Source organism: Culex quinquefasciatus, chromosome 3 (genome assembly GCF_015732765.1).
Source record: "Culex quinquefasciatus strain JHB chromosome 3, VPISU_Cqui_1.0_pri_paternal, whole genome shotgun sequence".
Lineage (NCBI taxonomy): Eukaryota > Metazoa > Arthropoda > Insecta > Diptera > Culicidae > Culex > Culex quinquefasciatus.
In genome coordinates, this window is record NC_051863.1 from 63735196 (window position 1) to 63790786 (window position 55591).

The 55591-nt window shown below is 35.7% G+C and overlaps 3 protein-coding genes and 1 pseudogene across 9 annotated transcripts in view; 1 reads left to right on the forward strand and 3 right to left on the reverse strand.

Moving 5' to 3' along the window:
* Positions 1-2736, reverse strand: part of LOC6047138 (tropomyosin-2) — a 96481-nt gene extending 93745 nt beyond the window's left edge. For 4 of the 7 annotated variants that reach the window (XM_038259180.1, XM_038259183.1, XM_038259182.1 and 1 more), the window contains exon 1: positions 2633-2736. The gene's annotated coding sequence lies outside the window, so the exon portion shown is untranslated. Of the gene's footprint in view, positions 1-2582 lie in introns of all 7 variants that reach the window. The other 3 variants (XM_001864204.2, XM_038259189.1, XM_038259181.1) reach the window with 2 other exon arrangements.
* A 30428-nt stretch (positions 2737-33164) lies between these two features.
* LOC6047139 (putative peptidyl-tRNA hydrolase PTRHD1) lies at positions 33165-39226 on the reverse strand. The gene is made up of 3 exons (XM_038264471.1): positions 39117-39226; positions 38856-39058; positions 33165-33382 (listed from the first exon to the last, which is right to left on the reverse strand). The coding sequence occupies exons 2-3, from the start codon at positions 39042-39044 to the stop codon at positions 33212-33214; spliced, it is 360 nt and encodes a 119-aa protein (XP_038120399.1). The 5' UTR covers positions 39045-39058; positions 39117-39226; the 3' UTR covers positions 33165-33211.
* Positions 39227-40746: 1520 nt separating this feature from the next.
* Positions 40747-41837, reverse strand: LOC119768976 (annotated as a pseudogene).
* A 10077-nt stretch (positions 41838-51914) lies between these two features.
* Positions 51915-53615, forward strand: LOC6047145 (mortality factor 4-like protein 1). The gene is made up of 3 exons (XM_001864206.2): positions 51915-52106; positions 52164-52281; positions 52339-53615. Exons 1-3 carry the CDS (start codon positions 52079-52081, stop codon positions 53417-53419), a joined length of 1227 nt encoding a protein of 408 aa, XP_001864241.2. The 5' UTR covers positions 51915-52078; the 3' UTR covers positions 53420-53615.
* The last annotated feature ends 1976 nt before the right edge of the window (positions 53616-55591 follow it).

Genomic DNA, 55591 nt, shown 5'->3' on the forward strand with positions numbered 1-55591 from the left:
TGATGTTACCCTTTTCTCGCGAAAATTGTTGAAACTTTTTTTTAACACAGATTTCCTCATAGCCGCACCTGTTCAGAAAAGAGTTTTAGATGATTTCTTTTCATAAATTTCTTGTTTTCTGAGTTAAAAATCATCAAGCATTGAGTAAAATTCACACAAACGCCGGAGAGATTTACCAAAAATTGAACTAACATTGTATTTTTTCAAATTCACTGCTTTTAATTGGGTCCTAAAATTAAACTTCAATTGGGTACTAAAGCCCTATGTCAATTTTTATGTACAACGGTAAAAAACACGATTGAAAACCATTTCTGATCACTTTTTTTCATTTTAATGCATTTTTTTTTGACTAGACAACATTTTTTCGATGGATCAACTATGGTCCCCTTGGAACGAGCTGTCAAGTAGGAGCTTTTCTGTGAAGAAGGATCACAAGGTTAATTTTTCAAAATTAATTTAAAAATCCATTTTAAACTCTTTGTGGTCGTACAAAGGGTCATTGTACTCAGAAAAATAAGCTTTATCGCTGTAAACAATAATATCAACAATCTAAGCTTCATTTTAGGACCCAATTTGTGATATTATTGTTCACAGCGATAAAGCTTTTTTTTTAGTACAATGACCTTTTGTACGACCACAAAGAGTTTAAAATGTATTTTAAATCAATTATGAAAAATTAACCTCGCGGTTCTTCTTGACAGGAAAGGTCCTACTTGACAGCTCGTTCCAAGGGGACCATAGTTGATCCATTGAAAAAATTTTGTCTTGTCATTTTTTTTGTGTAAATATGAAAAAAAAAGTGATCAGAAACGGGTTTCGAACCTGTTTTTTACCGTTGTAGATAAAAATTGACATAGGGATTTAGTACCCAATTACGAACATAACAATGAAACTGTATTCAGTCTGACTAGTAATTTGATCTTAAAATTAAGCTAGTATTGGCGATATTATTGAAATTTAAAAAAATCTTTTTTTAAGATTGATTTTTAATTCAATTAAAAATAAATAACTTCCCAGCCTTTCTTGACAGAAAGCATCCTACTTGACAGCTCGTTCCAAGGAGCATAGTTGATCCTTCGCAAAATGTTGTCTTGTCAATTTATTTTGTTGGATTAAAATTTAAATAAAGATCAGAAATGGTTTTAATCGTTTTGCATACAAATTTACATGAGGGTATAGGGCCCTACTGTTAAAATGATTGTCTTGACCCAAGTGGTACGATTTACTCACATTTTTGTTTCAATTTGGAACAAGATGGCCTTTACACAATCAAACTAGTTAATAAATGTATGGATAAAACGTCAAAATAGAAATAAATGTTTCACGTCCATTGATTTTTTTTTCTAAATGACAGTTCCAGCTCAAAAATTTAAAAAATCCAACTGAAATACTCTCATAAAATTGAAAATAATAATGGTAATGCATTTTGAAAATAAAAACCTTAAAATAGCCCCCTTTCATAATTGAACCGGTCATGCCAACATCGCAACCGCGAATGCTCACGAAAAGAGGTGGCTAAATGTCAAACTGCACCTTCCCACAGTCCACACACATTGGTCCGTGCGCAACTTCTGGCGCAGACTCACTGCGGTCACTTCCTTAAACGAAGATGAAATCTGGCTGGTCGGTCGGTCGGCTTCGCTTAAAAATAGTCCCGTCTCAACAGGTATCGCTCGGCCGGATGACAGTTGGCCACCGGCCACCGATCCGATCGGCGAACATGATCCCGGTGCTCCCACGATGGAAAGATAAACATTTGCTCTCTCTCTCTCTCGGGTCGGTTCGGGTCTGCTTCAAATTTCATAACTCCGAGATTAAACAACAATCTCCGGCGAGGGGTTAAAAATAACCTCTCAAGTTGCGCTCCCGAGCAAAACGGTTTGGGAACCAGTCGGTGAGATTGACCAGACATTCCGAGGAACCAGAGTTACGGCTAAAAATAGGTCCATAAATTGTGACGCGAACGCGATCACTGCACCGTAAGAACGCTTCGTCAATACCAGGTTGGGGGACCAGGTTGTAAATTTAAAAATACTTTTATGCAATTCTTTGGCCTCGCCGATCAATCGATGAATCATTCACGATTCGTGAAATGCATCGCGCGAATGTTTGCATAATTCATTCACCTCGTGAGGTGAGGATGTTCGCTAATCTTCTTCGCCTCCTCCTCATCTCTCCCCCTTCGTGTCCCCGATAACTAGATTGTATTAGTGTTACCCCTCGTCCCCTCTCCCTCACCCCTCTCCCTCTCCCCACTCGTCTCAATTGATACCCGATCCTGTGGCCTTCCTCCGCGGATGTCCGGTGTCCTCGCAAGTCGTCCTGCGATCACTCAGCTGATCGCGAACACTTCGCTCACTGTGAACCACTTTTCCCTCGCGAGAATCCTTCGTCACAAGCACTCCACAGGGTACGATCACTTCACGGCTTCACTTTGGTGTTTTTTCGTCACACACTAATTAACACTAAAAAAGTCACTTTTTTCACGAAAATTTCCTGGAATCGTCCTCGAAAAACCCGCGTAAAACTCCAAAACCCCCTTCGAAAAAAAACCCTCCAGAAAATTTACGTTCTTCCCTTACAGAAAACAAAAAATTGGTGTAAAAATCCGCGAGCAGCGAGATTTACTTACACTTGAATCCGCGAGTTAAACAGTTTAAAGGCGAACTGAAAAACGTTCAGCGGGCGCGTTTTTTGATAGTGGCGCAGTCGGCGACGAAGTGCGCGCGCACCAATACACCCGCACAGTAGGCGCCCGAACACCGGCGGCTTCGGGTCGTCGTGCGTCGTGCGTGCCACCGAGCGTTGTCCTGCCGAGCACGACGCACCCACACCATCGAATCGAGCGTGTACGACACTGTAGATGAGTAGCTGGCTGGTGGGAGCCGATCGCGCCCCACCACCATAGAACGTAGCAGGCGGCGATGGTTGGGGCGAATCCCCACCACCGGGCGTCGGCGTCGGTGAAGAATTTTCCGGGCACGATCGCACGCGCGTTGGTCGTAGTGTGCGTTGGACGAGAAGATCTTTTCACACCGGTGGAGAAGTCGTGGAGTAGAAGCGGGGAGCTTGAAGGAGCGGGCCGATCAATGACGTCACGGATTTTTGGCAATTGAAGTAGACAAATTGATTGAAGGATTCGTTTCAGGTGTTTGGTCATCTTAATGGCACGAAAATGCTAATATTGGCGTGACGAATGTCCTGAATGATGGCAACATAAGTCGTCAAGCAACGGTGATGCGCTCATTTGCAAAAATCTTCAGTTGTTCTTAGGTTATAAAATCAAAATAAATTTGCAAAGCCGCCCAAAAAAGCAAAGCTGACAGTTGGCATGTTATATGTTGAATAGAAGAATAAACTTTTTGATAACACTGCATGTATTTTTTTAGGTTTCTTAGTTTAAAGTACATACATCATAATAAAAAAGCAGTCCAGAATCGATTGTAAGATTTCCGAATAACTTTTTTTCTAGAAAGCCTGGAGCTTATTAGAGAACGGACATCTCAAACCAAAAGTAAAAGTAACATCAACTGGAAAAAGTCGTCTTTCCCTTTTCCTCCGGTCAATGATTTAACCGGAGGAGCGAAAAAAATAGTTGGAAAAATTGAATTTCATCAAAGTAAAGAAAAATATCGAGTAAATAGATTGCTATTTACTAGATAATCTAAAAAAAGTTTATCAATTTTACTAAGGAAACTAACTTAATTTAGCAATATTTTCATGGCCCGCAATGACAATTTAATCATTATTCAATTTGACATTTGAAACATATAATTTTATAACAAATTAAAAGAGTCATGCTTGGTTTATTCAACATTAAATTAATATTTATTTGTTAGTTTTTTTCGGTTTAGTTTTTTATCTTTAAAGTCACCTTTTAAGAACATTTCACCTGTTTAATTTTCACGATATTTGATTATTTGCGTGAATGGCTCCCGTGGAAATAGAGCGTCCAATTTCGCGGGGTTACAAATTTCCCGGGAAACTAGAAATTTTCAACCAATTTCCCGGGAAATCCCGGGAATTCCCGAGAAATTTGAATTTATTGAAAATTGTTTTGATCTTGGTTCTGCTGCAACTAAGTTGTTTAGAACAGCGACTGAAAGGCTAAAACAAGTGTGAAGATCAATTAACAGCTGAACTGCATATAAACAAATCATAAAACTGCAAGAAAATGTTAGTTTTTTCTTATTTTATAAACTTTTATTGAAAATTGTTTTGATCTTGGTTCTGCTGCAACTAAGTTGTTTAGAACAGCGACTGAAAGGCTAAAACAAGTGTGAAGATCAATTAACAGCTGAACTGCATATAAACAAATCATAAAACTGCAAGAAAATGTTAGTTTTTTCTTATTTTATAAACTCCAATAGTACAATAGATCAAAAAATAATGTCATTTTTTTATTAGCAAGGGAATTAGACAGTGAGTAGTGGAACAGCATCTAATTCCGTCGTACCTCTTATGTTGGCAGGTCAGCACTTTGACGTTCAATTACAACTCATTGAAGGCGATTTCAACTGAAATAGAGCGATACATAGCTCAATAAGAAGTGAGCAAGCAAGCTACTTTTAAAAGTTTTGCAAAAATAGAAAAAAAAATTTTAAATAGAAAAAAAAAGCAAATTGGATGGAGTTAGGAGCGAGTGCTTAACCTGCGAAACCTACGAGAATTTCCCCTAAAATGAATCCATACTCCACAATCATACAAATTATTTTCTTGCCTCTGTGACCAGTAAAAGAGCACGTGGTTTGATACAAAAATTAAGAAATTATGTTTTTCATGACAAATAACTTTCATAAAAAAAGTAATAATGGTTTCAGTTCATGGCAAAGCAAAAATCAAACTTCTCTTGTTTGTTTACTTCAAACAACTCAATGTTTTCAAACATTTGAAATAAACATCATGACACAATCAGTCTTAGTTGATATTTAACCTTCTAACACCCATTGTTACACCAGTGCTCCATTTTTCTTTTACTACATATTGTAATTTCTTGTATACCAGGTATTTAACAAATTGAAATAATTCTTCTTGCACAAAACTATTTAAAAAAAATTAGGCGACCAATTTGATTTTCAACTCATTAGATCATGGTAAACAAAAACTTAAAAATTCTCAATTTAATATATTTTTTATGAAGTAACTCTAAATATTCTTGAAAAAGCTTGCTTAATTTTCCCGTAGCTTCAAAAATTAATATTATCCGATATCAAAATGTCTGATAATCTGATGAATTGTATATGAGCTATAAATTAAATGTAATTGAACAAAATCATTTTCATTTATTTTTCTCTGAGCATCTAAAAAAAATGGTTCCAAAAAGTATAGAAAATGTATACTTTTGCTTAAATTTCGGGAATTCCCGGGAAATTTACAAATTTCCCGGGAAACGGGAAATATATTTTTTCGGGAAATCCCGGGAATTCCCGGGAGTTTTTTTCCCGGGACGAGAAATTGGACGCTCTACGGTGGAAATTAAAAATAGGTTTGTTTTCTGTTTGGATTTTTAATAATATTTTGAAGATTTCGTTACAGATTCAATTATTTTTGCCTAATAATTTTAAATTTAGTTTTTGAAAAGTGAGATGAAAACTCCAAAAATATTTTCCACATGGCAAAATGTCGCAAAAAATTTATTTTAATTGTTTTTTTTTTGTTTGGTTGAGACCACTGCGACCATGACTTTAATATATTGCGGTATACCCATTTTATTATCGCAGACTTCAGGATGACACGTTACCATTTAGGTTAGCGGTCATTGGCTGACGTTGCGGTATGCCCCATTCAGGTATGATTTCCAAAATGAAATCAACTACTTTTAATTGTTAGATTGCTTTGTTGAATTTGGATTTCATATGAAATTCAATAAAATGTAAAGGATAAAATAGAAGCAAATCAGTGAAAACTGTTTAGTCGAACATTAAAAAAGCAGCTCAATAAATGGCTATACGTATTTTTTTTAATTAACTATAAGTGTTTTCGTGGAGAGTTGCTCATTAGAAGTGAGCAGGATATACTCTTTAAAACTACACCATTTACAATGTTTATTTTATGTCTCTGAGGCTCATAACTTATTTATTTGCCTCTTTGAAAAACTCACACAATACGAAAAAAAAACAAATTTCACAAAACAACGACTCAAATTTTTATTCTTTTTTTGCCATTCGAGCAACTCTCTACGAAATCGGCCGATTTCGACCATTTTTATTTTTTGTATTTTTGGATTTGACTCAAACTTTGTGGGGCCCTTCCCTATGACCAAATAAGCTATTTTGTGTCATTGGTTCACCCATACAAGTCTCCATACAATTTTGGCAGCTGTCCATACAAAAATTGTATGTAAATATTCAAACAGCTGTAACTTTTGAGTGAATTTTCTGATCAATTTGGTGTCTTCGGCAAAGTTTTAGGTATTGTTGAGGACTTTTGAGAAAAAATAGGTACACGGAAAAAAAATTGAAGATTTTTTTCTCAACTTTTTTCGCACTAAAAATCAATTTCCCAAAATACGTATTTTTTGATTTTCGAGATTTTTTGAGATGTTTTAGGGGACAAAAATCCGCAACTTTTGAGCCATAGAGAAACATGGTCAAAAAATCTGCCGCCGAGTTATGAATTTTTGAAAAAATAGTGATTTTTGGAAAAAAATCGAAGTTTCATGCAAAAACAAGTTTGACATAATTTTTAAATGCAAAATTGAATTTGCAATCGAAAAGTACTTTACAGATTTTTTGATAAAGGGCTCCGTTTTCTAGATATAGTCACCGAAAGTTTGATTTTAGCGAAATATTTGCAGTTTTTCAATTTTTAAAAATAGTGACCATGAGTAACTATTTTTTTTTAAAGTTCAGAAAATTTGCTATAAATTTGTCTAAGAGACATTGAAGATTGGACCTCTGGTTGCTGAGATACAGCGGCTTAAAGAAAAAGAAACACGAAAATTGAAGTTTTCTAAGTCTCACCCAAACAGCCCACCATTTTCTAATGACGATATCTCAGCAATTGATGGTCCGATTTCCAATGTTAACACATGAAACATTCGTAAAATTTTCCAATCTTTTCGAAAAAAATGTTTTGAAAATTTTTAAATCAAGACTAGCATTTTAAATGGGCGTAATATTCAATGTTTGGCCCTTTTAAAATGAAAGGAAGGCAAAAACGATTTTAGCAAAAACTCGGAAGATTGTAAAAGGGGTGGTTTTTGTAAGAAAACCCGTCATGTTATACATTTTCAGAAAGAGATACCTTTTAACCTTTTTAACGAGTACAAAACATTGAAGATCCGACAAGCTTATCAAAAGTTATGAGCGCTTAAGTGTTATTTATGCACTTTTAAGAGGTCGGATCTCAGATATTCTTGAAAATATGTGTTTTGTAGGTGCGCTATACGCTTGCGAGGTCTAAATTTAAAATTCGAAAAGACGTTTCCCGTAAAACGCGTGAAAAAACTCTCAGCATTATAGCCCGGAGAGCACGATAACGAGTATTTCTCCTACGCGATTGCCAAGCCCTTCTTGTATCTTCGTAACTCATCAGTTATCGGTCGCTATTCTTATAACTATTCAAAAATTGAAATCGTCTATGATCCACTCGAACTAAACACTTTACGTAGAGTTTAATATCTCACCTGTTAAATACATTCTTTGTGGTTTTATCTTTCCACAGCCGGCTGTCTAAGATAATCCATCTAATCCTAAATAAATCACAAATAAACGGGAATAGTCTCAACAGCAGCATCCGATTGCTTGCCTTGGGAATAATACATCACCCCATTAAACAAAACTTATCGATTATTTGGGTCACATCATCATCTTCTATGATGAATCCTGACCATTATCCTTTCCTACTAACAAAATCCCAAGTAGAAGTAGTTTTCCGGCACACGCGGGGTTGTGGATATCGTATAGAACCCACCCTTGGTAGCAGCCTGTGCTAACTAACATTCCCGTCCCATTCCCTCGAGATCTACAAACTGACATGGCGGGCGCCGTTGGTGGCCAACGACTGTTACCTATCTGCAGAAGTTCTAGTTTTGATGACCTTGATGTTTTATCTTTTCATCGCATTCATGCATGCTGTTGATAAGGGAAACATCACCAGATCGTTGAAGCGTATGATCGGTTGTGCTGATAGGTTATTACGGTCCTGTTCAGCAACGGAGAAGGACAACCATGGGTGGTCTCTCATGCTCATGCTCATGCTTTTAAGAGGCCGGATCTCAGATATTTTGATGAAATTGTTGTCCGGATCTATAATGCAACCTGTCGTTGGATAGATAATCAAAAAACCTGTCCAACGAGTTCAAAAGATTGAAGATCTGACAATCCTATCAAAAGTTGTAAACACATAATTGATAGAACACTGAAAGGTCCGCCCCTTTGTGTCTTTTTTGGATAGCATTACGCTTTAAATGTGAAGAAGGCATCAACCACCTAAGGGTGGATAAGTTAAAAAACGATGCACCATTAGCGTGTCCCAAAAAATGGAAAAGTTGTCAAAACTTTGGTGCTCACCCCTAGAATGATAGATTAGGATGTCAAGAACAATGTTTTCATGCAACAAAAAAATAAAAAAAAATACAACTCGCGCGCGGAGCTTGAATGAAAAAAGTGCCTTTTTCGAGTATTTTCAGAAATGTGCGTATCAAACGTACTAAAGGCATTTAAATTTGATCGCCTGGGGCTTCAAGTTATAGTTTAATGTTCCCTGAACAAATTCCTGTAAAGACATAGTACATAAAATCAGAGCGTTTACGTCACATTGTGAGAAAATTTCATGTTTTTTTCATGAAATGTTATGAAAAATATCGTTTTTGAGCTAGCAAAAAAAAACATCAAAAATATATGCCTTTCCGTTTGTAATCATAGTAGCCAATGTTTTACGCTAAAAACGCTAATATACTAAAAATTTTGAAAATTCGTCACGTTTTTTCTCACTAAAATGCAAATATGTATCTCGGCTTTGCGTGGACCTAAATTCAATTTAAAAAAAGGAAAATGTTCTTCGCGAAATTTCCTACAAGCTGCATGTATTTTTTTTGGTTGCATAATTTGTTGGCTCGTTTTGCGGATTGATTAATGTTTTTTTTTCAATAAAAACTACATTTTTTTCTCGATAAAACGCTCGGCCGTGCCCAAAAACAAGCTCTTATGGACTATATCTTTAACTCTTTACAGAAATTTGTTCAGGGAACATTAAACTATAACTTGAAGCCCCAGGCGATCAAATTTAAATGACTTTAGTACGTTTGATACGAGCATTTTTGAAAAATACTCGAAAAAGGCATTTTTTTTTTCATTCAAGCTCCGCGCGCGATTTGTAAACTATTTTTGGGAATTTTGTGTTGTATGAAGACGTTGTTCCTGACATCCTAATCAGTCATTCTAGGTGTGAGCACCAAAGTTTAGACAACTTTTCTTTTTTTTTGGACGGCCTTATGCAAAAATCATTTGAAACTATTTTATTTTGAGTAGTCCATTATTCTTTTTTTCTGACACGATAATTTTTTTATACAAGTTCCTAAAAAAAATTGAGGCAGTTCATGCTAATCAGAACATTAATCAAGAATGACAGCTTTCATAACGTGTTTTTGATTATTTCAAAGTAATAAATAGTTCAAATAAAAGTGAGCAAGCAAATCTCTTTTGTTGATGTATCTAAAAATGCTGTTTGTAAAGCTGAAAATTGTAAAAGTGGCAAGAATAGATCAAAAAAGCTTAGTGTGGCAAAAGCGTTTTTTGTCTAAATCAGCTCAATTCATTTTAAGGTGAAACCGTTGATCATTTTCGAAGAAAATTAATCATCACTATAAAATATTCTGTATTAAATTCAATTTAACGAATTTCAGCACCAAAAGGAATCAGCATGTGTCGGTTGTTGCCTTCTTTAAGCCACTGAAAGAATTTTTGATCTAAATCAAATGTGCTTCAAAATTTTTATAATTTTGTGGCACAGTCATTGACGTCCTAGTTGGCAATCATTGATTAATGACGATTTCCATAACTTTACAAGGAATGGGATAATCGTTACCAAAAGGAATCAGCATGTGTAGGGCACTATTCTAAACAACTTGTTGAAGGAATTTTGTCAAAATATTGAAAGCGACGCAAAAATTATATCTTTGAACGAAAAATCATGACAATGATGGAAGTCCTCACGTTAAGTTCAATTTCCACACCGGTGTGGATAAATAGATTTACATTTCAGTGGATAGCTTCTTAAGAGAACATTAAGAGACATGATTTCGAAACAATGCACAAAGATCCCGTCGATCCCATCATCGTCCCTGTTTTATTTTCCATTTGTCGTAACAATGTTATCTCATCCTCCCACTTAATTTACGACCCCCAACCACCATGTTCTGGCGATGATGATTTTCCTTCGGCAGTGTTTGCAATGTTTTCGAATTTATTTTGCCCTCCTGGGCTAAAATTAAACCGCACGTCCACCCCGAAAACATAGCATTTTTGCTGGTGTCCTCCTACGAAAGTGATTCACACTCAACAAGTTTTCGTTACACAGCCAGAGATCGAGACATTCTCAGCCCATCGCTCGTCGTTAGTCAGTGGGTCGATCGAAGTTGGGAAAATGTGCGTGAATGTTTGTTTCCCCCCTCCTCCTGACGCCATCTCCCACCATCTTGTGAAAAGTATGGGCAAATGACGAAAATTTTGACCGTTTTTTCCGACTCGTTTTGGGTGGCCGAATTGGGTCAGTTTGAAAATAGATAGTTCTGTTCTGACGACTGTGCTCAGAGTTAGAGATGACTTTGGCCGCAATTGTATTGTCATCTTAGTGGAAAAGTGGGTTTGGCTCAAGGATTTTCCAATAATGGTCGATTCCTGGAAACAGTCGAAATATCTGTGAAATTTATGAATAAGTATAATACAGTTTAATGAAATCAAGATAACAAAAATCAACTTTCTGAAAAGGTTTTCTGACATTGAACATTCCTATAAAACTCATTCTCCCTGATGCATTACCCCACTTTCTAGCGCAACCCACATGGATCTCGTCACTCCGCACCGCAGGTTCTAAAAGGGTTTGCCAGATCGATATCCGTTGCAACACGTGCCGTTTTTTGGAGAAACCTCCCGCCGAGCGACGCCGGTCGTAGCTAAGCCGTTCTAGTTCCCAACGTCCAAATCCAGAATGTTGTTGGACCTTTTAACAACCGCAAAAAACCCCTGCGCGACACCGAGAAGAGTATTTCTAGTTCGGGCAATATCTCGGGCCGCGGCGGTTTAGATCTCCGGAGGTCGTCAACGGCCAAGACGGAGCTGGGCTTCAATTAGCAAATGAGCTCTCGGAGGCCAGCACACTGCTGCTGCTGGGGTGTCTAAATTAGTCGTCGTCGCAAGGAGAAAAATTAATAATCAGCAGTTTTAGCAGTGAGATCGCAGCTAGACATAGACTAGAGGCAGCGATGCAAAATGGGAGACGAGCTAGAATCAACGGCGGTGGACGGTGGTTCAGAGACAAGTGGACTGGAACATAAATTTCGAGACAATACTTTTTTTTAGTGCGTCTTCAGCAAAATATTTTCTTCAGAAAAGCATGAAACTTTAAATGCGATACCCAAATTCCAATAAATTACTTTCAAAAAATCAAATCCAAAAATCCTGATAACGGTGCACATGAACCAGATGTTACAGACATTTTAGTAACTTCAAATCTTCGCGACCTATCGACTTAGTTTTTAATTCAAATACTGTCTATAAAATAATTTGCAGCAATTTAACTATTTTTACAATCAGATTGTTGCAGGATAGAGGCCCCCAAATTTGCCAATTTCGGAATCCAAAATTTCTATGCTGATAATATCATTTAAAATCAGCAAATACATTTTTTATTTAAGCTAGAGCAGTGGTTACCAAACCGCGACCTGTTTTAGAAATTATTATGGAATCCGGCCCACGAAGGAGTCCTCATTTAAGTTATCTAGAAAATAAAAACATGGAAAAGTTTTCTTTGTAAAGAAAAATGATTAAAACATAAGAGCAATTGTCTCAAATTTCGGTCATTCATTTTTTTTTTGTATTTTATGATCTGGCTGAAACTTTTTTGGTGCCTTCGGTATGCCCAAAGAAGCCATTTTGCACCATTAGTTTCTCCATATAATTTTCCATACAAATTTGGCAGCTGGCCATACAAAAACGATGCATGAAAATTCAAAAATCTGTTTCATTTGAAGGAATTTTTTGATCGATTTGGTGTCTTCGGCAAAGTTGTAGGTATGGATATGGACTACATTGAAAAAATGATACACGGTAAAAAAATTGTGATTTTTTGTTTAACTTTTTGTCACTTTTTGATTTGCAAAAAAACACTATTTTTATTTATTTTTTTATTTTTTTATATGTTTTAGAGGACATCAAATGCCAACTTTTCAGAAATTTCCAGATTGTGCAAAAAATCTTTGACCGAGTTATGATTTTTTAATCAATACTGATTTTTTTCAAAAAATCGACAAATCGGAGTTTTTTAACTTCATTTTTCAATGTAAAATCAAATTTGCAATCAAAAAGTACTTCAGTGAAATTTTGATAAAGTGCACCGTTTTCAAGTTAAAGCCAATTTTAAGTAACTTTTTTGAAAATATTCGCAACTTTTAATTTTTGTTTTTTAAATTAGTGCACATGTTTGCCCACCTTTGAAAAAAATATTTTTGAAAAGCTGAAAAAAATATTTTGCATTTATCTATATTTTGCGATTTTGAACTTTGTTAATACGACCCTTAGTTGCTGAGATATTGCCATGTAAGTGTTTAAAAACAGGAAAATTGATGTTTTCTAAGTCTCAACCAAACAACCCAAGTAACCACAAGCACTAAATTGAAGTATTAATTCAGTACTAAATCAGCACTGGAATGTTTTGAAGTAGTAAATAAGCTTTGCGAATGCTTTAAAGTACCAAAACTTTGCAGCATTACAACTGGCATTAAATCACCATTTACGACCATGAAAATGTGCTTCAAAGCATTTGATGTTTATCAACAAAGTAACCCATCGATTCGGAAAAACATTTCAATCAGGCACGCTCTTATTGACTTTAATCCTTCTCCCGTCATACCGTTCTAGTAAGCGTGCGGGCTAAAGCGCAGTTCCCTCAGTGTACATCAGTTTCTTTTTTGCGTGAACTGGGTTCAATTCCCGCTGATTGAAGTGTTTTTTTTTTTGTACAAAACCGCAGCCTGTAATCAAGTCAAATTTTTCAAAACATATTCCCATAGCACAAAACACATTATCAAAAGTTCTCTGGTAAATTGAATGACTTTTCTCACAAGCAAAAAGCTGCTTTCCGGAAGTCTGATACACTTTGTGAAATTTTGCCAACCGTGGACCAAGCACTCCTCGGAAAAGCAGTTCCCGTTAGCCGTTAGCCAGTGCTTGTCCCTTTTAAACCGTAATTAATTGTACTGCACTTGCCTGGCGGGCCGCAATTTGCTGAGTGATAATCGATAATTTCCGTCCAACGAAATCACAATGGAAACTCGAAACAGCAGAAAGAAAGTCTTAATTAATGTTCGATGCATCAACTACATCGATTAAAACTTTCAAAACAAACACTCAATTCCGAATACATCAGTTAGCTGGCGCGCATCCTGGAGATCGACGAGAAAAATGTAAGAATAACATCAAAGTGTCACACTCACACATGAAACGCAACAGGAGAAAAAAAAAAACAAAGGAGGCCCACCACCAAGTGTGTGAGTGGAGCAGCTGTTCTTTTTTTTCCCCAGCCTTGACGTCGATAAAGCAGTTTGTTTTTGTTCGAGCTTTCGACGAAGCATTAAATCGGCATCACTGTGCGCCACTTGAAATATTTCTCAAGGGAAAAGTGCTGATTCAATGTTTTGAAGCATTATTTGCTGGTATTAAATGCCAATATAATGCTGATTTAATGCTGCTATTTAGTGCTTCGCGGTTACTTGGGAACCCACCGTTTTCTACACGGAAAGGAGTTCCATCTTAAATTTAACAATTCAAATTAGCTGGCTTCAAATTGGTGGAACAGTGATTTTTTTGGTTAAATTAGCTAAAATTACAGGTAAATTTACCAACTTGGGATTGGTGAAACAGCTAACCCTGATTGCTGATTTGCTATCCAAAACTGACAGCCGAAATCAAAATGACAGGAGAGATTTCACCAAAAATAATGGTGTTTCAGCACAATTTTGCCTACTTTTTACCGAAAAACTAGCTGGAACCGGCAGCATGGATTTTTTGACAGATCATCAGTTCGAGACCAACACAAAGCAAGAGAACGTCTCGTATCGTGTTTGATCCTGTTTAAGCCGCTCAGTACGCGGAGTTTTGTGACGATTCTGTGTTTGAAAGTCGAAAGTGCAAGTGCGATGGTGGTGCCTGAGTGAATGGATTAAAAGCCAGGAAGACCTTCTGCGGGCTGAGATCTTCAGTTGATTAGGTGAGAAGTTTTTTTTGTGTTGAGGGAAAGAGGTTAGAAGTTGTGCCTCTAATTTTTGTTTGGACGATTGGTGGCATCCCTTTGTCGTGAACCCTTTGGCGGGGGAGGTGGAGGCTGGCGTTTGTCCACACTCCACTTTTTTTGTATGGACATCTGTCTACGTGGGGGGAGGCTGCGGGTACAGAGTGTCTAGATATAGACTGGCCAATGTTTGACAGATCCGTATGAGCAAGGCACTTTATGCATTTGAAGCACATCAAAAAATAGAGTTAAATAATGTTAAATTACTTTAAATTAAGTGAAAGTTAATTTGAATTACATTTGGTTGAATTTAGAAAAAAGTAGAATTCAGTTAAATTAAGTTAAATTGATTTAATTTGGTTAAAATCAGTAAAATTTAGATAAATTTAATTAAATTTAGTTAAGTTATGATTAATTAAAAATCCAGTTTAATTAACTAAAATTAAGTTTAGTATAATTAAACTGAACATAGTAAAAAAGAAATAAATTTAGTTAAGTGTGGTTATATCTAAAAAATTTTGTTAAATTTAATTAAACTAAGATACATTTTTTGAAATTTCGTTACGTTTGGTAGAATTAAGTTCAATTGTTGTTAAAAGTTGTTCGGTGAAATTTAGTAAAATTAAGTTGAATTAAGTAAAATTTAGCTGAATTAGGTAAAATTAAGTTAAATTAATTTGAATTAAGTTAAATTAAGTTAAACTAAGTTAAATTAAGTTAAATTAAGTTAAATTAAGTTAAATTAAGTTAAAATAAGTTAAATTAAGTTAAATTAAGTTAAATTAAGTTAAATTAAGTTAAATTAAGTTAAATTAAGTTAAATTAAGTTAAATTAAGTTAAATTAAGTTAAATTAAGTTAAATTAAGTTAAATTCAGTTTAATTAAGTTAAATTAAAGTCAATTATGTTAAATTAAGTTAAATTAAGTTAAATTACGTTAAATTAAGTAAAATTAAGTTAAATTAAGTTAAATTAAGTTAAATTAAGTTAAATTAAGATAAATTAAGTTAAATTAAGTTAAATTAAGTTAAATTAAGTTAAATTAAGTTAAATTAAGATAAATTCAGTTTAATTAAGTTAAATTAAAGTCAATTATGTTAAATTAAGTTAAATTAAGTTAAATTACGTTAAATTAAGTTAAATTAAGTTAAATTAAGTTAAATTAAGTTAAATTAAGTTAAATTAAGTGAAATTAAGTTAAATTAAGTTAAATTAAGTTAAATTAAGTTAAATTGAGTTTAATTAAGTTAAATTCAGTTCAATTAAGTTAAATTAAGTTAAATTCAGTTAAATTCAGTTTAATTAAAGTCAATTATGTTAAATTAAGTTAAATTAAGTTAAATTACGTTAAATTAAGTTAAATTCAGTTAAATTCAGTTAAATTAAGTTGAATTAAGTTCAATTAAGTTGAATTAAGGTAAATTAAGTTTAATTAAGTAAAATAAAGTTAAATTAAGTTCAATTAAGTTGAATTAAGGTAAATTAAGTTGAATTAATTAAAATTATGTTAAATTAAGTTGAATTAATTAAAATTAAGTTAAAGTAAGATAAATTAAGTAAAATTTAGTTGAATTAAGTTAAATTAAGTTAAATTATGTTAATTTTAATTTGTATTTTTTTTGTATTTTTGTATTTTTGTATTTTTGTATTTTTGTATTTTTGTATTTTAGTATTTTTGTATTTTAGTATTTTTGTATTTTTGTATTTTTGTATTTTTGTATTTTTGTATTTTTGTATTTTTGTATTTTTGTATTTTTGTATTTTTGTATTTTTGTATTTTTGTATTTTTGTATTTTTGTATTTTTGTATTTTTGTATTTTTGTATTTTTGTATTTTTGTATTTTTGTATTTTTGTATTTTTGTATTTTTGTATTTTTGTATTTTTATTTTTGTATTTTTGTATTTTGTATTTTTGTATTTTGTATTTTTGTATTTTTGTATTTTTGTATTTTTGTATTTTGTATTTTTGTATTTTTGTATTTTTGTATTTTGTATTTTTGTATTTTTGTATTTTTGTATTTTGTATTTTTGTATTTTTGTATTTTTGTATTTTGTATTTTTGTATTTTTGTATTTTGTATTTTTGTATTTTGTATTTTTGTATTTTTGTATTTTTGTATTTTTGTATTTTTGTATTTTTGTATTTTGTATTTTTGTATTTTTGTATTTTTGTATTTTTGTATTTTTGTATTTTTGTATTTTTGTATTTTTGTATTTTTGTATTTTTGTATTTTTGTATTTTTGTATTTTTGTATTTTTGTATTTTTGTATTACTGTATTTAATTTTTTTTAATTGTCAATAGAATATCGCAACAAAGCCGTACTATTAGGATGATCAACTATAACGTAGTTTAAAAGCCTGGAAACTATTTTAACATCCAAAGAACTTACTCCACCAAAAAACGTACCAAGAATAGCGGAAATATGCTACACCAGCAAAAAGTGTTTTTTAAAATTAAAAAACAACTTTACAGGCAGCAAGGGATTTTTAAAATGATTTCGAAATTACCAGTTAAAACAGTCGAAAAATTAGCTGGACTTACCGAAAAACGAAGCAAGAACAAAAAAGAAACGAGCTGAATCAGCCAAAAGGCTGGGTGAATAATGCATGCTTTGCAGGCAGCAACGGAGGCTTTTGAAAGAAAATTTGTAGAAATAGTGGAAAAATTAGCTATTCCAACCAAAACACCTACCAAGAATAGTGGCAAAGTTAGCTAAACTAGCTAAAAAGATGTGTGAAAATACCTGGCTTCGCAGCCATCAATGGAAAATTTTGAGAATGATTCCAAAAAAACTAGTTGAAACAGCCTAAAAACACGCTGGGCTAACTATAAAACTTCCTAGAATACCATAAAATCTAGCTAAAATAGCTAACAGACCTTCTCAAAACATACAGCTTTTGAGACTGACAGCATTTTTCCAGCTTGCAAATTAGTAAAATTTACTAAAAATTCAGCTGGATTTATCATTTTTAGGACCTGGATCCAGCTGTCAAATCCAGGATTTATTTTTAGGATTTCCAGCTAAAAAAATTGGTGGTTGGAAAAACAACCAATTTTTTTAGGATTTTTAACCGAAATTTAGTAAGATTCACGATAAACCTTCTTTCCGTGATAATATCGATATCACCTGTTTTTAAACATTTGACCATTTTGAATATCTCAGCAACTAAGGGTCGTATCAACAAAGTTCAAAATGCAAAATATAGAGAATTTTCTCAGCTTTTCAAAAATATTTTTGTCAAAGGTGGGCAAACATGTGCACTAATTTAAAAAAAAATGAAAAACTGCTACTATTTTCAAAAAAGTCACCTAAAAATGGATTTAACTTGAAAACGGTGCACTTTATCAAAATTTCACTCCAGTACTTTTTGATTGCAAATTTGATTTGACATTGAAAAAAAAATCATAACTCGCTCAAAGATTCTTTGCACAACCTGGAAATTTCTGAAAAGTTGGCATTTGATGTCCTCTAAAACATATCAAACATTAAAAAAATTAAAAATAGTGTTTTATGCAAATCAATTTTTGGTGACAAAAATGTGTATCATTTTTTTTCCAGTTTAGTCCATATCCACTTACAACATTGCCGAAGACTTCAAATCGATCAAAAAAATCCTTCAAATGATACAGATTTTTGAATTTTCATACATCATTTTTGCATGGCCAGCTGCCAAATTTGTATGGAAAATTATATGGACAAACTAATGATACAAAATTGCTTCTTTGGGCATACCGAAGACACCAAAAAAGTTTCAGTCGGATTACAAAATACAAAAATTAAAATTAAAAAAAAGACCGATTTTGTAGAGAATTTCTCTATTTGTCTCTGACCAGACGACTCACAGACTTATGGCCAGAACGGCTCTTCAAAAGACCACCCCAAGACGACGACGTCAACACGCGGTGCCTTTTTTACAGGTCGTCCTTGCGAGTCATCAGCGGGTGACCACCAACCGGCAGCCATCAACGCGCATTATGTCGCGTCGATTATGGAAGCCCTCTGCTGAGAAGAGTCTTGAACTGGAGACATCACGGTGGGTTGTTTCAGATTAACTAAAATAAAATTTATTGCGCCTGATGGTATGCTTATATCCGCACAACCAAGAGGTTTGTGATATTTTAGCAAGGACACCAACCAACCTTTTGAGTTTACGTTGCAGTGACATAAACCAAGCAATTTTGAATAATTTTGAACGATGCAAATTTCACCGTGCCAAAGTCTCTTCCTTCCTCCCCTTTCACAACACTCATTTCTGTTCAGCAACGCATGATTGTACCTGATTGAACCGAAGAAAAAACAATATCAACACGAAAAACCGGCTTTCGCGAGCTGCACCAGAATTGATCAGACACCAGAGCCGCCGCGCTGAGGCGCGCAAATATTTCGTATTTTTAGCGCATAATTAAATTGCGCGCGGCTGCCTCTTTGCCACGGCAGCATTCAAGTTTTAATTTTGATCGAATGAATCATACCCCCGGTCATTCCATATGGAGTGTATAACTTTGATTGCAGTGCGCTGATGGTACCGCTGGCTGGTTTGTTGTTTGTTTACTCTGTCTGTGCTTTACGCGTTGGGAAGGACGAGGGGCTCGTAATTTTGACCATATTGGGAAAATTGATGATGTGGTGTTGTGGTCTAGACGGAGCTGAGCATTGGGTACAGAACATTAATATGAAATCAAAAATATAACCATTGAAAAGACATTTTTGAAAAATATCTACTTTTGAGACATGTCGGCCATCAACGAAATAACTTTCAACATCACTGGCGTTTTGGCAAGATTCTTGCACATTTTTTTTTGTATTTATATAGCATTGTAATTTTCTGAAGCTTTTTTTTAAAGGTCCAAAAAACCAAATTTCCAGTTTTTGCTCAGGGGTATTAAAAAACACCCAAAATTCAAAAACTGAAAATTTGGTTTATTGGACATTTTCAAAAAAAACTCCAGTTTTGATCATTGACAACATTTTACCATAAATCAACTATGGTCCCGTTGGAACGAAATTTCAAGCAAGGTACTTTCTGTCAAAAAAGGCCGAGTAGTTATTTGTTCGAAATTTATTGAAAAATCCGAGGAAAAATCCTTTTTGAAAGGATCCATTTGATATTTAGTTCACAAAATCATCGAACATCGAAATGCTAATTTTGAAAAGGGTTAGGTCAACTAATTTTGGGGAAAAAAACAGAAAAGTGACTGAACTGGACTGACTGGATGAAATTATCTGTACACAGGAATTTGACAGGTACCGTAAAACGGGGTGATAGGTTAGCGATTTTTCCGCAAAATGAAGAGAACAATCAAAGTACCTCAAAAATAGTTTTTCATAAAAATTTTAAAAGTTTAAAAAGTTTGTTAACTATAGTTAAGAAAATGTTCATGAAAGTCATTATTTTAAACTTCTCAAAGTGTCATGATTTTCTCAATGAATATGATTCTGAATCGGCAAACGGATTGGATTTCCGTATTCTTTGGACAATTTTCCTCTAGGAGAAGGTTAAATAAGTTTGTAAATAATAAATAAAATAATAACTAACTATAGTTAAGAAAATGCAAAATCACTCAGGGTGTCCTCAGGGGAAGACAATCTCCACCCGACAGTAACCTCCAATCACTCCGAAAAAAGTCTGACAAAGCAGAAAAACAGGGCACCCTGTTGAGGGCCTAAAAGGGCGCGGCAGACAGCTGGAGACTGACAGAGGTAAAAATAGATGTAGAATTTAGACAATCCTTTAGAATTGTATAATTTATAAACTATTTTATTTTATTTTTTTTATTTGTGATTCGTGCTTCGAATTCAATATAACATGCAATATAAATCAATAATTTTATAAACAAAACTAGTTTTAACAAATTTCAGGCAAAAATATGATTTTTCCTTAAATTTATATGTATTTTATTGAAAAGCTTATAAACTTAGTTAACTAAATATAAACATTGATTTTTTTTTCATAAAAACTATATCAGATACCGTCATCAGGGGTGACATTGGGTCTGGGGGGTGAGAATGGGTCATAAAAATGTCAGCATTTTTGTATGACTCAATCTCACCCCCAGACCCAATGTCACCCCTGATGATGGTGCTTTAGTGATGTTACATTTAACGTGGTACATTTAACGTACAATCCTGAGAAAAACCTTACCTGTTGGAAAATATTCTAAAAACAAATTAAAATCCTATCAAAGTCACCCCGGTTTACTGTTCTTGTTTTGTGACGGGACAACGCAGATATTTAAAAAAAAACGTTTCTTAATCCACCATTAGGTGGGTGGTGCCTTCCTCACATTTACAAAGTAATAATGAAAATAAGTTTATGAAAAAATATAAACCTGATACAGACTTTTCCAGAAAACATGCAGACTCTCATTTGAAGCAATGTGGCAACCGGGCGTTTCGCATCTGGCGCGACTCTCGCACGTAAACAAAAAGACCCGGCCTTTTGTGGTTAGGCAAAAAATCACCCTTTTTTGTATCTACAAAAATCTTTTTCTTGGCATAACTTTTTAAATACTTAAGAGGCAGTATTTGTAAATATTGCTCGGTTTGTTCTAGAGGTCGTATCGAGGTGCTCCGATTTGGATGAAACTTTTAGCGTTTGTTTGTCTATACATGAGATGAACTCATGCCAAATATGAGCCCTCTACGACAAAGGGAAGTGGGGTAAAATGGGCTTTGAAGTTTGAGGTCCAAAAAACCTAAAAAATCTTAAAATTGCTCGCATTTCCGTAAAACTTCATCAATTCCAACTCTCTTAGATGCATTCGAAAGGTCTTTTGAAGCACTTCAAAATGTGCCATAGACATCCAGGATTGGTTCGACTTTTTCTCTTAGCTTTTGCAAATTACTGTCAAAAATGGATTTTTTTAAAACCTTAATATCTTTTTGCAACAGCCTCCAACACCCATACTCCCATAGGTCAAAAGATAGGTAATTACATGGACTATAAGCCTACGGAAATAACTTGTTGGCCGATCGCAGTTTTTCTCATAGTTTTTTGATTTTTCTAGAACAAACATTTTACAACGTTAGTTTTTGCCCTGTAGGCCGCCATAGCGGCACTTTTTGGTCTCAATTTTGTCATATTCGAAATCCTCGGACAATTTCACGTATGTTATAAGTATTGGAGTTGTAAATTTGAATTATTAAATAAAACATTTTTGAAAAAAGAAATAGATCTTATTTACCCTGTGATCAATACGTCAAATGCTATATCAAGTAGGCGAAAACCTGTTTTACCCCATAATTAAACAAATTGTTGAAAAATATTTTAATTCATTCTTAATGGCAATTTTTCCAATCAAATTTACAACTCCAGTACTTCTAACTTACGTGAAATTGTCCGAGGATTCCGAATATGACAAAATTGAGACTAAAAAGTGCCGCTATGGCGGCCTACCGGCCAAAAACTAACGTTGTAAAATGTTTGTTCTAGAAAAATCGAAAAACTATGAGAAAAAATGCGATTGGCCAAAAAGTTAATACCATAGGCTTATAGTCCATGTAATTACCTATCTTTTGACCTATAGGAGTATGGGTGTTGGAGGCTGTTGCAAAAAGATATTAAGGTTTAAAAAAAATCCATTTTTGACAGTAATTTGCAAAAGCTAAGAGAAAAAGTCGAACCAATCCTGGATGTCTACACGGAGAGACCGGCCGGGGCAAATCTAAGAAAATCTTGGTTAATTTAACTAAAAGTATGGGTTAATTTTTTACACAGCTTTTTTTCAACAATCGATTGTTGATTTTGTTAACCTGAAATTGCTGACCACCAGTAATTAAAATTAACTAAAAAAATAGTTGGAATTGCATTTTTTGTTGGTTAAATGACCGAAAAAAATTCTAGCAGTCGACTGCTAGAATATTTTTTTCAGAAAATTAACTAAAAATTTCTTGTTTTCAACTGAAATATTGTGGAATATTCTGTTAAAAACTGGCTGGAACATATTTTTCAACTATTTTTCAACATTGTTTTTCGTTGTATCAACCGAAATATTTTTGCATGGAGTAAATTATTAGTGGTTTGTAACAAAACATTTCTTAATTAGACATAATTTATGTAAGTGTTGATATATATTTTCTTTAATTATCCAACGATATAGGCTGGGCCGATTTTCTAGCTATATTTTAACTAATGCCTTACTTAAAAACAAAAAAATATTCGTACATGTAGTCAATAATTAGCTGTTGTTAGCAATATTTTTATTGAATTTGCAGTAAATTTTATAATAATGCCTTACAAATTAATGCTGAGTTTTTTTTTATTTTCGCATTTATTCTGCTTAAAAATTTAACGTTTTGTACTCATTGGTTTTTTTTGTTGCATTAAGTTGTTAAATTACTGTTAAAAAGCATCAAAACATTTTTTTTAACTGTTGTTATAAAACATGTGAAATTTGACTAATGTTTAAAAAAATTACATTGCATTAATCTAAAAAAAATAAAAAATAAAAAAGCATATTACAAATTTCTCGTGAATTCCTTAAAAATAGAAACCGAGCAAAATTTTAAGCTTATATTTGTATTATGTTGTATAAAATTAAGTGTTGTATTCACTTACCATGACTGTGAAATCATCCGATAAGTCATCATCATCTACAACGGTCTCAGGACACAGAATTTTCACCAAAGTGAACCTTTTGCTGCAAATAGACATTTGGAATTTATTAGTAATTTAATACAAAATTCTTAATTTCGGTTATAAACTGAAAAAAGGAACGTAAATAAATGTAATTATAATGAGGAAAGAAGAAATATCAATAATGCTAAATACCAAGCTTGCATTAATTTAACAATTACTTTTGGAAACACACTTTTACTGCATTTGATTTAATTTATACAACGTACTCCGAATCCAGAAAAAAATATTTTGAGTTTAACTTACCAGTTTATTGATCAGTCGTATTGCAACAAAACTTTCAAGATAATAATTATCTCCATTTATATATTTTATATATTTTTATTTTTTGATATTTTACTTCAACTCTATTTTTTTATGTTGTCATGTACGCATTTCTATGTATTTTATAATTGATGATTCTGAAAAAAAATAATGGTTCATTAAGATTATATCCGTCGTAAGCGTGAAGCTTTTAAATTCAGTTTTCTTATAAGAATCACATTAGATAAATTATTGTGCAAAAATAAACCCATACTTACTTGGATTAACCAGCATTTTGTTAAATTTGCCCGGGATGCTCCATCCGTTAAGAGTTGGCCCGCATCTCCCTTCTACTGCCCTCTCTTTCCATCAAACATTCTTATAACGTGTTCAACTCACTTGCATTAGAGGTCCTCATGGTGAAGGTCGTCCTCTTGCTCATCATAGTTTATCACCTGCAAAGAAACCATCAACAAACCTACTCACCAATTCCACCTCCCCAGTTGCGACACTTTGATTTGCCACTTCAACATTAGCCAAATAGTGTAATTTTCACCATTCACATCCTCTCACTTCATAATTAACAACACAAACTCAACAAATCGACCGCTCTCGTTTGGATCCAGACTTCAAATGACAGACGTAAACAAACCCAAGTTTATCTTGTAAATATTCAACCAAATGTTAATTATATTCAACAAAAAAAATCTTGATTTTTCTAAAACCAAAGCTAACAGCCGAGCACGTTCATTCGAGTTCGGGAAATCTGTTAGCTTTTTGCCTTTAGCATTTTCAACAAACAGGTTATTAAATCAATACTGAATTTTGGTTAATTTAACTGAAAATTGGCAGTGACAAGTACGTTTTTGTTAAAATTTACGAAAGTAAAATCAACAATTTTAATTGTTAAAATTTCTGGGCACAGTCTCTCCGTGTATGGCACATTTTGAAGTACTTTAAAAGACCTTTCGAATGCATCTAAGAGAGTTGGAATTGATGAAGTTTTACGGAAATGCGAGCAATTTTAAGATTTTTTAGGTTTTTGGACCTCAAACTTCAAAGCCCATTTTACCCCACTTCCCTTTGTCGTAGAGGGCTCATATTTGGCATGAGTTCATCTCATGTATAGACAAACAAACGCTGAAAGTTTCATCCAAATCGGAGCACCTCGATACGACCTGTTACACATTGGTGAAAAACTCGCTCTTAACTAAACAGAAAAAAAATTAATAGGGTCTTAGGTGACCCCAAAACGCCCAGAATAAGGCGGATCCGGCCAAAATCGGTTCAGCCAGTTCTGAGATAATCGTGTGGAAAAAAATCATGTCTACACACATCCCCACAGACATTTGTTCAGAATTTGATTCTGAGTCGATAGGTATACGTGAAGGTATATCTAGGAGTCGTATTTAAGAAGTTCATTTTTCGAGTGATTTTATAGCCTTGCCTCAGTGAGGAGAGGAAGGCAAAAAGGCTTTTGCTCGCGTTGTCCCGTCACGAAATAAAGCATTTGTCAGAATCTCAGTTACAGCCTGAATCCTGATCTGCCTGTTGATTTTCCCGATTCTCAAAGGGAACCGAGATATTCAAGATGACATCCAATATGGCGGCTGAATGAAAAAAAAAAAACCATAATAAAAGGCTTTATACGTTCAATAAACTAGTCAAATTTTACTAACTTGAGGTCGCCGAACTCGAATGTGACCCTTGACATACTCCAAAGTATTAAGGGAATGTGCAATCCAACATGGTGGCCAATATGGCGGTGCTATAATATTCGATTTTTCTACAGAAATGTACCAGGCAATCAACAGGTCAAATTCAAACAATTTGGGTTAGCGGAGTGTACCCAAGTACTTAGGTATTTTAAAGCCATATTGGATTGCACATTCCGTGAGTACTTTAACTATGCTGTGGAAATATGATTTTTTTGTGTGGTAAGTTGGAAAACATGAAAAATTATTATATCTATCCAAAGTTCAACTTGAACAAATGACTGTTTGGTAAACAAGTGCTATGAACCGGTCAGCTATCAATACAAAAATGGTACGTTAATATTTAAATCCTGTTTGATGAGGACTATTAAAAAACGGAACACAGAAAATCTTATTTTTAAAAACACTTTTTTTCTCAAAAAGTCGATTCTCGAAAGCCATATATTTATAAATTAATGATTTTTTAAACCTTTGTTTTACGTTCATTCTAAATATATATTTTTCAAAATAAATGGCTAATTCTTGGGAAGTATTTGAAAAGGTCAAAAAATCAATATTTAGGGAAGCCCGGTGACCGAGCTATCTGCTTTTGAAAAATAAAGTCTTATTAGAGGACAATTCAAAAACCTAATTCTATTAATTTTAATATTCGCTAGGTTGTTTCTGAATTTTCTCAGCTACTCAAAGAAAAATTTCAGGAATGACATGGAAACAATTTAAAAAAAATAAAAGTTTTGAATTGCTATATTATGAACATGATGCATTCTATGAAAACAAAATTACACTGCTTATTTGATTACATTTTGAATTTTAATCTTACGTCAAAATTAATGAATGGGTACGATTTCATTTTTTTCAAAAGATATAGAATTATAGATATAGCCTTTCCTCAGTAATGTCCCGAAGTGTCAATATAAGGCAGTGGTACCAACATTAAAAAAAAGTTCGACTGTCATGCCATCGCACACTTTTTTTCTAATGTTGGCACCACTGCGTGATTTTGAATTTTGGACGTCCGTCGCAAAGCCATCTTCGCTTAAAAATTTGGATATTCTTGAAGAGAAAAGTCAGTTATGTCATGAACATAACCGGCATGGCAATTTGTTTGAAAATGATAACATTTGAACAAAACACATTTCATCGCTTTAATTTGGCCAACAAACATATTAGCGGATTCTCATTGCATGTTCAAGACAACAGCCTTTTGATATCCTTGACAAAGGTACTAATAAGTTAAAGATATGACACAACGAAGGTGAGAACAGTAACAAAATCTGACAGTCGCTTATTTCTAATCGTTCACAGCTCGTTTCTCAAAAAGGCACTCGCAATTACCGCAAAAAGTGTCACCAATAAAGTGCAATAAATACCTGTTTATTTGCGCTCTAATGCCCTTTCGCACGCTCTCAGCTGCAAAACCTCCGCAATTATAATTTCAATTCATTTCCATAAATCCATAACGCCACCGTCGCGTCAATCAAAAAAGGGTGGTCAAAGCCACGCAAGGTGGCACCCATTTGGTCGGCGGGTGTCCCTCTACTCGTTAAAGGCAGGTTCTCAGGACCAGATTCACCACCAGCTGATTCAATCTAGACTGGGCAAACTCCCTCCGCGCGGCAGCTTGACTGCTAAAGGCTCTTTGCCCTTGGGTAGTGAAAAAAAAAACTTGTCGTCAAAATATTTCCATGCAATTAATAAAATTGCTCGCGAAGCAGTTTAAATAAAGCGTGCCGATTTTGGAAGTAATTGATTTTTTTTAAGTCTGCTTACTGGTTGGTTTCATAATAATCACATAAAAGTATGTTTTATGACCATTTTAGCCGGGACACCCACCAGCACATTTATTTAACATTGCAAAGACACAAACCAGGTCGAAGTAAAACGGTATTTTTTCAATTTTTCACAAAATAAAATCATATCTCTGCCTGTTTTAAGCAAAAAAAACACTCCACACTAAAGAAGGGAAGGTCACGCCGTCCCAACTGGTTGCAAGTCGAACAGAGTTCCCTCCCAGTCGTCGTCGGCGATGACTAATTGCGAGCCCGCCAGTACGTCCCGCGTCAGTACTCTAAGTACGTGTGGCCTCGGCGAATCCCCCTTAAAAATGAAATGGTTCGGCGCGACTCAGAGAGCTGCATTGACATCCACGGTGTTTGATGGTTGACTTCACTACGAATTTAGGTTGCGACCAGCATTGTGTATTTCTGTCTTTTTTGAAATATTGAGGCCACATGTTGGTGGGGCGAGGCGCCTAAAAATAGGCACCCCGCCGTGTGGTCTAAACAAAGATGGCAACCTTCCCGCAAGACCTTCCTGCTGGCCGCTGGCCTTTCGCGGACGATTCATTCAGTAAAGTACACAAAACGATTCGAATTAGAATATATCATTTTCCTCCTCTTGTTCCCCCAACGGAAAAATGTGTGTTTTGTTGCCTTGGCGTGCGCAAAAAGATTGTATTCTGGTTGGTTTAAAAATATCACGGGCATCTACATCGACTAGGTCGCCTCATTTACAGAAACTGACTTTTCTAGAGAGAAAAGGGGATGAAAAATATATTTTCCTTTCAATTTACTTTCCCACAACAATTCAACAAAGAAAAATGTTTTCCAAAGCATTTTAAATAAGTGGATCGTTAAAGTTTGATGAGTTTGAGGTTTTAAAGAAAGCTTATGGTTGATGCCCCAACTAAGTATTCAAGCCTGAATGTATGCAAACATTTGACCCTTTAAGTCTCGAGTGCATGACGATAGATGTTTTTAAATTAGCCTGCTTTATAAAATAATAACATAATTGCTAAATTTCCCATACAAAAAAACTAATCTGTAACCCCAATTTCAGCCACTTTTGTGCATTATGTCCGGAGATATCGTAACAGGGTAATTCTCCGCCAACTCACACAGCAGTTGCCCCGACCCCTCTTCGATTTGCGTGAAACTTTGTCCTAAGGGGTAACTTTTGTCCCTGATCACGAATCCGAGGTCCGTTTTTTGATATCTCGTGACGGAGGGGCGGTACGACCCCTTCAATTTTTGAACATCTGAAAAAAGAGGTGTTTTTCAATAATTTGCAGCCTGAAACGGTGATGAGATAGAAATTTGGTGTCAAAGGGACTTTTGTGTAAAATTAGACGCCCGATTTGATGGCGTACTCAGAATTCCGAATAAACGTATTTTTCATCGAAAAAAACACTAAAAAAGTTTTAAAAATTCTCCCATTTTCCGTTACTTGACTGTAAAAAATTTTGGAACATGTCATTTTATGGGAAATTTAATGAACTTTTCGAATCTACATTGTCCCAGAAGGGTCATTTTTTCATTTAGAACAAAATTTTTCATTTTAAAATTTCGTGTTTTTTCAATGTTCTACAATGTTGTAGAGCAGACAATTATAAAAATTTTGATATATAGACATAAGGGGTTTGCTTACAAACATCACGAGTTATCGCGATTTTACGAAAAAAAGTTTTGAAAAAGTTGGTCGTCATCGATCATGGCCATTCATGGTCACCCGCGACAGACACGGACGACGAAACAAAGAGAAACGCAAAAAGTAACTTTTTCAAAACTTTTTTTTTCGTAATATCGCGATAACTCGTGATGTTTATAAGCAAAGCCCTTATGTCTATATATCAAAATTTTTGTAATTGTCTGCTCTACAACTTTGTAGAACATTGTTACACTCTAAAAAATAAACCTGCAAAGTTAGAAAAAACACGAAATTTTAAAATGAAAATTTTTGTTCTAAATGAAAAATTGACCCTTCTGGGACAATGTAGATTCGAAAAGTACATTAAATTTCCCATAAAATGACATGTTCCAAAATTTTTTACAGTCAAGTAACGGAAAATGGGAGAATTTTTAAAACTTTTAGTGTTTTTCGATGAAAATACGTTTATTCGGAATTCTGAGTACGCCATCAAATCGGGCGTCTAATTTTACATAAAAGTCCCTTTGACACCAAATTTCTATCTCATCACCGTTTCAGGCTGCAAATGATTGAAAAACCCTTTTTCGCGTGTTCAAAAATGGAAGGGGTCGTACCGCCCCTCCGTCACGAGATATCAAAAAACGGACCTCGGTTTCGTGATCAGGGACAAAAGTTACCCCTTAGGACAAAGTTTCACGCAAATCGAAGAGGGGTCGGGGCAACTTTTCCCGATTTCGTGTGAGTTGGTAGAGAATTACCCAACAATGAAATGTTTTCTGGAATTTTGATTTTTATGTATCAAACACACACAGTTTAATTTTCGATTCTGAGTCGACTGATACACAAACGTTCCATTTTTTCAATTACACAAATTTTTATAACTTTCGACTTAGACACAACATATGAAAAGGTCTTCACAGCATTTGAATTAATAATTGAAAAAAAAATATAAAAATTACAAAATACTAAAAATGTATCTAATACAAAATTCAAGCTTACAAAACTCTTTACGTTATCGGCCGATTTCAAAAGATTTTAATTTTTATATTTTTGATTTTGCTAATTTCTTAAGGACTTCCCTACGAACAAAACGCCAATTTGCCCCGTTGGTTTGTCCATAAAAGCTTCAATTTAGGCTACTTTCCATACAAAAATCGTATGAAAATATTCGAAAATGTCCATCTTGGAACCGATTCAAGTTTTAAATGTTGCAACTTTGGTATAAAATATTCATATTTTGCTTGCTTAACTTAATGCTTAATTCACTTTTTTGTTATTTTGTTATTTTGTTATTTTGTTATTTTGTTATTTTGTTATTTTGTTATTTTGTTATTTTGTTATTTTGTTATTTTGTTATTTTGTTATTTTGTTATTTTGTTATTTTGTTATTTTGTTATTTTGTTATTTTGTTATTTTGTTATTTTGTTATTTTGTTATTTTGTTATTTTGTTATTTTGTTATTTTGTTATTTTGTTATTTTGTTATTTTGTTATTTTGTTATTTTGTTATTTTGTTATTTTGTTATTTTGTTATTTTGTTATTTTGTTATTTTGTTATTTTGTTATTTTGTTATTTTGTTATTTTGTTATTTTGTTATTTTGTTATTTTGTTATTTTGTTATTTTGTTATTTTGTTATTTTGTTATTTTGTTATTTTGTTATTTTGTTATTTTGTTATTTTGTTATTTTGTTATTTTGTTATTTTGTTATTTTGTTATTTTGTTATTTTGTTATTTTGTTATTTTGTTATTTTGTTATTTTGTTATTTTGTTATTTTGTTATTTTGTTATTTTGTTATTTTGTTATTTTGTTATTTTGTTATTTTGTTATTTTGTTATTTTGTTATTTTGTTATTTTGTTATTTTGTTATTTTGTTAGTTTTTAGTTTTTAGTTTTTAGTTTTTAGTTTTTAGTTTTTAGTTTTTAGTTTTTAGTTTTTAGTTTTTAGTTTTTAGTTTTTAGTTTTTAGTTTTTAGTTTTTAGTTTTTAGTTTTTAGTTTTTAGTTTTTAGTTTTTAGTTTTTAGTTTTTAGTTTTTAGTTTTTAGTTTTTAGTTTTTAGTTTTTAGTTTTTAGTTTTTAGTTTTTAGTTTTTAGTTTTTAGTTTTTAGTTTTTAGTTTTTAGTTTTTAGTTTTTAGTTTTTAGTTTTGAGTTTTGAGTTTTGAGTTTTTAGTTTTTAGTTTTTAGTTTTTAGTTTTTAGTTTTTAGTTTTTAGTTTTTAGTTTTTAGTTTTAGTTTTTAGTTTTTAGTTTTTAGTTTTTAGTTTTTAGTTTTTAGTTTTTAGTTTTTAGTTTTTAGTTTTTAGTTTTTAGTTTTTAGTTTTTAGTTTTTAGTTTTTAGTTTTTAGTTTTTAGTTTTTAGTTTTTAGTTTTTAGTTTTTAGTTTTTAGTTTTTAGTTTTTAGTTTTTAGTTTTTAGTTTTTAGTTTTAGTTTTTAGTTTTTAGTTTTAGTTTTTAGTTTTTAGTTTTTAGTTTTTAGTTTTTAGTTTTTAGTTTTTAGTTTTTAGTTTTTAGTTTTTAGTTTTTAGTTTTAGTTTTTAGTTTTAGTTTTTAGTTTTTAGTTTTAGTTTTTAGTTTTGAGTTTTGAATTTTTAGTTTTTAGTTTTAGTTTTTAGTTTTTAGTTTTTAGTTTTTAGTTTTTAGTTTTTAGTTTTTAGTTTTTAGTTTTTAGTTTTTAGTTTTTAGTTTTAGTTTTTAGTTTTTAGTTTTTAGTTTTAGTTTTTAGTTTTTAGTTTTTAGTTTTTAGTTTTTAGTTTTTAGTTTTTAGTTTTTAGTTTTTAGTTTTTAGTTTTTAGTTTTTAGTTTTTAGTTTTTAGTTTTTAGTTTTTAGTTTTTAGTTTTTAGTTTTTAGTTTTTAGTTTTTAGTTTTAGTTTTTAGTTTTTAGTTTTTAGTTTTTAGTTTTAGTTTTTAGTTTTTAGTTTTTAGTTTTTAGTTTTTAGTTTTTAGTTTTTAGTTTTTAGTTTTTAGTTTTTAGTTTTTAGTTTTTAGTTTTTAGTTTTTAGTTTTTAGTTTTTAGTTTTTAGTTTTTAGTTTTTAGTTTTGAGTTTTTAGTTTTTAGTTTTGAGTTTTTAGTTTTTAGTTTTTAGTTTTTAGTTTTTAGTTTTTAGTTTTTAGTTTTGAGTTTTGAGTTTTTAGTATTGAGTTTTTAGTTTTTAGTTTTTAGTTTTTAGTTTTTAGTTTTTAGTTTTTAGTTTTTAGTTTTTAGTTTTTAGTTTTTAGTTTTTAGTTTTTAGTTTTTAGTTTTTAGTTTTTAGTTTTTAGTTTTTAGTTTTTAGTTTTTAGTTTTTAGTTTTTAGTTTTTAGTTTTTAGTTTTTAGTTTTTAGTTTTTAGTTTTTAGTTTTTAGTTTTTAGTTTTTAGTTTTTAGTTTTTAGTTTTTAGTTTTTAGTTTTTAGTTTTTAGTTTTTAGTTTTTAGTTTTTAGTTTTAGTTTTTAGTTTTTAGTTTTTAGTTTTTAGTTTTTAGTTTTTAGTTTTTAGTTTTTAGTTTTTAGTTTTAGTTTTTAGTTTTTAGTTTTTAGTTTTTAGTTTTTAGTTTTTAGTTTTTAGTTTTTAGTTTTTAGTTTTTAGTTTTTAGTTTTTAGTTTTTAGTTTTTAGTTTTTAGTTTTTAGTTTTTAGTTTTTAGTTTTTAGTTTTTAGTTTTTAGTTTTTAGTTTTTAGTTTTTAGTTTTTAGTTTTTAGTTTTTAGTTTTTAGTTTTTAGTTTTTAGTTTTTAGTTTTTAGTTTTTAGTTTTTAGTTTTTAGTTTTTAGTTTTTAGTTTTTAGTTTTTAGTTTTTAGTTTTTAGTTTTTAGTTTTTAGTTTTTAGTTTTTAGTTTTTAGTTTTTAGTTTTAGTTTTTAGTTTTTAGTTTTTAGTTTTTAGTTTTTAGTTTTTAGTTTTAGTTTTTAGTTTTTAGTTTTTAGTTTTTAGTTTTTAGTTTTTAGTTTTTAGTTTTTAGTTTTTAGTTTTTAGTTTTTAGTTTTTAGTTTTAGTTTTTAGTTTTTAGTTTTTAGTTTTTAGTTTTTAGTTTTTAGTTTTTAGTTTTTAGTTTTTAGTTTTTAGTTTTTAGTTTTTAGTTTTTAGTTTTTAGTTTTTAGTTTTTAGTTTTTAGTTTTTAGTTTTTAGTTTTAGTTTTTAGTTTTTAGTTTTTAGTTTTAGTTTTTAGTTTTTAGTTTTTAGTTTTTAGTTTTTAGTTTTTAGTTTTTAGTTTTTAGTTTTTAGTTTTTAGTTTTTAGTTTTTAGTTTTTAGTTTTTAGTTTTTAGTTTTTAGTTTTTAGTTTTTAGTTTTTAGTTTTTAGTTTTTAGTTTTTAGTTTTTAGTTTTTAGTTTTTAGTTTTTAGTTTTTGAGGCTTAGGTGAAAAATTAACCATGGAATGTTTCAAATTTGTAAGAAAAATAATTAAATTCGCTTTATTACAGCAACCCACTATTTTAAGAAATATTCCCAAATCGTTGCCTCACTGCCAGATACAACAGAATCAGCTTAGAAATCCGAAACCTTACGTAATTCGCGCGCAGGAAAAATCATCTCACCTCTCGCTAAACAAAACAAACGACGACGATGAGATTTGCCTTTTAGCATCAGACCAGTTTCCTCGGGGGCTCAAACTCATAAACATTTTTTACTGGCAATCATTTCCAAACCGTTTCGCGCGTGTTCCGAGAAAAATTTGTTATTTTCTCGATTTCAAACATTTTCTAAACAATAAAGTTTGTGTGTTGGAGGGAAATGCATCGATTTATTCACCTAACATTAGTAGATTGACCTAACTCAACAATTTAAACTTTTTAACATATTTGTGAACCTCTTCCTTTTTGTAGGGCTTCAACGCGATGCAAGTGGGCACATTTTCCGGCTGCTCGATCCAAACCTTGTGCTTGATGCCATCCTTCTCCAGGGCTTCCCCCAAACCGGTCAGCTTTCCAACATCGGGAGCCTGTTTGAAAAATAAATAAAAAAAAACAAAAGCATTTTTCAAAAAAAATAAAAGCAACATTTCAACGTTTTCAACACCGGCCACACAAAACACATTTCGCATTCTTGGCCACCGTCGTCGTCGCCGTCGCTGGTGCTGCAAATTTCATTTTAGACTTAAAAATAGAAAAATTTTCCTCGCGCCAAGGCGCTGAATTTTCCCTCCCACAATGTGTGTTTAAAAGGGAAATTTAGTGTGTGTGGGAGGGCAGCAAAGAAAACCCATCAGATGGTTTCAAAGTTGTGGAGCAAATTTTCCGACGAAGCTGGCCTCTGGCCGGGATGCAATTTGGAATCGCGGTGCTGGGCATGGTGGGCGCGAAATTAATGTCGAGTGAAAGGTTTGTGGCCCAGAACGCACGCGGGAATAAATGGGTTGGAAAATGTGGTGCGATGCAAATAGAAATTGAAATTTCTGAACTGTTGTTTTTTTTTCTTTTAATAAAAATGTTGAATAATGGAATGAGGTTGGTGTCTTATTGGGGAAAAAACATAATGAATAATAAGTGCACTGTATACCTATCATTAATTCTACAAATATTATTACGAAAATGCTCCAAAGATTTCTGATTTTCTGTAATTTGAGATGAAGACATAACATGGCGGCATTTAAAAATTAAAAAAAAAATCAAGAATATAGGAATTAAAGAACTCAAGAATTTAGGAATGTGAGAATTTATAGATTTAAATCTTTACGTATTTAAGAATTTATGAATAAGAATTAGAAAATCGTGGGTTGTTTGGGTGAGACTTAGATTACTTAAATTTTTCCGTTTCTTTTTCTTTAAGCCGCTCTGTATCTCAGCAACCATGGGTACAATCTAGAAAGTCTCTTAAACAATTTGATAGCAAGTTTTCTGAACTTTCTGAACTATATTTTTAGAAAAGGTCACTCATGGTCACTATTTTTAAAAATCGAAAAACTGCAAATATTCCGCTGAAATCAAATTTTCGGTGGCTATATCTTGAAATTGGGACCCTTTATCAAAAAATCTATAAGGTACTTTTCGATTGCAAGTTCAATTTTACATTTAAAAAATTAGTTTAAACTTTATTGCATTAAATTTAAATTTTGTTTCCAAAAATCACTATTTTTTCAAAAAAATATACTTGGCGGCAGATTTTTTGACCATACTTCTTTATGGCTCAAAAGTTGCGGGTTTTTGTCCCCTAAAATATATTTAAAAAAAATCTCGTTTTTTTTTTTCGTGTACCTATTTTTCTCAATAGTCCTCAACAATACCTACAATTTTGCCGACGACACCAAGTTAATCAGGAAATTCAATCAAAAGTTACCGGTGTTTGAATATTTACGTACCATTTTTGTATGGACAGCTGCCAAAATTGTATGGAGATTTGTATGGGTGAACCAATGACATAATATAGTTTGAGCCAAAACAGAAAATACAAATAACATCCATTTCCGGTTTTTGTAGAGAATTGCTCACATATTATTATTTTTGACTATATCCTAATATTTTTGTGATTTTTTCAATTCTTTCAATTATGAACAGTTTTGAAAAAAGACAGATTTCTAAAATATATATAGTTTTCAAATTTTCAATGATGAACAGTTAATTTAAATAAAATGTAAAATATTTTAAACTTTCGACCTTTTGTCCATTCCACGTTTTGTCAAAATTTGTCATTTTGACATGTCATGCCCATATTTTCATAACCGCGTTCCTTCCGAGCTCCGTACTTAGCTTAACCCGTAGAAAACACGTTTTTTGGGCTCCCTTGACAGATGAAAAAAATCATTTTAGCTACAAGAAACTTTTTGGGAATGATCAGTTCTCTAGCTTTGGTAGGCATTCCTTTATGGACCACCAATCAATGAGGTACTCCTGAAAAGTACTTAAAAAGTGCAAAAAATGCCTCACGGCAAGAAAAAGAGGCGGTCCTCACCAGCAGGATCGGCAGATTTGAAGAAGCTAAAGAATGCCGAAGCGCTACCTGCAAAGCCAGGCAGTTTGAGCAAGGACGCTCAAAATTCGTCTGAAAACCAGTTCGCTACCCTCCCTGTGGACGTGAGCGAGAAGGAAGAGTTTGAACGACGGGAAAAGTTGCCACCCATTTTTGTGAAAACATCGTCATCGGACTCGGTGCGAAAGTGGCTGACCGGGTTTATCAAATCTGGTGCTTTACGAGCTTCCATTCGCTTGTGTGCTGATGGACTCAAAATTCTGCTACCTACCAGAAAGGATTACAACTACGTCCGGGATTTCCTGAACAACACAAAGATTGAATACTACAGCCATGACGATCCAGGTAAACGCCCCATGAAACAGGTCCTTCGAGGCCTGTACGACATGGATGTGAGTGTGCTGAAAGAAGAGCTCAAAACTCTTAAGTTGAACGTGATCGAAGTCTTCAAGATGACGAGACACAACAAGGACATCAAGTATCGTGATCAACTGTACCTGGTTCATCTCGAGAAAGGATCGACAACGCCGTCTGAGCTGAAAGCAGTTCGGGCAATTTTCAACATCATCGTGACTTGGGAACGTTATCGTCCAGTGCACCGTGACGTGACACAGTGTTCGAACTGTTTGCAGTTTGGACATGGTGGAAGGAACTGTTTCATCAAGAGTCGTTGTGCAACCTGCGGAGGTGAGCACAAAACTCAAGCTTGCGAAACAATCAACGAGAACATCGAAGCCAAATGCTTCAATTGCGGCGGCGACCATTCGACCAAGAATCGAAGCTGCCCAAAACGAGCACAAAAAAAAAAGCAAAATTCCAACTCCAAAAACAGCAATATTTTTTGGGAAAACACAAAGTTCCACTTAATTTTGCTTCTAGGGTCAATAATTTGAAGAATGTTAGTAACATTTTCCTTGAAATTTTTTGTTTTTTTATGTTTTAATGGAATGGATAAAGTTACTTATCTTTCACATACATTTTTTTTATTTCATGGATTCCATGTGTTGGGCTATCCAGTGTAATTTCGCCTAAATTTTCACATTTACACAAACGGTTCTAAAAGCTTTGTGTGTAGAGGGTGACTATTCTCGAGATTTTCAATTTCCCGAGAATCGAGAGTTGAATTTTGGAAATTTCCCGGGAATTCCCGGGACCTGGTAGTGTTTATAACTATGCCAATAGTGCCAGTAATGTATAAAGAAAAGTTATGAATGTGTTTCTTTTCAATGAATTCAGTTTCGATTTATTCATGCTTATTTAATGAAACGTTAATTAGTAGCCTCATTATTTTTGGGAACTATGATCTACTTCTTGATTTTTTTCTGAATCTGCAATACAACTTGTTGCATGAACTTGTTATTAGATTTTTGTGAAATAACAAAATAGCTAATATATCATTTCCCAGTATCGGGATTTTTACAATATAATAAATAGCGACTCAAAACAACAATTTTAATATTTTTTTTTCTTTTTTAAAACTGTAAATATGCATTGAAAAAATAGTGATCCGGAAAACCCGAATGTTCACATTTGGCGGACTTTACAAAGATTTCCAGAGTTTTTTTTTCTAAGATATAATTTAATATTGAGGTTTAAGCGAAACACAAAATTACTCCATGACATCAAAAAAGGAAATTACCTTGATACAGCGAAAATATAAAAAAAATAGACTTTCTTCTTGTGGCTAACTGCTAAGTATGCTTTAAGGTTAATTTTGGGGTCCACATTATTTTAAGTTTTCCCAATTATAGTTATTGGAATTTTTAATAAGTTAAAATTTACACTTTCTGAATTAGAAGATAAGAGAAGCATTGGTTCATTCGAACTTGAACATCTTACATTGAACACCCAATGTTCTGAACAATTTCGAATTTTTTTATTTTTTTTATTTGTTTATATAATTTTGCTTCGACCAAATTTCCCGGGAATCGAGAGGTCCAAAAATGGTCGATTTCCCGGGAATTCCCGCTCGTCACCCTCTATTTGAGTGTAATGGTTTTTATACAAAATTTTAAGAAACTTTAGATGTCGAAAAATAAACACAAAAAAATTCAATGTGTTAAAAAGGTAAAAACTAATTGCCTTTGTTTGAAGCTATGAATTTTCAAAAAACAAATTTTAGGAATTTTATATCAAGCAAAAAACACAGTCACAGAGAAGAGAAATATTGTTTTCAAAAATAAATTGAAAAAAAAATAGTTTCCAAAGGAATCCATCCAAAAATGCAGGAAAATGCTGATACAATGAAATTTAAGCTAGGTCAGATCAAATTCTGTTTAAAACGATAAAACAACACTCTGCTATTTTCAGTCAACATTAATCCTAAAGCACCTTTTCGTTACAACCTATCTGTATTGGAAAGATATAAATCGATTGAAATGGTTTAAAAATAATAAAACATTAATTTGAATATTCTTCAAAGAATTAAATTGTGGTTGGATTTTTTAGCTGTTATATTTATTCAATCAATTACCATTATATTATTAAAACTCTTTGAAGCAATCGCTGAAAATTTAAGTAAACATATCAAAATGATGAAAAATTTGGAGGGGCGTCAAATTGATGCTTCGCCAAGGGCGCCGTGGACCCTAGGTACGGCTCTGTTAAAGTGATTTTTTTTCTTTTTTTTTACCCAAATGTATTCGATTTAATGCAATAATGTAAAACAATTTGAAGTTAAATAAAATAAATGTGATCAGTTAATAATAACACGAAAAATACAACAAAGATGAAGAGCATTAGGCCATACCACTTAGCATGTAAAAGAAATGTAATTATTATAAGAAAGTTCAATAAAGACATATTTAATTAAAAAAAAATGCTTGCTTTGGTAGGCTGGATTTTTCAATAAGACCCTTGTTTGACGGATTTCTCGGCTGTATTTCACAAGAGGAATCGGTCCACCGGTGGACTCCCCCCCTCCCCCCCAGGTGTCCACGTGGTTTATGGATGGTCCCTTATTGGACATAACATCCAAAGTGTTCAACTTCAGCTAATTTCACTGGGAGGAAGTTTCAGAATCATTTTCAGAATTTTGTTCTGAATCCTCTGAAGTTTTTTCTTCCTAGTTAAGCAATAGCTGGTCTAAAAATTTGTTTTTAAATTAACGGTTTATTCTTGAGACAAAATCTGGAATTCCTGTTTATATATGTCTCGATATATGTATGCTTTCAATGTGATCCTTGTAAGTAAGATTTTTGTCAACTATAAATTAATCTCATTTAACCTGGGGGCAAATCAGGCAAGTCAGAAGTAAAAATATTGTTTAAAATTGGACCCAAAATGCTACCTTGAGATCAGATTTAAGCTCTGATTACATACCTGCAGAGTGCGATTCTTAAAAAAATTTCGAATAATCTTCACCATATAAAACGAAAAATTAAATCATTTCAATTTCGCAATCAAACCTTTATGCCAAACATTGTCAAATGCTTTTTCTATGTCTAGAAGAGAAGCGCCTTCATATTTGTTACTTCAAATTGAATTTAAACCTCTCAAGAAACTCTTACCTCCAGCACCACCTTGTGCATGTTGTCCAGATCCTTGAAGTACTCGACCGTGTCCGGATCGGCCGCGTACAGGTGCGAAACGGCCGCGACCGCGTGACAACACTGCGCAATCACCGCTCCTTTCGGCCAACTCTTGGCGATTTCCCCGTTCACCACCACGTACTGGACCAGTTTGGCTGCGGCGGACATTTTGTGATAATTTGCTACAATTTGTAATTACAGTTAAATTTTGTTGGAAATTGAGAACGAAAATCTGCTTACCGGCGAAGTACGTGTCAGGGACGGTTCTGTTTTGTTTTGGTTCTGTGACAAAAGAAAATCATATGTGCGCCGTCAGGGTGGTTACTTGATTGCTTTTATTAAATTTGACAGGTCATTGGAAATATTAAATATTTCCAAACTTCAACACTTTGAGCATGAAGGGAAAAAGTGTGGACATTTTAGATTTTATCTGGGTGCTGAATAGTGGTTCGCAAAGCGGCCTCAATTTAGAACTGTCAAAGCGGAACCAATTTACTGTTGGTAAAATACTCCTAAGACTGGTTGCAACGCGGCTCTACTTTGTTCTAGCTGTTTCATTTTTCAAATAGAACTGAAACAGACCACCCGCAACGCGGAGTTGCAGTTTTATTTTTCGAGCAGTATTTTGAAACCGGAATAAAACTGCTCGACGAGTTTGTTTCAAACGTGAGACGATTTGGAACTGGAATAGAACTCAGTTTCAAAAAAATCAGATATATAGAGATATCCACGTATTCTTACACACACACTATGATGCTGTGTTGATAATCATACGCACACAATTAAAAGCATTTTTTGAAACAACATTTAGATCAGCGCGTTGCGAGCACCGTGTTCTAGTTTCATTTCCGCCAGTTCTAAAAAATTAAAACTGCTCGCAATTTGAAACAATTATAAAACTTCGCGCTGCAGACAGTCTAAGACGTAGCAAGTATTGTAATCGATCAATTATACATTTTGTCAGGTATCGATAAATCAAAAGTGCAACATGGAGTTAAACTTTCTGTCAAGCATGAAGGGAAAAAGTGTGGACACTTTAGATTTTATTTGTATGGAAATTGTCCACGATGGGGGGAGGGGGTCCACGTGGTTTGTGGATGGTCCCAAAACAATTTTGTTAACATTTTGCCTTCCTCACCTCGATGAGGAAAGGCTATAAAATCACTCGAAAAACGAACTTCTTAATTTGACCTCCTAGACCCTCCTTCATTTGTAATTTGTAATTGTAATTTTATTTGGCAACGATATCCTCGACGACACGACAAGCCACTCGCCTCCAAAAAGTGGGCACCAAATCCGCTTACCCCTCCGTTTCCTTTGGAACTGGAAACGTCAAACGAAAAATTTGAAAATATAATTGACTTTGGCAACCCTTCTTATTTTGACGTTTAGAAATGTCATTTCGAAATGTCAGATGTTTGAATTGATTGAAAAACCCTGGAATGCGGAATCACGCGGTTCACACCGTTCTTCCGTGTCCTCGTCGCCGATTCACCACAAGCTGGCCAGCGAGGCGGGTGAGAGGTCTTGCGGAAGTTCGCGTCATCAGTTCCGGACCGTACGGTTTCAGTACGGCGTTCGTTCCGACAAAAGGCAGCTTGCACCGAAAAGCGAGGATCGACAAGTTCACACCAAGGAAGCCAGAGTCACGCTGAAATAGGTTCTGATGACGCACCGCCACTGGGACCACGCAGAAGGCAATGAATGAAGTTCTACCAGGCGGATCCCTCGTTTACAAGCTGTCCATCTACGGTGATAACGACGAGCGCATCGGCCAGTTGCATCTCCCCACCGTGGTACCCCGGAAGATCATCTTCATCGGGGATACACTCTTCCTGACCGCTGGTGGTCTCTTTTTCGAGGGAACCACTTAGCAGATGTACGAGGTGTATCGAGGCCACGAGTCGGCGCTAAACAACCTGCGCTTCGCAAGTACCGTCGAGTCGGACAACGTGAACATTACGCAGCTGCTGGGTATCGCGAAGGAGGGGGATTTGGAGGAACAGCGACCGATAGTGCAGGAGAAGTGTACAAAAGTTTTCTCAAGGGTTAACGAGGCTACTGTGCAGAAATTCATGGGCAAAAGTACCCCGTTGGAGACGAGATCATGGTTTTTGGTCACGAAACAAAGCTTCAGGGGGTTTTACTATTTTAGAAAATGTTGAAGGGGAATGTGGGGCAAGACATGTGCAATAGGGACAATAACTCGTGGGACCATATGATCCAAGATTCTTTTTCAGTAATTTTCAACCCTGTTGTCGGATGACATTGAAATTAAACAAATAATCCAAATTCTCCTGTGTGCTAGGTTGTAAGCTTAACCGCGCGTGCTGGGGAGAGGGAGTGGGCACTGACAATGATAAATTAAACCACCTCGACGACGGTTCCACCGCTCCCAACTCCAGCTGCGACCGCTTGTTCTTGGGTTCGCTGCGGGCGTGTTGGACATAGTCTCATGATTGGGCTTCACCTTGGAAATGTTGTCCGACAGCGGCTTATTGACTTTCGCATCCCACAGCAGCATAGTCTTGACCATTACGCCCAACACTCCCGGGCACAGCAGGACGTGGTGGGTGGCCGTGTCGACGTACACGTTGCAAGGATCTCCGGAATGGATCATCAGTCGTTGATGAACTTCATCGACTTGGCACGCTGAACACGCAGCTTACTGGATACGACCCGGCGAATAGCTCAACGGTGCCGAGGGCGAAACCGAATCTTTTCTGGACGGCGGCGGTCAGCTCGCGAACGTGCAGGTGGCCATAATGATGACTCGGTACTGGTCGGGGTGACGCGAACCTCCACACCGGAGTAGCCATTTGCGACCAGTTGACGAGTCAGGAACTCGTTCAGCTCAGCAAGAAACATGCCAGCTTTTGAAGTTTCGGCTCAACGGTTTATGCCGAACTGTCCAAAGTATGGGAACGCACTTTCCACTAGTTGCTCCGGGTTCGTCCAGTGGTGGAGTCTGGTCGGTCTTCGACCGGGGAGCGGAAAAAGCGGAGTGCTAAGGCGTCATCCATAAAGTACGTACGCTCTTAGGGGGGGAGGGGGGGTTACAGAATGTATGACAAGATGTGACGAAGGGGGGAGGGGGGGGTTTGCCAGATTGTGACGTCACGCTAGGTTTTTTATGATTGCATAATATTAATTTGAAATGTACACAATTAAATTAAATCCTCTTTTCTAAAATTGTTTGCTTACTATTATTTAGAAGCACCGTCATCAGGGGTTACATTGGGTCTAGGGGGTGAGATTGGGTCATACAAATTTCTGCATTTTTGTATGACCCAAACTCACCCCCAGACCCAATGTCACCCCTGATGACGGTATCACATTATTATTTATAATATAGTCACATTTTTTTTCAGCTGGAACTTCAATATTTTGCTAATTCTTGCTTGATAATAATAATTTTCAAAGCAGGGTGTTCAAAAGAAACCTGCTATAAATAGTTCGAATTTATTAGATACAAAGCTGTGAAAAACAGTTTTCAAGATCTTTAATACTTTAATATACCAGGTCTTCTAATTTTTAAAAATACAAAACTGTTGTTAATTTCTAAAAAAATAATAATTAGATAATTTTTTTCATATTAAAATTGCCAAAAATACCAAAATTTTGAGAGTTTAAATATATAAAAAGCATAAAAAATCCAATCGAAAACAAGGGGGGGGGGGTCTGACAAAATGTGACGTACTTTTTGAAGGGGGGTTCAACCTTTTGTGACAAAGTGTGACATAGGGGGGAGGGGGGGTTAATTTTGGCCGATTTTTGCGTGACATACTTTATGGATGACGCCTAACTGCGTTGGTGCCTGTGTTTGCATGGTTGGTATAGGTTTTTGGTGCATCGGATTTTGTCCCAGTCTGACTTGGCTGTGACCGAACAGTTGCATCTTTCGTAGATTTTCAGTTTTGGCTCGCACGCCTTGCCTCGGAGGTTACCCCGCCGGGGGTTCCTCACAAACCCCTATTCGGCGGGAACGGGTTTGAGAGAAGGAGGCAGTCCGGACCGTCTGGAGGAGGTTAGGGCTTGTGGTGCGCTGTCGAAACCGGCACCTAGGCAGTAACAGTTCAAGGAATGATCCTCGGTCGTCGGAACTATCGATTAGTGCACCCGTAAAAGTCAACATTCTCGCAGATTTTGCATCGGTCGAGTTGTCGTCGTGTTGATCATGGGGCACGGTTCAACTTAGATGCGATTATCTTCTCTCGACATTACAATCAAAATGTTGGCTACGACCTGCTTTTGCCGGCGTATAGACTACGGGTGAGACTCACGCTAGAACAGGAGACCTACGGAAAAAAGAAATCAGTTCAGCGTGCTCCTATGCGTCAGCGAATCTCAATTCATGCCACCACCCATTTTCCTCCCAATGTTCGATTGATTCGACTCGAGCCCGGCGAAAGGCTCACGCTGCAATCCGTTTGACGCCCCCGAGAGCCCGGATGTTGCTTAATCCGTCTTACCATTCAACCTACCCGGTCTTCAAAACCTCAATAAAAATCAGAAAGTTCTGAGTTGGCTCCCTTTTCGGCAGAATTCCAGTTCCCGGCAATACCGCAGAATTTGCCAACGAACCTCTCTCTGGCACCGCCAGTTTCGGTAACATGCCACGGGCCTGCCTTTGTCGGGTGGTTGGCTTCCGGCTTCCGAGGTGGAGTACTGCCGGATCGAGGCCATGCGTGTTAGCAGGGATCGGGAAACAGCAGAGTTCAGTTGTAGCGCCATCAAGCTGGGACGGGGTACGGTCCACCTGAAGCCGATACTGGTGATGCCAACGGGTGCCATCGTGGTTTTTTGTTCCGGTTCTTCAACTCCCTGGCTCAATAGCGTCGCAGGATGACCGGGACACGTCACTGTGCGGGCCCGGAGCGGCTAGTGGATAATTCGATCCAGCAGTGGGTCATCACGATGGCCAGAAAAGGTTCCCGAGCTTTGAAATGGTTACGGACAAAATAAAGAGATACGCAAACAAATTTGCAAAAGTAAATATTTACATGTAAGCAGTGTTGCGAATAAAGTAGATTTTGCGGAAAAACCAAGGGGTCTCTCAATTTACCGTGACTTTGACCATTCACGGTCATTTCACGGGAATCACGGCAGGACCACTTTTGATTAAGGTTTTTGCACCGAGTGTCTTGTCGTGTCGTCGATATCCTGTTAGTCAGACAAACCGGAAATTTAAATTAGGACAAGTAAAATCGAATGTAGAGGAGTCACTTTCCGGAATTAAAAACGGCCGATTAATGCAAGGATTTAAGCTGACTTTTTATTCTCCGCAATTTCTCCCGTCCGTCCCAAGCGTCCGTCCAAACCTTCCTCTCCCTCCACGCTCCACGCTTAAATCAATCTAACCACATACTCTCTCTCGCTAACTGATCCACGTCGATCTCTCCCTACATCCCCCTAAAACGTATTTAGTTGATAAGCCACGTAATCCCGGAACCGTGAAGGTTCCTGACGCTTCCGTGCCCGAGCAGCTACGGTACTCCCTGTTGTCATCTCGGATGGTTCGTCAGCAATGTTCTCGGATGACGTCTCCTTCTCCATAGATGCAGAATCCCCAGTTGCTTCTCCATCGGCGGTGGTTTCGTTATCGGTTTCACTTTGCTGGATCTTCTTGAGGTGGGTAACGTTCCGTCTGAACTCCTTTCCGGTTTTACAGATTTCACCGTAACGTCGGAACCGGTCTTGGTCATCACAACAAAATCCTCGTTCATGTATTCAGTACTCAGCTTGTTGTCCTTTTTCATTCTCTTCATGAAAACATGATCGCCTACACTGATGTCACTCTCCTTGGCTCGTCGTTTCGCGTTTGCATATTCCATCCCCTTCGCCTTTTGCACACTGTCCTTGTACCTAACCTCATCGTCATCCAAGCGAGTAACAGTCAACTGTGGAAGCTTGGTACGAATCGGCCTACCCATCAGTAGCTCCGCTGGTGATCGTCCTGTTGTAGGGTGTGCCGTAGCACGATATGTCAGAAGGAATCGTTGCAGTTCAGCTCGCCAATCCTGCCCCAGTTCCTGGGCAATTTGTAGTCGCTTCAAGATTGTCCGATTCTGCCGTTCGACCTCTCCATTCATCTGGGGCCAGTAGGGCACAGTATTTATCAGCTTTACTCCATAACTTTGACAGAAGTCAGAAAACTCCACGCAATCTTCACTCAGTTGCGGACCATTGTCGGCGGTCACGGTCAAAGGTACCCCAAAACGACTAAAGATTGCCCTTAGCTCCCTAATGGTGTCCTCTGCTGTGATGGTTCCCATCTCACATACCTCGTAGTACCGAGAATAATAGTCAACAACTACTAACAAAAACTGTCCTTCCGGGAGTGGGCCAAGAAAATCAATGGCCAGATCTTCCCATGGCCTTGCGGGTAGTTCTCGACGGCTCATTGGTTCTGGCGCAGACGGTGCCGAAACCAGAGTACATCCTCGACACTGAGCTACAACACGATCCGTGTCCTGGTCCAGTTTCGGCCACCATACTGAAGATCGGAGATGACTTTTCATCATACGGGACCCCGGATGGCCTTCGTGTGCGATCTTCAATATCTGGTCTCGCAGCCGTTGAGGAACAACAACACGGTCTCCACGCATCAAAATGTTACCCAGACGACAAAGTTCCTTACTTACAACTCGATACTGCAACGGTAGCTCAAAAAGCCGATCCTGGTCCAGGAGCTCGAGTATGGACTTGATCTCTTCGTCCTCTGCTGAACATCTCTCAAGCTCCTCCCAACGAATCGCAATGTTTACCGCCGCAGATTGGGCGATCTCGTTGATGAAAAGTTCCTCTGAGGCGTCGAATGGCTCCGGCGCCATCGTTGACAATCGGGAAAGAACATCAGCAATGTTTTGATCGCCTGGAATATGTTTCACGACGTATTTGAAGCCTTGCAATCGCAAAATCCATCTTTCCATTCTTGCGCACGGCCTTGATCGAGGGGTGAAAAGGTACAGCAGAGCCTTACAATCGGTCAGAAGCTTGAACTCCATCCCAAGCAGGTACATTTGGAATTTCTCGACGCTCCAGACCAAGGCCAAGGCCTCTTTCTCCGTCTGACAATATCGCTTCTCCATGTCCGTCAGAGATTTCGACGCGTAGGAAATAACTCGACAAGCCCCATCCGATTTCCTCTGTATCAAAACAGCTCCGAGTGCCGTTGGACTGGCATCCGCAAACACCAAGGTGGAGTCCTCAACCGAGAAGTGTCCGAGACAGCTGGAGTTTGCTAATGCTAGTTTGATCGCTTCAAACGCATTTTGTTGCTGCTGGGACCATTCGAACTTTTGTGAATGATGGAGGAGTTTTCGCAACGGTTCGTCGATGGTTGCTAAGTTGGGAATGAACTTGTTCAGATAGTTTGCAAGGCCCAGAAAACTTTTCAGCTCGTTCACGCTTTCAGGGCGACGGAAGGACACAAGCGATTCAATTTTAGACGAAACTGGTCGAATTCCATGTGGCGAGATGACGTGTCCCAAGAACTCCAGCTCAGTGACCCCAACAATGCACTTAGCGTCGTTAAGAATGACTCCGTAGTCATTGAGGCGTTTCAATACTTCATTCAGTCTTGCATCGTGCTGGTCAATGGTTTCGCCTTCCACATAAATGTCGTCCAGGTAACAGATTGTCCCTTCGCAACCCGCTAGAATTCCTTCCATGACCCGCTGGAATATTTCCGGCGCTGATACCAGGCCGAACGGTAGCCGTTTGAAGCGGAACAAACCTTTACTTGTGATAAAGGTCGTGATGTCTCTCGATTCAGGTGCCAGCTCAGTTTGCAGGAATGCCTCACGGATATCTAGTCGGCTGCGAATTTTTCCTTTTCCAATCCGCGCGAGAAGTTCATCAACAACCGGCATAGGAAAACGCTCGCGTAAAACTGCTTCGTTCACACGCCTCAGATCCAGACATAAGCGCAACTCCCCATTGGCCTTTCCCACTACTACTAACGGTGACACCCACGACGTTGGGCCGGTTTTCACCTGTGTTAAACGAAATAATGAAGCAATTTAGTAATTACATGTCAGATTGACTTTTTATTTGTAATGATGAAAACGTTCCAAAGAACTGATCCGTTGGTGTGTACAAAGTAAGTATAGATTTTAGTAGTTCACCTCGATTATGTCTCGTGCCAACATTTCCTCCAACTTTTTGTTCACCGCGGCCTCCAACGGAATGGGAACTCGTCGAACTGGTTGGAAAACAGGCTTGAACGACGAATCCATGTGTATGTTGACCTGCACGTCCTTAATTTTACCAAATGGCTTGGTGCTTTGATCCACGCAGTTAACCCCTACTCTCAGCACGCCCAGTGCTTTGGAGGTTGCATTGCCAAGCAAGCAACATTGACCTTCTTCCACGACAAAAAATGTCGCATCAACCGTTCGTCCGCTCACACTGACACTGGCTTGGAACGTTCCACGTATACGCAACGGCGCACTACTTCCATAACCTCTCAGCACCTGGTCAGTTCCTTTTTGCATCGAAACCACATGAACGTGTTCTTTTTTCAATTTTTCCCAGGTCGCTGTGTTGATCACGTTGGCGTCCGATCCGGAGTCTACTAGCATTTTCAGTGAGACCCCTCCGACTGTACAGCTAATGGTATTCGATTCGTTACCCGAGTAGAAACAGTAGTACTCCTTCTTCGACTGTGTTTGAGCTTCTTCCTTCGGTTCATCCTTCGGCAAAACCTGCCGTGTCTCTTCGCGTTCCACCACGTGGACTCGTTTGGTGCCCTGCTTCGACTGCAATCGCTTGTTGCACACAGCTCCGAAGTGCCCAATTGTCTTGCAGTGATGGCACATTTGGTCTCGAGCTCGGCAATCTTCCGAATTGGCGAGATGTCCTGGAACGCCGCATCTGTAACACTTCGCATCGCTTGCGGTCGGTCCAGACCTTGTGTAGCGCTCCGGCCGGCTGAAGCGATCCGGTCGGCTGAAGCGATCCATTCGGTTGAAGCGCCCCGTACGAGGGTATCTCTCCACGCGAAAAGCCTTCTCCATCTGCGGTTCCGGTACCTTCAGCAATCCGATATCTTTAACCTGCTGTTCCACGCACTCCATCGATGATCCGAGCTCTTCAATCTTGGCGAGCGATCTGTCTCTTCGCATGATGCTCCGTCGCAACTCATCGGAGCTGCATCCCGTCGTGATGGTGTCGATGATGAGGATTTCCGTCAGGACTTCTCTCGTTTCCGGTGAGAAGTGTTCCATGCCACAGCAAGCCAGCTGTTGCCTGATCCGCATGACAAAATGCGCGAACCTCTCGTTCTTCTCCTGCCGCATTTTCCTCAGTCGCGCTCGTTCCAGTATGTACTGACGGGTTGGTTCGAAGAACTCATTCAGCTTGTTGATAGCCGTGTCGTAGACGGGCAACGGATCTTCAGGTGCCTTAACGCTGTCGGGGAAACTATCGAAGACTTTCTGTAGTTGTCTACCGCCGAAGTGCAGCAGTTTCGCCCTCTTTTACGCTGATCGCAGACATCGTACGCATCGAAGTAAATCTCCAGAGCCGACCTCCAGCTTTTCCACTCCTTTGCCAGGTGACTCCGTTCAATTTGCTCGCACCGAAACGGTGGAACAGGCCGAGCATCGTCAACCTACAAACGAAAAGCATATAATTTGAAACGATTTGTTTCGCAACATTCATCTCATATTTGGAAAACTCTCAGAAAATGTACACTTTCTAGATACACAACAAGCCTCGATTTGTTTTTAAAAAATGCAACTACTCCTCAGAGTATTTATTGAGTAAAACTCTTAGAAAAACGCTTACTCCTTAGAGCTTTGAAGCAACAAATCTCGATTTGTTTGAAGTACGAACTACTCCTCAGAGTATTTAGCAAATTTCTTCAGAAAACGCTTACTCCTCAGAGTTTCTTTTTTTTTTTTTTTTGAAGCAACAAACCTCGATTTGTTTAGAAAATGAAACTACTCCTCAGAGTATGAAGCAAAATCCGTTCACTCCTCAGAGTTAACTGCTAATCCCCTCAGGGTTTCTTTTTTTTCAGCAGTAATATTTGTAAACAAATCTAAGTGTAACCCCACGTCAATTCGAATTCTAGTACTGCAGATATCGCTGCTAGCAAATATCAGTGCACGAGAAGAAAAAAAAACATGGCGGCGCTACGCCCCGATGGGGCCCGATATTTCATCAAACAGATTTTCAAGCTGCATCGTTGGTTTCCACTAAATTCCACTAAATTCTGCCGGGTTTGCACACTTACAATTCCTTCCATGATGTCCTCGTCGCCAGATGTAGAGGAGTCACTTTCCGGAATTAAAAACGGCCGATTAATGCAAGGATTTAAGCTGACTTTTTATTCTCCGCAATTTCTCCCGTCCGTCCCAAGCGTCCGTCCAAACCTTCCTCTCCCTCCACGCTCCACGCTTAAATCAATCTAACCACATACTCTCTCTCGCTAACTGATCCACGTCGATCTCTCCCCTACAAATCGTGTACACACTTCATATACATATCGACTCAGAAGCAAATTCTGAGCAAATGTCTGTGCGGGTAGTTGGATGTTGATCAAAATAATTGCACTTCTGGAGTTTTTTTTTTTTTTTTGAAAAGGTCCAATAAACCAAATTTCCATTTTTTGCTTTTTGAAACCGCCTTGAGCCAGGAGTAACAAAAGCATCCAAAAAGCAAAAACTGATTTTTTGGTTTATTGGACCTTTAAAAAAACTCCAGACATGATTATCTCGGGCCTGGCTGAATCGATTTTGTCCGTTTTGTCATTCGATCCGTCTTGAGGTCCCCTAAGTCACTATCTATAAATGGTGATGTTAAGTTAAGGTGAAGCCGTTGATCATTTTCGAAGAAAATTGATCATCACTCTAAAATTCTCTGTATTGAATTCAATTTAACTAATTTCTACACCAAAATTAATCAGCATGTGCCGGCTGTTGCCTTCTTAAAGCCAGTGAAAGAATTTTTGGTCTAAATCAAATGTGTTTCAAAATTTATATAATTTTGTGGTACAATCATTGAGGTCCGAGTTGGCAATCGTTGATTAATGACGATTTCCATAACTTTGCAAGGAATGTGATAATCGTTACCAAAAGGAATCAGCATGTGTAGGGCACTATTCTAAACAACTTGTGGAAGGAATTTTGTCAAAATATTGATTGCGACGCAAAATTTATATCTTTGAACGAAAAATCATGGCAATGGTGGAAGTCTTCACGTTAAGTACTACATAAGTTAAGCTTATGATCGATTTTAACTAAAGTCAGGCAGATTGTAAAAAGGGTGGTCCCCTTGGACAAGCTGTCAAGTAGGAGCTTTTCTGTCAAGAAGGAAGGCATCAATCACCGAGGTGGTTTAAAGTCACGTTTTTTTAATTATATTATGATTTGTACACTAAATTCAAAAATATTTATCCTGTAAGAGGCATTTACATCATTCAATCATGCTGTTTTATTTATTCATGTTTAGCAAATCAAACTCATAGTAATACAAAATTTGAACCCTCCACTCAAAATCATTTTACAAGAAACCACGATTCATTACAGCGTCCCAATGTTTCAACTTTAGCTGGCGAACGAAGTATTACGTTTAAAGGTGCTCAATTGTATAACTTTTTTTCAAATAAGTTTGGTGATTGCTTAAGCCTATCTATTTTCAATAAACAGCTTACCAATTTCCTGTCTGAACCGGCTATCCTAGAGAAACTTCTCAAAACCTACGATTTCCAGATATAATAATTTCTTTTTTTTTTCTTTTTTCTTGCTTCCATTTCGTAACTGAATTGAACTGATACTGTTGCTCTGCTTGTTCTTTTTTATCCTTGAATTATTTGATCCTGCTTTGCCTTTTCTTTCTTTTATTCCTTTTCAGATGATTCAGCCAGGAGTGTAGGAGTCCAGCTCAACCGAGCTCCTCGCGAAGATGGAGCTCTGGATCCAGCCGTGTTATTTGTATTTTGTCACTCATGTATTTATGTTTTGTATTATGTGTTTACAAAAAGAAGTAGGTTTTTGGTGCCACTGCTTTGGTGGCTTTTCCTGCCTTAAAAAAAGTAAAAATAAAATTCAAATTCAATTCAAATTCAAATTCAAAATTTTTCATTGATTAACCACCCTGCACCGAAGATGTGCTTTGAAGCAGGGATGCCATATGAAATTTAGAATTATCTGCCAAATTTGCCTCAGCGTTACACTGCTAACATGTCCAGTACCAAAAATCATGAAGCTTTATAGAGTTATCTACATGCGCATGTATTGCGTGTACATACACGAAAAAGATTGAGGTTAAATTTTGTACCGGCCAGCAAAACAAATGGCGTGCTAATGTGCGTGAGATTGGGCTTAGATAACTCTATACCCATGTTGCCCAAACTATGGCTCGATAAATGTACCCTCTCCCCAAACGGAGCTACCCTGAAGGCCCCGGTCACCTCAGATTGTGGCCAATTCCTATACTTGGAATATCCCGGGGCTCCCAGTCATTTCAGTTGGTCATCTGTTCTCACGTTTAGGTAAATGAGAAGCCTCTAAAACACAGGAAATCTCTTCCGGGCGACTTTCGAAAATGGCATTAAATCAAAAACTAGAAATTTGGTTTATTGGACTTTTTCAAAAAAAAACTCAAATTATTTAAGACATTTTTAAAAATCGAGAAATTTAAACATTTTTAAAAATCGAGAAATTTGAACATTTTTAAAAATCGAGGAATTTAAACATTTTTTAAAATCGAGGAATTTAAACATTTTTAAAAATCGAGGAATTTATGAGCTTCAAAAAAATTTAAAAATCCTATAAAATCTTGAAAAACAAAATTCAAATAATTTATTAAAATTCAAGAAATTTAATAAAACTCAAAAATTATAAAAAAAAACATTGTCCGTCTTTTTCACTCATTCGGGAAGATTCGGGGACACACAGATCTCCCAAAAATAATCTGGCAACATTGTGCTTAGTAGTTCGTCGACAAAACCAAGGAAAAGCTTTTCGACAGAGCTGGCCGGTATGCGGCGTCCTCGCAAACAAAAAAAGCGCTCCCGACGCGATCTGTCATCGTCGACGGTCGACGAAGCCCCGCAAAGAATTATTTACGGTACCAAACAAAAACAAATTCGTTTGTTTTACCTAAAAAGTTGCAATTTTTGGTGGATAATTTGGTGATTCGGGTTTTAAACATTTGCAAAAAGTGACAAAAAAGAAGCGGACGATTTAACCATGCCACCGAAGCTAAAATTCTCCGAGGGTAAGTTGTTTTTTGAAGACAATTGAAGATCGAGTAAAAATTGCTATTTGTTTTCAGGGGAGAAGGTTCTCTGCTTCCACGGACCACTAATCTACGAGGCCAAATTGCTCAAAAGTATGGTCATGAAGGACAAGCAGGTTAAATACTTTATCCACTATGCCGGCTGGAACAAGAAGTAAGATTCACCGTCATTGATTGACAAGTATTCAGGCTAATGGAACTCTCTTTGCAGTTGGGACGAATGGGTTCCGGAGAACCGGGTCCTCAAGTACAACGAGGCCAACGTGCAGCGCCAGAAGGAGGTCACCAAGCTGCACTCGTCGCTCGCGGCCAAGAACAAGAAAGCCAACGCAAAGGCCAAGAAAGCCGACACCAGCGCCGGTTCCAGCAAGGATGGCGATTCACGAGCGTCAACCCCCTCCAAGGAAGTAGGCAAGGAAAAGGACGGACCTTCCTCCTCGTCTGACACTCCCGGCACGGTCACACCCACCACTTCTGCCTCGAGTACAGCCTCGACGGCACCGGCGCCGACCAGCAGTCGCAGCCGATCATCGGCAAAATCCGCCGGAACGCCCGTGGGAGCTGCCGGAACTCCGGTATCAACATCAACCCCGACCGCAGCAACCCCCTCCACCACCACCACCACCAAGGACAAATCCGAGGAGAAGGAAACGCCCATCGAGAAGCGTAAGTCAGAGGACCCTCCGGAATCCGGATCGGCCGCCGCCCGCAAGAAACGAGGCCGCAGTGACACGACCTCGTCCAACGTCGAATCCGAGGACCAGTTCCTCTCGAAGGTCGAGGTCAAGATCAAAATTCCCGACGAGCTCAAGCCCTGGCTCGTGGACGATTGGGACGCGATTTCGCGCCAAAACAAACTGGTCGAACTTCCGGCAAAGTCCACGGTCGAAGAAATCGTCGAAAATTACGTCCAGTACAAAAAGGCCAGCAAAGTGTCGACTGCCGTCAAGGAGAGCGCCGTCCAGGACATCGCCAAGGGCATCATCGAGTACTTTAACGTGATGCTCGGCTCGCAGCTGCTCTACAAATTCGAACGTCCTCAGTACGCGGAAATGATCCAAACAAATCCGGGCGTCCCGATGGCCAAGATATACGGCGCATTCCACCTGCTTCGGCTCTTTGTCCGGCTCGGATCGATGCTGGCCTTCACCGCGCTCGATGAAAAAGCGGTCCAAAGCCTAATCGGACACATTCAAGACTTCCTGAAATATTTGGTCAAAAATAGCAGCACACTGTTCAATATGCAGCAGTTTGTCAACGCCAGTCCGGAGTATCACCGGAAGGCGCTATGATGAATGGACAAAGGAGTGATCCCTAAAAACTGGACTGGACAAATGAAATAATCGATAGCCGACTGCTTATTATTGACTTCTTTAGATTGTAGTGTGACACAATTTAACCCCAAACTTTTAAGGCATCCCTCCACTTTGAGTGTTATTTCTAATTACGAAATATAAACATGGGATTTAACATTGATGTATCAAACTGGAAGGTGTTTTTTATTGTTTTGATGAGAAAAAAACTCATTTTTAAAAGCACAGTTAAACTTGCAATTAAAATAACAAAATATAAATACAAAATACAAAAATTTCAATCCTGTGAAACTATGCTTTTAAATTTAAAAATCCTAAAATTTAAAAAAAAATGTATTATAAAAAACCTAATTTTAAAAATTCTGAAACTTAAATTTTAAAATTCTGTTTTGAATTCCAAAAATAAATAATTCAAAAATTTTAGAATTGAAATAAACAAAAGTTCTTAAATTTCAAAAACATAAAACTCAACGATTCTGATATTCTGAAGTTCTACAATTTTCCTTAATTCTTAAATTTGTTATTTTGTAATTTGTGTGTTTGTTTACAACAATAACCTGTTAGTTTTCAACTTTTTATCAGGCCAAGGAAGTAATTTCTTAAATAACTGAATTCTTAAATTCCTTTAAAAATTATAAAAAAAAACCGCAGATTCCTAATATTTATAAAATTCCCAAAAATTTCAAATTCCTCAATTCATAAATTCGTAAATCCTAAAAATCTAAAATTCCTTATTTCGGATTTTGCTGTCATTTTGCCGCCATATCAAATAAAAAATATGTCATATTTTAGAGAGAAAATTTAGACAATTTTTAGATTGGAAATTTTGACGAGATCTTCAGGCATTAGAGTACAAGCTGGTTTAAAAACAACTCTAAGAAACTAAAATTCTGAAGTTCTAAAATTAAATTTTAAAATTTACAAATCCTTTTATTGTTTCCTTCTTCTATTTTTAAATTCCTGAGTTCTTAAATTCCTTTATTATTTAACTCTCAAATTTCTTCTTAAATTCCTAAAATTTCAAAAAATCCTCAAATTAATAATATACATAAAATTCTCAAAAATTCATAAATTTCCAAAATACCTTCAATTCCTAAAATCTTAAATTTTAAAATTCTCCAATTCAAAAATTCCTTAATTCTTTAATTCTAAAATTCCTTACATCATAAATTCTCAAATTCTTTAATTCTCAAATTTTTTAATTAATAATAATATTCATAAAATTAAAAAAAAAAACAAAATTCCTAAATTTTCAAAAAAAAATCCTTCAATACCTAAAATTTTCAAATTCCTCAAAATTTAAAAATCCTTAAGTTCTTGAATTTTGAATTCTTAAATTTTTTAATGTTTAAATTCTTAAATTATTAAATTCTTAAATTCCCTTATTTTGGATTTTTTTTCAAATTTCCGAAGTGATAAATGCTGCAATTTTTGCCGCCATCTTACATTTGAAAAATATACATTTTGGAGTCATATTTTGAGTAAGAAACACGGATTTAGAGAATTAAGCAATTGGAATTTTTGATGAGAACTTCGGGCCATAGAGTACGAACCGAGGTACGAACTGGTTTTAAATATTTCAAATTCCTGGCTTCTTGGATTTTTTTTTATTTTTGAGTTTTAAAACTTTTGAATCAGTTTGATTGACTAGTTTTTTTTTTCAAATTTTAATAGTTTTTAAATTTGTTTCAATTTAAAGTTTTTGAAATTCATTATTAATGATTTGGTTTATGAATTTTAGATTTTTTTTAATTTGTAAATTACTAAATTTTAAAATTTTAGATTTTGTATTTGATTTTTTGAAGTAGTGATTAATTTATTTTTAATGTTTTTAACATGCATATTCGTATTTTAAAACTTTTGCATTCCTGTTTTAGTTTTTTGAATCTCAATTTCGAAATATTTTTTTTTGTTTAATTTGAAATTAATTTTTGTGTTCGTATTTTTTGAATAATCAATTTCAGAAGTTCTGTGCTTTCAAATTTATTAATCACTTTTTTTCATTTCTACAAGAAATCTGAATAATAACTGTTTGAAATTTACCTTTGGTTACTTCATTTCAAGCACAAAACAAAATCCGTCCTTTTGATTTCAAGATTCTGCATTTTAAGATCGGGCATTACAGTCCAGACTCGATTATCCGAAGGGCTC

Excerpts from the sequence above, each read along its gene's own strand:
- LOC6047139 (XM_038264471.1), bottom strand. The coding sequence starts at position 39,044 with ATGTCCGCCGCAGCCAAACTGGTCCAGTACGTGGTGGTGAACGGGGAA. Across the intron at positions 33,383-38,855 it reads TGCACAAGGTGGTGCTGGAG|GCTCCCGATGTTGGAAAGCT; the intron begins GTAAGAGTTTCT and ends TTTTTCAAACAG.
- LOC6047145 (XM_001864206.2), top strand. The coding sequence starts at position 52,079 with ATGCCACCGAAGCTAAAATTCTCCGAGG. Across the intron at positions 52,107-52,163 it reads GAAGCTAAAATTCTCCGAGG|GGGAGAAGGTTCTCTGCTTC; the intron begins GTAAGTTGTTTT and ends ATTTGTTTTCAG. Across the intron at positions 52,282-52,338 it reads TATGCCGGCTGGAACAAGAA|TTGGGACGAATGGGTTCCGG; the intron begins GTAAGATTCACC and ends CTCTCTTTGCAG.